Source organism: Malus sylvestris, chromosome 6 (genome assembly GCF_916048215.2).
Source record: "Malus sylvestris chromosome 6, drMalSylv7.2, whole genome shotgun sequence".
Classification (NCBI taxonomy): Eukaryota; Viridiplantae; Streptophyta; class Magnoliopsida; order Rosales; family Rosaceae; genus Malus; species Malus sylvestris.
This window is the reverse complement of record NC_062265.1, coordinates 12,626,971-12,699,059: the sequence shown is the minus strand read 5'-3', so window position 1 is coordinate 12,699,059 and position 72,089 is coordinate 12,626,971. Positions and strand designations below refer to the sequence as shown.

General features: G+C 37.8%; 1 protein-coding gene and 1 pseudogene across 1 annotated transcript; one reads left to right on the top strand and one right to left on the bottom strand.

Moving 5' to 3' along the window:
* Positions 1-22,004: 22,004 nt before the first annotated feature.
* LOC126625083 (UDP-glucuronate 4-epimerase 3-like) lies at positions 22,005-25,699 on the bottom strand (annotated as a pseudogene).
* An 8,915-nt stretch (positions 25,700-34,614) lies between these two features.
* LOC126625454 (uncharacterized) lies at positions 34,615-46,869 on the top strand. The gene is made up of 5 exons (XM_050294545.1): positions 34,615-34,696; positions 44,374-44,704; positions 44,819-45,518; positions 45,816-46,144; positions 46,178-46,869. Exons 1-5 carry the CDS (start codon positions 34,615-34,617, stop codon positions 46,728-46,730), a joined length of 1,995 nt encoding a protein of 664 aa, XP_050150502.1. The 3' UTR covers positions 46,731-46,869.
* The last annotated feature ends 25,220 nt before the right edge of the window (positions 46,870-72,089 follow it).

Genomic DNA, 72,089 nt, shown 5'->3' with positions numbered 1-72,089 from the left:
ACTAAAACAAAATAAAACTAAAAAACAACTAAGAATAACGAAAGAAAATTAATAAATAAATTAAAAAAAGAACAACCTAACTTAGCTAGCTAACTAATTAGGGGGCCTTTTTTTTTTGAATAAATTTTTTGTAGAGATGGATTAGACAAGATTAGCTCATCGTCAACAGTCGTGTTCGAGGCACCAACCCTCTCCCGAAGGAGAAATGACCGTTGCACCCATAAACCCCCTCTCATCCCCCCTTTACTAGATTTTATTAATAATATGAAGAAAAAAAATGAAAAGTAAAACAAGCGGGGGGGGGGGGGGGGGGGACTAAGCCAATACCCGTTGAAAACAATTAATGAAAGTGATATGGTCTAGTTTACAACTTCTTCAGCTTCAGCCACTTGAAATTGATTTCCCATAATTCCGCTGCTCCTATTTCATTGCCAAAGCCCACTTCCACAACAACAATTGGCTCCTTATGACTTTGAACGAAAGAATGGAAGCCCGAAACAGTCTCTTTTATAAAACTCATCAGCAAAATCGGGTACCAAGTCCCACCACATAAAACTACTGTTCATTACACCAAAATTAGCAAAAGTATCCGCAAACAATTCTCTTCCTTGAAAATATGCGAAAAACGCAAGCACAAGCAACTTTAAGAAACCATGGAACATCCATGGAGTGAGTTGCTACTAGGCTGATGACATGCATAAAATCTGTCTATAACCAAATGTTATGCCATTCTTTATCCCATGAAATTTGAATTGCCTCGATCACAGCCACAATCTCCACAACAACTATACTTGGATAAGAAGATGAGGAGGCAAATGCTCCTAAAAAAAGATCACTGGAGTCACAAAAAACACCACCACTACCCACCTAACCATTCCCTTTACAAGACCCGTCTATGTTAATCTTAATCCACCCAACAAGAGGAGAACGCCAAACCATAGGCACAAAACTAAGAGTATCTAAAGAAAGGGATGAAATTCTTGACATGGAGAATATGGGAATCGATACACAACCAATGAAAGAGGAAAACGAAGTAGAAGCCGAATCCTACCAATGCCGTAAAAGACGACGTTGGGATGCAATATCTCACACCCCGACCCACGAATAAAGACTATTCACGAGTTAGGATGTGAGCCATATCTTAACTATAGAAATAAATTCTACAACCAAGATATGGTGGATAATAAAATAAAATTACAACAATTACACCGTACAACATATAACAAAATCTTACATAAAATTTTTCGAATACGCGATGGAATAACAATAATACACAAATTAATTCACAACAAAAACTACAATAATTAAATTGTAACAATTCTTTCAAATGCATATATGCAAGTGAGATGCATGAAACATATGCAAATGAGATGGATGAATGTACTGTTGGAAATGTGCCCTAAAACCAATCATATGATGATACTTTACGGACATTTCACATGTTAAACTAATCTAGTTTAATATAAAGGGCAAAGATTATTGTTTTAAGCCATCTCATATAAATGTTATATGCTTAAACGATAAGTCCAAGGAATATGTAATTAGGAGAATGTAATTTAAACAAGTTAGATTTATGAGACCATTCTCTTTCGTATACATATCCTAAAAGTTCCTGATCATAGGATTGCCAATTGGGCATTGACAGTCCGTTAAGATCAGTACGTGCTGTGTCTTCTTTCATGGAGAGTGACTGGTCTCGAGTCATTGGTATGATTGACACCAAGACAAGCATGTAGGTGCTCAATAGTGAATGAGTCCACTGAACACGATCAACGAGGAGTTCTCATACTCATGTCACATGAGAACTCATGGTTGGGATAATGCAAAGTAGTCCTTTGACCTGAGGCATCATAGTTGTCTTGTGGTTAAGTCCTTGATCTTTGACTATGTCAAAGTCATTCAGTCAGAGGGTGTCCACGACATAGTTGGGGTTAAGCCACTTAGCCATGGAGGCAAGTGAATGCGCAATAAGGGATCTCTAACCTTCAAACTGTTTGAGGGAGAATACTCTATGATATGATTAAGGATCTCTTGCCAGAGTATGAATGAGATTTAGGAAGTCATTCCAAATCACATTCAAGGTAATCATATAAGTAAATGAATCACATTGGATAGTAGACATGAATAAACTATCAATCCAAACAATGTGGTCAAGAGTATTGTATTAGAGAAAGACCGTATTGCATTGTAATCCTAAACTGAATAGGTTCTCCACCTCTTCTGATTAGCTTGGGTAACCATGACATACTGCTAGGTGTCACTCATGGTTTGTGGAAGCCCTAAACGTGTATAATCACTAAAGGGAGAATTGAAAGTAAGTTTCAATTCACAATCGATTTGAAAGAGTTCTAATCGCCCATTGTCTCGCTAAAAGGAACCTAATGGATCGTACACCGTGTAAGGTAAAGATTGAAGAAACAACGGAGATGAGTAAGAATAATTAAATGGTTTAATTATTTATGGCAAGGATTAATTAATATGTTAATTAATCAAACGAATAAAGTTCGTTGAAAGACCTAGGGTTAGTTTTGGGTCTTAAGGCCCAATGGGCTTTGAACGTCAAGCCCATTGACTTAAGTTGTATGACAACTTAATGACTAAATATTCACAAAGGCCCAAACAACCCAATAACACCCTATGGCCGGCCATATTGATAATGGAGTGGGTTTTGGACTTATTAAAAGTTTGCCACTCAATGAAGGTAGGTATAAATATGACTTTATAGCCTTTTCTTCATTAGGGTTTCTTTTGGGAGAAAAGATGAGAACAAAAGCTCTCTTTGCTCTCTAAGAGGCCGGCCACCCTAGAGGAACATAGCTAGCTATCTTACTTCCTTTAGGTCACTCATTTCTTCATCAATCCTTCCTTGGTGTGGAGACTTAGAGGTTCTCAACTTTGAGAACTTGGAGAAACCAATTCTTCCATCCAAATCCATGGAGCTAAGAAGCAAGGAATGAAGGCCCTATCTCTTGGGTGATTATCCTTTGCTTATGCAAAGAGGAATCAACAAAGGTATAAATTTCTCAACTCACTTTGTTTTGAGTTAAGTCTTGGTTCACCTAACTACTAGGCTTTGAATTTAATGGGTAATGTTTTGTTTTTGAGTGCATACAAGCATGATTCCGCCTTTAATTTGTTAATTGCATGCTATAGATGTTGCTCAAATGAACATGTTTTTCAAAAAATTTCCTTCATGTACTCACTCCCTTCTAATCCCATCAACACATACCTAAGGCACCCAAGCTTGCACGTCCCATACCATGCTTATACTACTTGGCACCGAATACCTTAGAATATGAGTTAACTCTCGGTCATCCCTTAAACCCAATTTTTGTAATTAAACTCTCAGTTTCCACTTTATTAAACAGGCACTTCCCCCGACGCCCAATTGTATATTCAAGCCCTTCCCTCGACGCCTGACATATACAAGATTTCATTATTTTATAATCAACTAATTTGTATACTCAAGCCCTGCACCCTACGCCTGACATATACAATGTTCACTATTTTATATTCAAGGAAAACTTCAACCCTTGAATATCCTCACAACTCAAACACTTTACAAGATATGTCATGTGCACATAGATATCAATACTCTCTTTTCTCCATGTCTTCCGTTGGTTCTTTGCTCCTTCCTTGATAAAGATTGCATGGCATCTTCATCTCCAAAATATCTCCCAAGTGTGCCAATAGAAAGAAACCAAATGTTGTGCTAATCATTACCATAAAATGTGTTCCAATAACAAGGCAACAAATTTTGTTCTAATGATTAAGAATGATAAATGTTCAAGTGGCAAAGCAATAAGTGTCTAGTTAGTTATGAACAAATGAATATCATGCAAGATGTTCCTTGCATCAAAGCCCATATCCAAACTCTAAGGAATATGAATCACACCCGTTGTCACCTCATTGGAAGATTTGGAACAAAATTGAATAGAGAATATTGTAGCCAAATGATTAAGATTCCTCTTAGCCTTGTGAATGAACACTCTAAAACCACAAAATATTGCCAACTCATGCACTTAGACACACGTATAAGCCAAAGGCTTCCCACCTCCACATTTAAAGTGGTGAATGTGATTAAGATTCCTATAGATTGATGAGTAAGCACTTTTAATTCCTCAAAGTGTTGCCACCTACATGCAAATAGACTAACATACACATGCTATAGACTCCACCTCTTCACCCTAATTATTAGATTCTATTAATTACCAACTTCCGCCTCAACCTATCTAGAGTAGTGACTAACTCCTCTTTATTCTCTAATGGTTGCCAACCACTTTGTGAGAAAAGTAAAGCCAAACTCATCATAGTCCCCTTCTCCAATTCAAACTAAAATATCTCTAATTACATATGAACATGAAATACTACTAACTAGTTTTTGAAATAATTTGAAGCAAAAAGGATTTTACATTGAAACTATTTTACATATCGAAAGTAGGTTATTGCATAAAAGAAATATAATAAAATCATTACGTAAAAATAATTACCCAACATACACCCATATATATATACACACCATTTTTTCTTAAATACGGGGTATTACACGATAGTACTTAAACCTGGTTTGGTTCCTTTTTTGCTAAAGCCACCAAAAGAAATTCCAAATAACCAAGAACCAAAGTTTCCGAATAGATGTGGAGAAAGATGAACCTGTACAAAATAAAGCATCAGCCATGTGCTTAATCGGCAATGGAGTCTTCATAATCTTCTCTAAAAGATGAGGAAAAGAAGAAGTAAAGGCAATGGGAATAGACCATTTTGCATCCTGAATAAAATCTTTTACCTTAGAATTCAAAGGAATTATGTCAACCTCATCAATACTAGAGAGCAAAGGGATTCCAAGCCAGTTATGATATAAAAAAAGAAATTTTACGGCCATCACTAACACTCTATTGAAGGGAACTATAGAAAGAGGGCCACACTTGTTTAAGCCCCAACCAAACGAAGGACTTCTTATAAGATTCTAGCAAATAAAAGTTGTCCTTAAGAAATCTGTTACGTAAACAATCTGAAGCTGGTGAGGAAAAAGAAATTACAGTTTAACATCTTTTAAGAAGGAGAGAACGATTAGATTAAAAAAGATCACGGATACCCAAACCACCTTCCTCTTTCAACTTGCAACAAGAACTCCAAGCTATTAGAGGCATACCTCGTTTTAACAGATCACCTGACCAAAAGAAATTTCTAATCCACCCTTGAACCTCACGTAGTAAATTAGTAAGCTAAGCATAAATTTGAAAACTATAAACCAAGATTCCCTGCATTACTGAATTAATAAGTTGGAGTCTCCCCGCTTGTGAAAGCAAAGAACCTTTCTAAGCCGTCAACTTGCAATGAATCTTATCAACAATGGCTTGAAAATAGATCATTTTTAGACAATCCTGAAAGATGGGAACACCTAGATAAGTAAAAAGCAATTTTCCTTGACTTACACCAAGAACCTTTTGAATAATTGCACGCCGAATGCTTGCATATTTCCCAAGAAAAGCTAAAGATTTTGATTTATTTATGCACTGCACAGAATTCAAGTTGTACTCATCTACAAAACTCATTAGGTTACGCATAGATCGCTTAGTTCCACGCATGAAAACCATAATATCATCTGCAAAAAGATCATGAGATGGTGGAGCAATACCCATGGGAACTAAAAAAGTGTCAATTAGATCATCTTCCACCATCCTTGTTAAACCCCTGCTAAATACCTCCTCAGCTAGAGAAAAGAGAATAGGAGACAAGGGATCCCCTTGACGAAGACCATGAGAACATGTGAAAAAACCTTCAATTGAACCATTAATAAGGATAGAAAGATGAGCTGAAGCTAGAATAGAACGAATCTAATTCATGAAACTTGTTGAAAAACCAAAAGCATCCAAAACCTGGAGAAGAAAACCCCAATCCAAAGTGTCAAACGCCTTTCAAATACCAAACTTGATTGAAATATTCCCACCTTTACAATATTTATCAAGGAGGTTCATGCATTCAGAAGTGAGAATGATGGGATCCACAATACATCGTCCTGTCGTAAAAGCATTCTGCTGGGGGGGGGGAGACAATACGAACAACAATAGGGCTTAGACGATCTGCTAAAATCTTAGCGATAATTTTAAATGAAAAATTAGCCAACGCAATAACATGAAGATGATTCATCGAATTCGCTCCATCCACCTTTGGAATTAAAACCATTAAGTTAGAATTGAAGTGAGGCAGAACATTCCCTTGGGAGAAAAAACTTTGCATTGCTTGAAACATGTCATTAACCATAATGGACCAACACCTAAAATAGAAAGAACTGCCAAAACCATTTGGACCCGGGGAACTAGAATGATCCATAGACTTTAAAGTTTCAAAACTTTCATTAGGAGATGGAATTGCTAACAAATACTCATTTTCTGTTGCAGTGACTACATTGGGAATACTGCTAGCAACTAGACAAGTATTCGTCACAGAACTATCTGTAGAAAAAAAAGGTAACAACATGTTGACTAATATCCATCTGATTATCACGAACCCTATTACACTAATATCCATCTGATTATCAAGAACCTTATTACCATCTCTCATAACTACCAATGATTGATGAAGTTTCCTGATTTTAACCATGGAATGAAAAAAATGGGTATTATTATCCATTTTAGAAAGCCATTTAATGGAGATTTGTCAAGGAAAAATATTTCTTGTGCAATAAGAGCCTTTTGCACACACAAAAAAGCAAGGACCAAAGCTGGAAATTTCCTTTTGAATTTCAACCAAAGCAACAAAAGCTCTATCAATATTCATATTAACATCCTCGAAAACTGACTTGTTCCAAACTTTTATGTGAGACTTAAGCACATGAAGCTTAGCACTAAGCACATACATTGGACAACCGTAAAAATTAGAAGACTTCCAAACATCCTCAACTAGGGAAACAAAATCATGGTGATCAAACCACATACTATGAAACCGAAATGGAGCCTTTGGAGTGATTGTTAACTTTGAGAAATAAACAAGAAGAGGACAGTGATAAGAAGATATACGGAGAAAAATGGAACATTCCAACAAGGACCGATCCATTGAAAGTTACCAAGGCAACGATCCTATCTCATTTCTACTTGATTTCTTTTTCATCTTTTATTTGTCCAAGTGTAAGGAAATCCTTTTGTCGGTAAATAAAGCAAATCACAAGCTGAAGACATCTCTTGAAAATCAGAACAAGAAGTATTAGAACCCTACTCTACGTCTTCCATAATTGTACAGAGAGATAGGTAGCAGAACAACAATACTATTTCATTAACTTCCATAAAATTTTGTTTGTAGTTTATGAAATGGATGAGAAGCTAAGGATAAATGTTGATATGGCACCAATCTTAGATAAACCAAATCTCCCACCTCGAATATCCTTTCAGACCTGTGTTTATTAGCTTGAACCTTCATTCAACACTAAGCAGTTTCCAAATTGCTTTTGAGTAAGGATAAAATTCGATCATTTTCCTTTAAAGCTTGATCCTCAAAATCAACCTTAGTATGGCCATTCTCATAAGCTTGCATTGTTAGTAAAGCTTGGTCATATAGAATTTCAAATGGAGTCATCTTGATTACAGAATGAAAACTTATGTTAAAAGAACATTCTGCCCAAGGAAGCCATGAAGCACATTTCTTTGGTTACAAGCTACAAAATCATCTCAAATATGTTTCAAGACATACGTTCAATACCTCAGTTTGACCCATCTGTTTGAGGATGGTAACCAAAACTGAAGCATAAGGAAGAGCCTTGAAGATGAAAAAACTCTTTCCAAAATTTGCTTAAGAAAAATTGGACATCGATTTGTATGCATATGATTCATTTGTGGATAAGAATCCTTTAGCTATCCTTTCATCCATATTTCATTCACAACATAATTTACTTGCTGCCATTTACTTTTGTTTTAATTAAATTCGTCGAAAATCCCCCCAATCACTGTTTTGTTGTTAGTTTAACTTAGTTTTGAGTTTTATAAGTTTAATTTGTGTTGATTAGCATCTCTTCTAATCCCTGGAATAGAACGATCCCTACTTACTCATACTACGATTGCATAATTTATAGGGTTTAATTTGTGTGTTAGTTTCTACCACATCAAAGGCCCATTGAGTTTAAGTTGTATGACAACTATAACAAAATGGAAATTAACCCAAAAAGTAAGCCAAAACAGCCAAACAAGAGGGAGGGTTGTTTTGTCTATTTTGTTTCACTTAGGTCACTTAAAAGAAGTGCCTATATAATGTGCATTATAACCTCGTTCCTCATTAGGGATTTTAGAAGGCAAATGAGAGAAAAGTCACTCTCATTTTCTCTTAGACAGCCGACCACCATGGGAGGAATACCTAACAGTCTTCTCTTCCCATGGTAACTCATCTTCTCCTTCATTCATCCTTAGTGTCAAAAGTTAGAGATCTCCTACTTTAGAGACTTTTGGAGAATCCATTCAAGCTTCCAAATTCTAGAATCCAAGGAGCAAAGATGCAAGGTATGAAGGCCATCTCATGGGTGATTAGACTTTGCTTATGCAAAGAGGAAATTCAGAGGTATAAAGAAAGCTTAACTATCTCTTTAAATTTATGTTGAGTCTTGGTTCACATCTACTAGGCTTTGAATTTCATAGGTAAAGTTTTGTTTTTGAGTGCATATGCTTGAGCTTTTTTCCATTTAATTGTATTTAACAACCTATCTTGATTAATATTACAGATTTTATAATGGAAGGGTATTTTGGTAATTTCATTGGGATTAAGGCTGGATATTTTAAATGGGTTGCTTTTGGTCTTAATTTGTGTGCCTTGTGGGGCCACTTCTTTTGGATTTTGTTCCCCCAGCCCAACTCTCATTTCTCCTCTCCCTTCCCCGTGACCTCCCTTATCTCTCTCTCCTCCTCACCTTACCTCTTTCTCTCTCGCTTTCCTCACCTCTCCCAAACTACACGCACACGGCACCATCACCCACACCACCCACCGTCTTTGGTGAGCCCTTAAACCAGACCACCAGATCAGCACCCCTTGACGTTAGACCTTGTGAGCCATGGACCACATGCCATGGAACCCCACAGTGATAGAGTCATTGTTCACTAACTCTCCCGGAGAGCTATGACGTAGTTCGTGGTATCTCTGACAATGGCAAGCTCCTATAACCCCATAGATCATGTCTAGAAGTGAGTTTGAGACGTCTCTAAATAGTTTTTGGAAGAAGAACCTTCGAGAAAAGGCACTGCCCAGTTTTCTGACAAAACCCGAAGCTTGTAGGCCATTTTCTAGCCAACTCCGACCACTACACGTCTTGAAATTGGTACGAATCTCTTCCTTGTTCCTAGGGCTTCATTTTGGTATATTGGATGATAGGTTTTAGGTAGGTTTTGGGGATAAACGGAGCCATAAAGGCTATGGCTTTCTTCTTCCTCGAAACAACCAACTTGGCCTACAAATGGGTCAAACCCGACCCAGAAACAATAGACTGGCCCAACGAGTTGGGCCAAGGATCCCAACCTAAACTCTAGGCCCAGATCCAATTACGCCAAACCCAAGTTACTATTCGGCCCAACCCAGAAACAAGCCTGAACCCAATTACCCAAGCCTATCTCAGAACCCTGGCCAGTGTGTGGGTCTGCACGTGGGCCTGCATGTGAGTACCGGTCTTGGCTAACTCGTGGAGCATACGCGACTCCACCGAAGGTTACTATGCTCTGCCACCGTCCACGACGACGACCATGGCGGCGCTGGTAACTTTTCCACAACCTAAATCAACCTTTACGGTGGCGTGTAGCCGTCTAGGTCACCACCCCGTGGTGGTGCGTAGGGGTACCCGAGGTCCCCCTTTATATTTTTCGACGTCCTGAATCCGTTTACCAAAATTCAACTATTTTAGTAAAGTTTTATTAATTGGTACCTTTATGTGCTTAGGTGCAATTGTATATGGCATTTTCGTCCTTTCTTATTTGCATGGCACTTCGACGGCAAAGTATCTGTGAGTGGACCCCTTCCAAAATGCATATTTTACTATTAGAAATGCATACATGAAAAGCATGATTTGTTGGTTACGTTTTATGAAACATCTATGAGTAAATTGGATTTACACTTTATGATATATTATGATTTATCGACTTTACATTGTTTGTGGTATATATAATTGATGACTATATACCTACTTATGAACATGGTTTTACGATATGACGTTTTAGCTACTGGGCTCCGATTGAGATACATACATACATACACATATATATATAGGGAAGTGTTATTGGCACTCTAAAAATCTCATTCTACACTCCTCACAAGTGTATTTTTCTTTCCAAATATAGAAAGTTTTGAGTGCAGAATGAGATTTTTTGGAGTGCCAATAACAATTCCCTATATATATATAAATATTAGAAATATTATGTTTATGTTTATGTGCTTATTTAATGGTTATTCATACGAACTGCCTACGGGCGAACGATACTGCCTATGAGCGAATGATATCTATATATGGCTTTAGTTCGATGATGTAGGGGCCTACGGGTGAATGATATCTAGATATGCCTTAGGTTGGGTGATGTAGGGGCTACGAGCAAATGAAGATTTGTATATTGGCTTCGGCCAGGAAATGTAGTGCCTACGGGCGGAAGATATTTATATTGGCCTACGGGCGGGAGATGTAGTGCTATCGGGCGAATGAAGATATATGTATATATATATGTGTGTGTGTGTGTGTGTGTGTGTGTGTGTGTGTGTGTGTGTGTGTGTTTATGTGTGTACGTGTGTGTGTCCGTGTGTGTGTGTGCGTGTGTGTGTGTGTATGCCTTTGTGCTACTACTACTTAGTACACAATATATATAATATATGTTTTATGAAGTTTTATGGCATGCTAGGGTCTTTGGAAAACCTATTACATACTACGCTATTGAGTTTTCATAAACTTTTGGGGATAGTACGTAGTTGAATAACTATTTTAGCATTACTTATATATAAACTTGGTCCACTCATGTTTTGTTTTGCGCCCCCCCTCAGGACTTAGAATCGAGGCGTACTGTAACACCCAACCCCCAATTATATGTATAATTTCGTGTTCCACAAAATGTTTACGAAATTATCAATTTAGTAGTTCTTTTCCAACGATGTGTGTTCATCTTAACACCTCTTTGACTACTTCACTCAGGACCCCTTGTTTGTGAATATGCGGACATCGAAGCACTCCTAGCAAATTTGTTTGGTGCACTCAAGAAAGGTACGACAGCGCGATCGAGACAAGAATCAGACGACCTTTGCACATCTCGTGAAATGTGTACTCTCATAGGGTTTTCAAGTTGATCTCTTTCGAGCCCTTCTTCTTTCTACCAACATTGACCTTGTTTGATTAGAAATCTGCAACTAAGCAAAACTGGAAAAGTGGTTCGAGCACTACAACAGTTCCCGAGAGATACTGCTTGTTGAGGAAAGTGACTTCTCATTTTCTACTTGTTTGGTTCGAGCTTTTGAGTCTGCTATTATCATGGTAGCCACTTTTCTTGAATACCAAGGTGCGGTTTTCAAATGGGTTCTTTGTTGGAAAAACACTGGAGTAATTGGTCATAATAGGAAGAATTGAGGAGGATGGTGTGCTTGGTGCTGGATGGATTTGTTACGACGATAATTCTTACTTTGTTTAGTTGGGTACGACACTTTTGCGACATGGTATGAGAGTTTTCCACGGGAAACTATTGTTGACAGAGGAGTATTGTGGACTGATATTCGGAGGATCGATCCTACAATATGGGAAATTGTTCACCCTTGAGAAATTACCGCTTGCTTACCGAGGCAACAAATGTGAGGTCGATATTACAGGCTGCAGACTGTGATATCGATAACTTATTTGTTGGATTTGTTAAGCAAGTGGGAAGGAAGACCTGTCAACGACAGTGTTGCGAATTCATCATTGTAGGTGTTCGACCTAAAGATAAATTTTTTTCACGTAATGCGTGATGTTACGAATTCTTGGGCGAAACTCACTTTCATTCTTGATTTTGGGTTTCAATACAAATATTTTAACTTACCTTTTTATAGTTATATATATATATATATATATATATATATATATATATATATATATATATATATATACATTTGTATTTTCAAAGTTACAAATGTTTTGGGGAAAGTATTTCCGTTTTTAGTTTTAAATTCAACATGAGTTTTTGATCTATATGTTAGTATATATCTATTTTGACGTTATCTTATTTTACGTTCTTACTTTTGGCCTTAAGCTATTTTGCGTTTTCGACCTTATACCTTTATAAAGTATGATTTCTACTATTACATTGATGGGGAAAGAAAGTATGACCCTGGAGGGACGAAAGATGGAATCATTGCAACCGATCGCGATGGTGTGGCATTTTCCCTTTTTGTTCAACCGCTCTTACCTGATCTCTTCGTTACATATATGTATATTATTCTTCTTCCTATTTTCGAGTATTTTCAGTGTAGTATGTTATTTTAAATTTCGGGGACAAATTTTTTATAAGGGTGGTAGATTGTAACACCCAAACCCCCAATTATATGTATAATTTTGTTGTTCCCCAAAATGTTTAAGAAATTATCAATTTAGTCCATATTCCTTTACCCAATTGAGCTGCCACGTGGCAGCACCCTATCAACCCTCATGTTCTCTCTTTGTCTACTACCACGTAACCCCTTCTTTCTTCTCTCTTTCTTTGCACACTCCATTTCCTCTCTCTCGAAACCCTCATCTCTCTCATCTCTTCCCCGTGACCACACACGCACACACCTAACTGTATACCTGCTCGAGGAAACCCATCATCATCATCAACCTCATCTCTTTCTCTCTCTCTCTCTTTCCCGTGGCTATGAAGGCAGTGAACCCCAGAACTCTCCGACGAGATTCCTTCAATTTTCCGGTTAGGTAAGTTCAAATTTACCTTTCTTTTTGTTCTAGTGTGAAGTTGAGATGAGATTTATTAAGTTTATCTCGTTAAATTACAAGGTTTTAGAACAAAATCAACTCGAGGGAAGGCACACCCATTTTCGGTGAAACCGTGGGTGTCGAAGGATTTTCCGGTCACCTCCGACTGTTCTACCGCGAACCAAAGGTAGTAAACTTCTCCTCTCACCTTGTGCTTTCATTTGGTACCTAGATCGGAGTCTAGGACCCTTATTTTTAGTCGGTTGGAGCTGTAGAAGCTCCGGTGTTCGTTCCCGGCAAGATCAGGCTTTCAGGCCGTTTTCAAAACCCACGGGCTTTAGGCCCGTTGTGAACCATTCCAATAACCTAACCCGTTCCCTTTTTATTTTGATTTTAATTGATTTAAAAGCTCAAAAGGCCTTCGAGCCATGTTCTTTAAAGCCTCTGGCAGTTGGCCCAACCCAAAACCCATTTTCTTTTATTTAATTTGTTTTAAATCAAATAGGGCCCCTTGGGCCATTTTCTGATAAGGGCGTTAAGCCCAATCTCTAAACCCTTGGGCTTTTGGACCTAAGCCCTAATCTGGATCCAAGCCCAAAACCAGTTGACCTAGTCTGACCCAATTGACTGACCCGTTGACCTGGTTGACCTTTGACCTGGTCAACGTTGATAGTTGATAGTTGACCGTTGACTTTAACTTTCGGGTTGACTTTCAGTTTTCGTCCAAGACCTCTCCTAGACTAATTTCGACGTCCTGAATCCGTTTTCGATGTCCGTTTTCCCAAATTAAATTGTTTGAGTAGAGTTTGACTAAATGTGTTATTTATGTGCTTAAGGGCAATTATTGTGATGTTTCCGTCTTTGCTAGTGGCGCAGTTTTGGCGGCTAAGTATTGTGAGTGGACCCCTTCTAAAATTACATGATTTTATAGTTCAACTTGCATAAATGAATAGCATGCCTTAAAAGTTTATGATTTGATTTTATGTTAAGCATGGTTATTGAATATGTTGATTTTCGTCCTGTGTTTTTGGTGAGGAATTAATTGTTGGCCTATTTTGAGCTATATTTTAATATATAGTATTTTCTATAAAAACCATGAACTGGTAGACTATCTGATGGATGACGATAGGATGCTAGAACATGTTTTCGAAACCCCTCTTTATAGTATAAACAATGGATGACTTTATACTATGAAGTGGTTATTTTTTTAGAGACGTAACTATTTGTGCGTACCTAGTGGACACTATGCTACCTGGGGCGAGGATTAGGTGTTGGTAGTTAGGCCGGGAGAAATAATCCTTAGTAAAACGCTGAGGGACATGGAGATAGGCATTGGGCCGAGAGAGAGTTATCTTTGGCTACGGGCACAGAGACTTAGGTGCAGGCATTGGGCTGGGAGTATTATTATCCAGTGATCTTACTGGCAGCACACCACGCTTACGAGACGATATGTGAGACTATTGATGCTTTGGTTTCTGTTATGTTTTCCGCAATATGTCTTTTGAGATGTTTATGGCATGCTAGGGTTTTCAGAGAAACCTATCATTTATTACGCTAGTAGTTTTCATTATTAAAACCTTGGGGGTTAGTATGTTTATAACTGTTTTTGTATTATGTATATATATAAACTTGGTCCACTCACCCTTATTTTGCGCCTCCTTTCAGGATTTAGAATCGAGGCATACGATCCTGAGATCAACGCTTTCGCATTGGCATATTCGAGTCCTCTCGATGTAAGACCCACATCCTCTTATTTATTCAATTTTATATTAATTCTTTTAGAGCTCTAGTTAGTTGTAGGCTCTGAACACGTTCCTAAATTATTAACTCATTGTATTTAAATTCATAAACCTTATTTACTTCTTATTCTTAGCTTTTGTATCAATTAATGGCTTTCGTCTCCCTCGGGTGTCGGCCAGCACGTGTCTATTTTGGTATTCGGGGAATATCAGGGTCGAGGTGTGTCACGTACATTCCCAGCCTTAGGGCACTTCAGCATCGGTATCTTCTTTGTTCATTCAATTTTATATTATTTCCTTTATAGTGTTAGTTGTATACTCTCAACATGTTCCACAATTGTATAAGAATTGTATTTAAATCTATAAGTTTTATTTATATTCGTATTTCTTCATTTTTCTCATGCATGTTAGTATGGCTTTGTCACATTCGGGTGTCGGCCAGCACGTGCCTACCCTGGTGTTTGAAGGATATCAGGGTCAGGTGAGACATACATGTTATATGTATGTTGCTCAAATTAACTTAGTTTATACAATTTTTTCCTTCAAGAGGTATCAAGAGCCTACGTCTAGTAGTTTGTGAACCATTTTGGGTTATCGATATTCATGGGTTTGATTTTGCTTCCATATTAAAAATGTATTAATGTTGTTTGCCTACTTTGTTTCTAATTTGATTTGGAAAGCCATGTATCTCAATAGTAGTAGATATGGGTAGAAATGAACATGCGTTTTGGAACTAAAATTTTGGAAAATTTTAGTTGGGGATTTTCAGCTAAAATGGGAAGTGTGGATTTTTGGGCTTCTATTGTCTTGTTACTTGAGAATTAAGTTGAAATAAGGACCCCTAAGGTAGCTTCATAGTTGATAGTTTTGTTAACCTTGTTACAATGGTTTTAAAATGAGTTTTGTGAACAAAAATGTGCATGGAACTTTCATGGGTTTTCTATGAATGTTCTTCATTGTTCTTCATGAGTTCAAGAAAAGTGTTTGGATTTGATACACAAATGTTGTGGTCAACTTGATAGTGTATGTTTATGTGCATTGTGTTCACACTACACCATATCCTCGTACTTTTGAACTTTGAAAATTTGCAATTTTTCAATTTTAAAGTATGAATTTTGAAATTTTTGAAATTTTTTAAAACTTTGAAATTTTGAAGTTTGAATCTTGAAATTTTGAATTTTGAGAATTGAAATTTCACCAAAATTTTCACTCATGCTCACCCTGCCAAAGCTAGCCACCCTTTAAAGAAAGGGTCTTTTGTCTTTTGGGCATTTCTTGCAATTACATGAAGTTGTGTACTTTTGTGTATTTGCGTTTTGGTCCAAAAGTTTATGCTTTCACATTTAGGTCCTCATTCGCTACAGGGCAAATAGTTTAGTTCCTTTTTAATGAAATTTTACATGGTCATGAATATTTTGGATCCTTGTTGTAATAACTTAAAAGTTTGAACTTTTGAGTATTTACATTTTTAACTCGAAAGTTTATAAATTTGCATTTAGGTCCTCATTCGCTAAAGGATGAAATTGTTTTGTTCATTTCATGAGACTTAAAATATGCATGAGCCTTATGGATCATGTTGTGATTATGTGAAGATATGAACTCTCATGTATTTACATTTGAATCCAAAAGTTTGTCTATTTGCTTTATGACCTAAACGTTAGTGAAAATTGCATTTTGACGTAGACTTCTTAAAATGATAGATTGTTTCTCCTTTGATGAAAATTGCATTTTGACCTAGACTCCTTAAATCCATGAGTCCAAAAACCAATTAATTTATTGTATTCTAGTCTAATTGATTAATAGGATTAGTTAATTAATGAAAGGGTGATTCTTAACCTAAGCCACCATAATTGAGCTATTTGATTAGCCATTTATAAAATATTTTGAACCATGAGAATGTGTAGATTAGATTTTGGTTGTAATATGATTTGAACAAATATGTTATAAAAGATCTTGTACTCTTTATTACTTTAAAGTACTCCTTTTATGTTTTATTTGATATGCATCAAATTGGAGTAGTTGGGTCCAACGCCTTACAGGGTAACACGTCTTTATGTGATTAAACGCGTAACTAAAATTAATCACCCTCCTTAGATCCAGATCCAACACAAGGCTCGTGTTGGATCAAATCGAACGTTCATAGTCATCCTAAAGCCTTAAGGCAACTATATCAGCCCATCAAAGTGCAAAACTATCATTAGTAGTACCATATACTCTTGCTTCAAAGATTGTTTTACATAAATATGGAAGTATCATATGCTATTTAATCAATCACATGGACCAGTAGTTGTGGTAGGACCAAATAGTCTTAATTAGATTAAAATGAATGTTGGTATGTGATTAGACATGAAATCCTCAACCAAACCAATATTAAGTTAACAAGCATGCATGTGCTTTGAACACTCATTCATGGCCTTCCACCGTGGTAGGCTTCAATCATTTGTCACTCATACACCAAATTAACCTTATCAATGGGGGAGTACAATGTATGTACTTACACTCAGAGAAGTTTTATAGGCATACATGATGTTGTAAAAGGTAAGCAACAAGAATGGCCAACATCATATCATTGTTAGGTTGTTCTTGAACTCCTGCACGGACTTGCATGATGGGAATGACTTAACTAAATGCAATGGCACCAATATCATATCATTGGGAGACAACATTATCGATAGGCCAAATAAGATGGGTACTTACAAGACATGTAAACGAGCAAGTGTACTTTCTCATTATTATTAACACTAGCCACCATCATATCATTGTGAGGTGGACTTGGTAATAGTGAGCCTCACATACCCTACTAAAAGTTTCTTCCAAAACTCTCGAATTCCTTTTGAGGGATATGGAATTTGCCAAACTATTGGTTGGTGCTATTTGATTTATAAACCTAGATCAAATAGTTTAAAATCAATCAATTTATATTCGTTATGTATTATTTACCGATATATTTGAAACACGTTATCCAAAACTTGACAAAGGCTTTAGTTTCCATACTTGGTACTAGAATCTCGTAGATTGTCTTAAATGGATTGGATATGTATCTTAGTTGTAACATCCCACATTGCCCAGGGGAGTTGATCCTCTATGCCTTATATGTATATTCCCATCTCTACATAGCATGAGGCTTTTTGAGAACTCATTGGCTTCGGGTTTCATCAAAACTCCGAAGTTAAGCGAGTTCGTGCAAGAGCATTCCTAGGATGGGTGACCCATTGGGAAGTTCTGCTCGCATGAGTTCCCAGAAACAAAATCGTGAGGGCGTGGTCGGGGCCTAAAGCTGACAATATCGTGCTACGGCGAAGTCAAGCTCGGGATGTGGTGGGGGCCCCGGTCGGGATATGAAATTAATAGTCTCATTCTCACCGTCTTCCTATTGATAATGTATCATTGGAAGAACATGTTAGAAATATCTAACATATAGAGGATAACACAACTACGTATACATGTGCTTATTCCTTTGATGAATGAATAAAGGAACTTAAGAATTAAGTGCAAAGAGATGGACACTTTATGTGCCATGATGGTGCATGAAGAAATGAGAGTTGTCTTGAACAACCCTTGAATGTTTGTAATCTTGTTAAAAACAAGATAGTTGTTAAGGGACAATAGTCCATCAATATGGAGAATGAATGATGATTTTGAATCATATGGACTAATGATTATTTTGAATCATTGAGTATTGAAGTGTTAAACCACTTCACTAGATGGAAACTAGGCTAGGACTTCACCTTTGTGTCCCTATTCAATGATTCGCTAAGTTTATTGAAAACTATGGAATGAAAATCACCGCACGGCACCACGCTCTCCAAATCGTTTGATGTGCGTAACACAATTGAAATAAGTTTCAAGAGAGACAGTAGTTTAGGGACCGTGACCATTGTAGTCATAGGAGAAGTCAAATGAAGAATGCAAAATAACTTCATGGGAACAAACTTTCTTTATGAAAGGATGGACATTGGACAGAGTTTGTAAGCATTGTCTTGCAAGTGTCAAGAACACACATTTTGAAGTTGTTGTCAATTGTTCTTCTAATAGTTCAAAACAATTGGTTCTTCTACTTGCATGTTTGATTCTGTACAAGTAACTATGTTTGCAATCATTGTAAAAGAGTGATTAGTAAGAAGTAGATGATTAATGAGTTAAGAGAAAATGCTTCATATTTGAAACGTGAACAAGGATAAAGATCTCTGTGAAAACATGTGACACTTACTTCCTCATATGAACTATGAAAGAAATTGGAAATATAGAGATTGTCTTTACATTTCAATTTGAATAAGGAACTAAATTCCATCACTGTAATTATAAGAGATGGATGGATTGTTTTGTTTGACAAAACATTGTTCTTTATTATGAATAATTGGATTATTATAATCTTATTGATTGTCTCTATATCATAGAGATGATGTGGTAATGTTAATTGCTTAGGACATAATGATGCCTAAAACTCAAAAGGTTACAAAGGAGTGACTGACCCCACTAAGTTGTGAAACCTTGAAAACATAAATTACAAGTTGGTCTTAGAGGATGCTTTGGATCCTTAGATCCGGATCCGGATCCAATGCCTTCTTGTTAAAATTGTATAAGGGCAAAATGTTCAAATCTTTATTCTTTTGGAATGAAAAAGGAGTCCCAAAGTTGTTGAGGTTAATTCACTAGATGTTAGTGGAATATGTCCACTACATAACACTACTCATGTTGTATGACATGCACCGAAGATTACTCTCGTTTGGACTATTGTTATTTCAAATAAAGAAAAGTTCGAATACTTTACAAAATTTCAAGAAAGTAAGTTGATGAGTAAGACATCTAAAATATTAATCTCCTTAGATTTAATCAAGGAAAACGAACACTTTAGAAGAGTTTCCTTGAAAGGTATCAATGAAAGTTAGAGGTCTTCTACCTTGTGGACATTTGGAGAACCCATTCAAGCTTCCAAATCCTAGAATCCAAGGAGCAAAGTGCAAGGAATGAAAGCGCCCCCATGGATGATTTGCCTTTGCTTATGCACATAGAAACTTCAAAGGTATAAAGAAATCTCAACTCTCTCTTTGAATTTGAGTTAAGTCATGATTTGCCTTTGCTTATGCACATAGAAACTTCAAAGGTATAAAGAAATCTCAACTCTCTCTTTGATTTTGAATTTCATTGGTACAATTTTGTTTTTTAGTGCATATGCTTTAACTTCTACCATTTAATTGTTAAATGCTATATGTATGTTGCTCAAATGAACTTAGTTTATACAAACTTTTCCTTCAATATCATGCCGTCAAATCAATAATTCTTTTGGTTGATAGAAGCAATATTGAAAAAGGGGCATTGAAACACATAACCTTGAGAGAGTTTAGCATTGCATTATCAGTCTATTTCTCATGTGCATGTAAATTTAACGTAGCAATTTAATGCAAGGTGTTATTTAGAAGACTAAGACAAATTGTGGTTCCTAGGCTAATACTATGCAAGTAAAATATAAAATATGGGAATGAGAGATGATGGAATATCCAGGTCTTCGTTGTCTAACTTTTTCAAATTAGTACAGTGATTGACATATAGCTGAGTCTTTTATTAGGATTAGGAATTATCACAAATGTATTAGATTCGTGTCTAAATACGACTGTAGTTTTCGAAGAGGGTAGGGCCGCAAATGTCCCATTCGCATCCTTAATCCTAAAACCAAATGCCAACTAATTGGATTCTAAAGACAATGTCACTTAGTCTCCTACAAATATATGCGGAGCATTTAACTCATAATTTTCCGTCATCTTCTAATTTCATTTGTGAGAACATAAATAAGCACTTTTGGAACTTTAACAATAACATGGTATCGTCCATGAAAAAGCGAGTATCATCAATGGAACAGACTCAATCAATGTGCTGAGCAATTTACAAAAAGAATAACAGATGTCGAACGTGCTTTCAAATAATGTAAGATTGCGAAACATCCCATGATCCCGGGCATGAACAAGGATCCATTGCCTCCAAAAAATACACAACAAGATTTCACAATAGAACAATACATGCCTAGTAATCAATACTCTAATTTTCAATATCCGAACATATCCTAATCCTCAAAGACCTTCCAACTTTCATGCAACTCTGACCAGAAGTAGCAGCTCAATCGCTAGTCACACCTTTGCTGTACAATGTCTACCCCGACAAATATCTCTTTCCCATATATTGTAAATGACTGAGAATAGATGGTTGAAAATAAACAGGGGAAAAAAGAAATCTCCAAGGATTAACTAATTGTTGAGAGAATTCATCCAACTATTTTTTAGGACATCGTCATCCGTTTGGCAATTCACCAGAGCAGTACACAACTTCTACAACAATACCTCCTAAACTACCCCAGGCAAGATTTCTTCTGCAATGTACTTCCCGTAAATTTCACTGTACATTTTTATTCTTGTCCAGGAGTAAGCCCTATATAGTATATACTCCATTATTATACTCTCTCTACTTATTAGTTCCTATAACAAATACCATTCATAGTTAGTTACAAACGAGGGGTTTCATCTAACCAAATGGCTTAGTAGCACATAAAACCAATCAAACCATAAACAAGGAATGGAAAGAAAATCTTAGGATGCAATGAAATCTTTCCTGCAAGAACGAAGAACCATGAAACTGCATTGAAAATGCTAGATGGACAGAAGAAGAATACAACATGAAGTAGAGTACAAGCTATGGCAGACAGAACCCCACCACCATGTTCTATAGAGTAGGATTGACAGTATACACGATTGATCTCCTCCCCCTAAGGTCACAGGACACATGCCATAACGGCATGAGGCCCAACAAGAGAATCAAATCCATTATCATCCATGACATTGCGAAAGATCATCCAACAACACTAATATAAAAGTCCATGATCTCCAATTACAACATTTAATTAAGTTTAGTACATAGCATAAAATGCAACTATAGGATCAAGAACACACACAATAAGAATCTGTATCCAATACTTCCAAAATCATTACCACAAACAATGGCCACATAGCTCACTATGAATCAAATATTGGACGAAAGATTTGACGGTTAAACATCTAATAAGAATAATTTCATAGCCCAACGTGCAAATGTGTTTTTAATTGAAATCATTTAAATATAAAAATTAAGTCTGTCAATCAGCAAATTGCTTTGATCTATGAGTCAAGGGCTGTACAAAAAAAAAACTAAAAATGAACATCCAAAAGAACAAAAGAACCAACATGTGGAGAAAAAAAAATTGAGATGCCTCCAATTTTTTTTCTTGGTATGACTCAGCTATACCTTGCAATTGAAAGCCCTAGAGGAACAAACAAAACCATCAACGAATAAAATCCATCTTAAAACAGTACCACGAGCGTGATAGCGATGGTGCTAAGATTGCAAAATGGGTAGTGTAAATGAATGCTAAGAACAATTACAGTGACTTAAAAGCACAATATGAGGTAGGAAATTCACCAGGACGCTTCTCTGATGTAATCCGATAATAGTCAAGATACCACCACACAAACTTCTTTAGCCCTATCTCCAAATCGATCCCTGGCTTGTAAGTTGTACCTAAGCTCTTTGTGTGCAAAGCTTACATTGGCATGTGTAAACTTCACATCCCCATTCCGAAGGATTGGCAACACCTTTCTCGTATCCTTAACCTTCAAATGCTATTCCAAAATACTGACCAACACACTAATTGGTACTGGCGATGTATTCCCCAAATTCAATACCCAATTGCGCTGCCCCTTCTTCCCACCACTTCTTGTACTCTTCTTTGCTATGTCTAATGCCGCCATATAGCCCTTTACAACATCATTAATGTAGGTAAAATCTATGGCCACATAGCCATAATCAAGTGCTTAAAAGATAGTATTTGGCTTCCCTTTCAAAATATCTTTAGTAAAGAAGTAGGCCATGGTAGGCCTTTTCCAAGGTCCATACACAGTGAAATATTGCAACCCAGTAATTGAAAGCTCGTGAATGTAGTTATAAGTGTGTGCAATCTCTTCTCCAGTCTTCTTAGTAGCATCATACAGTCTTGTCGGCTGGTCAGTCTATCCTTATCTAAAAAGGGCACCTTTAAATTGAGCCCATAAACCGAACTGGAAGAACCCCAAACAATCAACGGTTGCAGATTCACTGATTTGCAAACCTTCAGAATGTTCATCCACCCAACAATGTTGCTGTGAACATAAGACCCTGGATTCTGCATTGCGTATCAAACCCCAGCTTGAGCAGCAAGGTGCATTACGTGGGTAAACGCCACCAAGTCAAACAGCTTCTTGAGCAGCGCTGCATCATTGATACCCTCTTGCTTTCCAGAAACCTCTAGCGATTGCGCTTGAGCCGAGGGTTGTAATAGTGGTTGAAGTTATCTAGACCCAAAACCCCATCGCCGCGGAGCTTCAGAGCCATTGAAACGTGAGTTCTGACGAAGATTACGGCACCGATGACGAGGACGATGATCCATGGGCGGAGCGCTTCTGGGCCAAGTGGGTGACCCATTTTTCCTAATTGTGTCCCATCCAGGAGTCGTTAAGCGATCGGCGCGAAAGCAAAGAAGGCGACTACGATAAGAGGATGAAGTAGAAGAGAATGAAGACGAGAAAGAAGAAGGACCAGAGAGTGAGCTTGGAGATAGAAGAATGAAGCCTAATGCTTGGAATTTAGTTTGGAATTTAGGTTGTTATCTTGCGGGCCAAGGATTAGTTACTTGCCCATTAAGTATTTGAGTTTGTTTAGGAGTTGGTTTAGGGTTTTAGTCTAGGGTTTGCTTTGGTCTTTCTCTATATAAAGACCTCTTTGTTTTGTTTTTGATCAATTCATTCAATAAAAGCTATATTTTTTCGGTATATTGTTCAATATGGTATCAAGAGCAGGTTAACTGAACCTGTCTCGGTGCCGTCTGTCTGAGTGATTCATGAACTCGTGAGTATATCACCAGCACTGCACCACTGGACGTTTCGGACTGAACGTGTGCACCGACTGGAATCTATCTAACTGCAACCTGCTGCACCGACTTGAATTTGCATCTGCTCAGTTTGCTGCAATCATCGCAGCCAACTGGACCACCGCCATACCGCACCCACCATCTGTCGCACTGCTTCAGTCTGCATGCATCTGCATCTTTGCATCTGCATCAATTTGCATCAGTCGCATCTGCACCTTTGATCTGCATCTGCACCAGGTATCGTGCTCCTTGTTCCTCAGTATTGTCATGGCATCTGCAAAGGACGATTCCTTACAAGCTATTGGTGTGAAATTGAATGGAAATAATTATGTGTATTAGGCATATGTGATGAAGAATTTTTCGATTGGAAAAGGTTTGTGGGGCTATGTTTCTGGAATGATTTCTATTCCAAATAACCCTAAAGATGAGAAACATGTTGAATTGGTTGCTGCATGGGAGATGAATAATTCAAAGATTATTACGTGGATTAATAATTCTGTTGATTTGGCTATTGGAATGCAACTGGCTAAGTTCTCAACGTCTAAGGAAGTTTGGGATCACTTGGCAAAGTTGTATACCAAGGCCAATTTTGCTAAGAGGTATCAATTGGAAATGGAGATTCGTACAATCCAGCAAGGTGATAAGAGTATTCAAGTGTTTTACAATGAACTGACTAATCTTTGGGATCAACTTGCATTAACTGAGCCTGAAGAACTCGGCATTATCAAGCTCTATTGTAAATATAGAGAAGAACAACGTCTTGTTCAGTTTCTAATGCCTCTTCGAGATGAGTTCGAGACACTCTGTAGCTCCATCCTTCATCGAACTCCTCTTCCATCTGTTGATTCTGTTGTTAATGAGTTACAAGCAGAAGAAGTTCGTGTGCAGTCGCATAGGCTCTCTTCATCGTCGTCAAATACTTCAGCATTTGCTGCGGTAAGGTCTCGTAGGGTTGCTATGGATGAGTGTTCTTATTGTAAAGGGAAAGGGCATTGGAAATCCTAATGTCCTAAGTTGTCTCGGCAACATGCACTTCCACAAAAAGGAGGAGCAGCTGCTGTTTTGCATATTGGAACTGATTCAAAATCTGAATCTAGAAAGGATGATTGGACATGGTAGTTTGAAGTTGGCATCGGCATTGACATGGTAGTTTGAAGTTGGCATCAGCATTAACATGGTTGTGTTTTGAAGTTGGCATCGGCATTAGCATGGTTGTGTTTTTCGCATTGGCATTAGCACTAGAATTTGGAGTCTTGTATCCACATCTACCTTGCAAACTCATGACTGTGTTCCGCCATGAGTTTGACGGGGGGTGTTGGAATTTAGTTTGGAATTTAGGTTGTTATCTTGCGGGCCAAGGATTAGTTACTTGCCCATTAAGTATTTGAGTTTGTTTAGGATTTGGTTTAGGGTTTTAGTCTAGGGCTTGCTTTGGTCTTTCTCTATATAAAGACCTCTTGGTTTTGTTTCTGATCAATTCATTCAATAAAAGCTATGTTTTTCGGTATATTGTTCAATAGTCACATTGCTCAGGAGAGTGGATCCTCTATGCATTACATGTACATACCCACCTCCAATTAGAATAAGGCATTTTGGGAGCTCAGGCTTCGGATTCCATGGGAACTCCGAAGTTAAGCGAGTTTGGGTGAGAGCATTTCTAGAATGGATGACCCATTAGAAAGTTCTCATGCCGAGTTCCCAGAAACAAAATCGTGAGGGCGTAGTTGGGGCCCAAAACGGGCAATATCGTGCTACAGTGGAGGATGAGCCAAGATCTGGTGGAGCTCAGGTCGGGATGTGACAATTTGGTATCAGAGCGAATCCCTGGTTAGAAGTGTACCAACGAGGATGTCGGGCCCCTAAGGGGGGTGGATTGTTAGATCCCACATTGCCCAAGGGAGTGGATCCTCTATGCCTTATATATACCCACCCCCAATTATCACGTGGCCCACTGGAAGTTCTTGTGCCGAGTTCCCAGAAACAAAACTGTGAGGGAATGGTAAGCCCAAAACGGACAATATCGTGCTACTGCGGAGTTGAGCCTGGGATGTGACACCTAAGGCGGTGAATGTATGGATGAGATTTCTTGAGCTTGAACTTTCCGGGAGTGGAAGGGATGTTATCCAAATGTGAGATTGGCTTCAGCTGTGACATTGCCCAATTCTCCAAAAACCCTAATTTCCACTTTTTTTGTTTTTTAAGAGGGAAAATTAGGGTTAAGGTTTGGGTTTGGGGGTGGGATTGGTTTGTGGGAAAGGAATGGGGGATATATGTAGGGCAGATGCTGTGATGGTTTTGTTTGTGTTTGTTGATAGAAGCATATTTATGCGACTTAGTTAGCTTGTTTTCTTGCATTTTCATAGTTAGTTTCTGTTTATTATAGTGATTTAAGCTATTTTCGTGTGTTTGTAGGTTCAAATGACAAAGTTGGCAAGAAAGTGCGTTTTGGAGCATTTTAGAGCAGTTTTGGGCTGGAATGGATATCTTACATATGGAGCACAAGGAATGGACGAATTTGAAGTTCAAGAGAGGCTAGAAATGTGCTAAAGAGTTGAAGAAATTAATTCAAGACATTGAAGATAAGGAATCAGCTAAAAGGACGGAACATTATCCAAAACCTTATCCAAACTAACTTTATCATATCTTATCTTATCCTAATCTTATCATACTTTAATTCCAATTGCAAGGGGGGATCAATTACATATTAAATCACCTAAATACCCCTTTCTAGAAGCCTCATCACCTGCCCTAGATTGGTGTTGCACCTTTTATTAATTTTCTTCTAGAAATCTACCAAATATTCCATTCTAGAAGCTTTGGCCAAATTTCCTATTCCTTTTTCCCTATGATTGTGTAATCCTTATCCTCCACTAATTTGCGCAAAACCCTAGCCTATAAATACATATTTTTTGCCACAATTCAAACCATCACCCTCTACCATCAGATCACCACACCATCCACCACACACACAAGAGCCAAAACATCAGAAAAATACAATTGTGCCATAGATTTGCAAGGAAGGAAGGAGAGGAGACCCTTTGCCATGCCCTGCCATTCAAGCTTGGATTGCTGGATGTTCCTAGGTGTATTCTATCCTTAGTTTTAGTTCAATGTTTGTTTTAATATGGTTTTATGTTTTCAAAGACATAAGGAACTAATTTCTTTATAGTTGGAGGTGAATTCGAAGCCATGATTATATGTTTAATATGAACTGATTACGTCCAGTTATTGTTTCTTGAGTCTTGAATATGATTTGCTTATCTGAGTTATCAAAACTTATTTATGTATGTAGACTGAGGGTCGACACTTAATTTGCATGCATGAATTTGATGCTAGAGTATAAGGGAGTTTCACCTAATCGTTATGAACTTATATTCACAAGTAGTGGAAGTCACTAGTCGTGATTGCGTTAAGTAAATTCTAGGCAGGAGTATTATGCTTTTCATAGTTACGAATGCCTCGTCAATGCTTTTGGTTTCAATGAACTTAATGACCTTTGATATGTCTTTCTATCATGCTTTTCATAGTTAGGGAACTTGATAAGGATAATTTGGTTGCGATGCATATTCCATCCAATTCAATGAATTAAGGAAAATCTAATGGTTAATTTGTGCTATCACGGTTAACTTGGGGTGTTGTCATTCATAGTCTAAAGGAATAATAACTGGAAATTGGTTTGTATGTATATGTCATATGTGAAGAAGGACCCTCTAACTAGCCATTCACCCATTTAAATCACCAATTTCGTTCAAAGTAATTTAGAGTCTTAGATAACTTAGTGTAAGTTTTAAATTTGTCAAAAACAATCTCCCATTCATTAAGTCTTGTTAGTTGAGTCATAATCTGTTTTCTTTTAATCTTTTGAATCAAGTTAAGTTTATTTTCATCAAAATCACTTGTTAGGTCTAGAATTGAGTCTTTTTTATTGTTTGTTGCTGTTTTGAGTCATTTAAGTCAGTTTTAAGTTTATAGAGTCTAATTTAGTATTTTTAAGTCTTATTTATGTTGATTAGCATCCCTAGTTAATCCCCGGTCTAGAACGGTCTCTACTTATATCTTTACTACAATTGTCAACAATAGGGTTTAATTTGTGTGCTAGTTTATATCACATCATTTGTTAGTTTGGTTGGTGAGAAAATCAAAGGTTTTGGGAAAAAAAAATTGGGGATTTTGGGGGTGGAGGGGTTTAATATAACAAGGGTTGGTGGTTAGAGTTTCGGTGGTGGTGGGAAAATTTGGAAGAAGATTTTGCCAAATAAAGACGAAAAGGGGGAGAAGGGCATGCCAGGTATTTTGTGGATTGGTTTAGTGTTTTACTTTTTGAGCTTCTAAGCTCTGGTTTAGTACTGGTTTGGTACTGAGGTGATTTTATAAAAAGTGGGCATCAAAAAAAGTTGAGCTCAAAAAAGTGTTTGGTAAACACTTAAAAATAGTTTATTTTCACAGTTTTGGGTGAAAAAAAGTTGAAAACATGAAGCAGCAAAAATAAGCTTATTCTCACAGCATAGCAGAAGCAGTTTTTTTTTTCAAAGAACAACAATACCAAACCAACCCTTAGACCTTTATAGCCGCCGTCATCTTAGATAAAATGTCTTTTTCATTTTTATTTTGATTTTTTGTTTGGTTAGTTTGGTGGGTTTTGAAATTTCATATAGTTGTAAAAATTGGGGAAATGTATGCCCACATGCTTTAGCGAATAGTGAGGAAGACTTGAGAATAGTTGTGTTGTTGTTGATATGTGAGGTTTTTCAAAAGACAATCATTTCATTTTTTGTAGCTCTATATAAAGAGCACTCCGTATGTGATCACAATAAATAGTAAAGAAAAGAAGTGAGAGGATCCATATATATATATATATATATATATATATATACTGTTTATAGGGTACATTTATATTATTGTTTTTCATACTACTGATATTTGAATTGAATTGTGTAATTTTCGGTTGTTAGATTTTTTTATGTTGCATCTTTAAAATCGCACATCTAATTATATGTTTGTTCTATCTCATATATTAAAGAAGGAAATCAGAATTTAACCATATGGTATACTAAGATAAATACTTTTTAACCACTTTTAATATGATACCATAAAATTATACAGAAAGAATATTGCCTTGTAAATGTGATTTGGTTACTAATATATCATGGGACTCGAATTGTAATGCCAAACAGGTGAGTGGACTTCATAACACTAATTGTATGCTATTTTCCTATTTCTAAACGTGCGTCGGACGCCAACATGATTTTAAATTTACCTGACATGTTAATCTAATTTCCTTTTATTCAATACTAATGCATTCACTCGTATTTCAAATCTTAAAATTCCAACTAATGTGAAAACATTTCATTTTATTCAAAATTCTCTTGCTCAAAGACTGACTTTCCTTAGGATAGTCGCCATATTATGAAACAATAATAATAGTTGTAGGCCCATTACTTCATGTTTGATTCTTCATTAGCACCAAGGTATTAAATATCGATGATATCGAAAATATTGATAGTCCAAAAACACGGAAATATCGATGGAAATATCAGGATATTATCGATATCGATAAAAATTGAATAAAAACCACGGAAATTGTAAGAAAAACTTGGAAATTTTTATTGAAACTTTGCAGGATGTTTATTTAGTCAATTATCTATTAGTTTATCACAAAAAATTGGAGGGAAATGCATTGCATGATGGATTTAACTGATTTAAGTTGATTATATAGCGAGCTGACAAACATTGTGAGTGTAGAAAATATGTAGTAATTTGACACACCCCGTCCCGAAGGAGGGCATGCTGGCCGTCACGTGAGAGTGACGTAACCATTTGCACAGTACGGAAGCTTTAAGATACAATTTAAATTGATACACCCGAAGGTGAGTCCTAATTTTGTCCAATCTGTCAGAACACCGTCGAATTCCTCGTAGTCACCACACCTTTGTGATTCCTGAACCTGGAGGGGCGCAAAACCAAAATTGAGTGGGTCAGTAAAACAATTCTTTTCCAAATCCAAACATTTCTCAAAACGTTGTAACCCCTCTCCGTAAAACCTGTATACTTTCCCAGAAATGTAAAATATAAATATACATATATATTCTCAAAACTTCATTTTTACTATCTCAACATTATCTCTTTATCAATCATGCCATGCCATGTCATCTCAACATTTCTCATATTAATTATGCCATGCCACATCATCTCAACAGTAATAAGGTATGAATGCATCAACATAATCATATCAGGTGCAAGAAAGTAATCAACCGTAGGCCCTCTAATAGCCCTATACGGTTGAACCTAGAGCTCAAAATCTATCATTATCACTCTACCGGAGTCACCTCTGTGACCCGTCCGGCCTTCTGCACACAAGTTACGCTCTAGTGCTTCTCATAAATCATCTGTGCACATAATCTAAGGTCACCCACCAGTCGGAATCTCACTAACACTCTCGCGACTGGTCTGTCGTACCCACTCCGCGTGGACTGTACGACTAGCATCTACTTGGATCCAAGGCGAGCGTGCGATGCGGTGAATACTATAAGCACTAAACCATGGTGCAGGATTTGAGCTCAATATATATCATCATCATCATAACAGTAATTAAATACTCATCTGTGCGTCCACCGCACCATTTCATACATATGCATCATAAATCAATTCTTACCTGTGCGTCCACCGCACCAATTCATACATATGCATCATAAATCAATTCTTACCTGTGCGTCCACCGCACCAATTCATACATATGCATCATATATTAATTCATGCATGGCATTTCAACTCACATTTTTATATACTTTTCATATCAATTCTATGCATGGTATTTCACTTCCCGTTTTTCCACATAACTCATATGCATTTCATTTTAAATTGCCATAACTTTGTCATTTCTCAACGAAATCAAGTGATTCAAAAACGAAAGTTGTAGCCCTTGAAGAGAAAAAGAGAATGGTACCTTGCACAACACCTAGTTCGCCGTGGTTTGGCCGGAAACTGCCTCGAAAGCCTCGGAGGTCGCCGGAAACTGGGTATTTTTCAAATGAGTATAACTTCTTCAATACTCAACGAAATTGAGTGAAACAAAAAGGAAAGTTGTAGTACTTGACGAGACGAAGATATTGATACCTACCTCGACTCCTAACTCGCCGGGGATTCGCCGGAAAATGCCTCGAAAGCTCCGGCCAAACTTTGAACTTGTCAATCTCCGTGTTCTTACGTCCAAAAACTTCCAACGAAGCACTCCGAGCTTCCTTGGGACCTCACTAAGCTCACTATGAGCTTGGATTGTCCTAAAAATCAACCAATTCAAAGCTCATGAACAGTACACTTTCATGGGGAGTTTAGAATCTAGGTTTTCCGAAGTAAAACTTACCTGAAATGGATACCAACGTGATCGTGAAGTCCTCAGGATTCCAATGGTGGTCTCAAACTTGACGTTGGTATAGATTTAGGGTGGTTTTAGTGGTGGTCCGTGTGAGTTCGAAGGAGAGAGACAGAGAGAGTGAGAAATCGTGAAGGAGGAGAGAGAAAGACAGTGAACGGGAAATGAGGAGGGTTTTGAGGGATGTGGGGATCCCACGTGGTCCTTATTCCAATCTCCAAACACCAAACTTTAACATTTTAACCTAAAAATCTAAGTTCCATCCTTATTAAATTTCATTTTATTTTCAAACTTAGGAACCTAGATAATTAGCAACCTGAGCTTCACAAATTTAGTATTTCTTAAGGGCAATTTCGTCCATTCACAGCCACGAATATAATAATTTGGAACGGGCTGTGACATAATTAATGAAAGAAGTTTAAACACACCATAATCATTTATATATAATGAATTAGTACAATATTTTACAATTTATACATTGCATGGTAAGATACATGAATAACTTAGTACCACATAAAGTTTCTACGAGGTTCAAAAATTTCACTATCTTTATCATCTCTATGTGTAGAGTAAGTGTATTTTAGTTTATTTTCACAAAAACATAAGTGATATGGTGGTCAAGGTATTGAAGGAGTAAAATGGGAGGGGTTCGAATCCCCTTTGTGTTTTTTTAAATATAGAAATTTATCCTAGATAATAAATATTAGCTTGCAAGCCTTGCAGACATCTTCACGACCATATAAATATTACAGGCTGAATATGTAATCACAAACACATCTGTAGCGAGTTGGATAATCCCAAGTGTAGGGAATTTTTTTTATTTATTTTTTATTTATTTTATTTTTCATTTCACTTGTATAATAACATATGATGTATGTGCTCATATTCCAAGCACACCAAAAAACATCTTTGTATTGAGAAAGGAACAAATAAAAATGAAAAAATCATTCACATTTAGAGTCGTAAATCAATATACAACACTTGAGACAGAGATTAGCGAATCCACCAAATCACAGAAGCTCAACCGTGTTGTGCCTTGGTATTTTCTAGCTAGAGCAAACCATCAACTTTCTGAAAGATATCAAACTAGTGCAGATTGAGATGGTTCCAGCATGTCTCACCACGGCAATGATTGGCATTCAACAATCTCTTCAACGATTTAGAAGCATAAACTTGTCAAGGAACATAAAGCTTTTGCAGATCCCACTTCCCCATTCAATTTCTTGCTTCGAGCTCTATCCTTCAAACTGAGCTAGGGAGGAAACTGAAAGATGATGCAGCTAGAAAGAGGACGAGAAAAGAGGACGGGTTGATCTCATGGATCAATCCCATGGCATGTTAAATTCCTGGTTGTTGGTGATAAGATGTAGTTTTGTGGTCTGAAAGCTATAAGATGTCGTTACCTTAAAGTACGAAGTCAGAAACAGCACTGCAACTCTGCAAGAAAGCACGGTTCTAGTCCCACATCGGCCAGCTGAAGAATGTAGGAGAGTTAAGACGTGTATAAAACCGAAAGCCCAACACTGCCCAGGCATACCTTTCTCGGTCTTCAAGGGGCCAAAGATTCACACGATATTATCGATAATATCACAATATTATCGATCATATTGACAATATCGCGATATATTGATGATAAGTAGATGGTTTAGTGTAAAAATATCGTCTCTTTACAAAAACGATATTATTGGCGAAATATCGCCGATAAGTAGATGGTTTAGTGTAAAAATATCGTCTCTTTACAAAATCGATATTATCGGTGAAATATCGTCGATAATATCGATATTTTGTACCTTGATTAGCACAATAATGGTCACATGATGTGAGGTCGGCATGAAGCACAACAAGATATTCAATTTTGCAATTGATGCTAGTTAGATTATGTGTTTCACAAACCCCGACGCAAATATCCATCTGGATACCGAAGTTAAGCGTGACGGCTGAAAATGTTGAGTAAAAATGTGAATAAATTAAAACTGAAGCCTATAACTGTTGGTGAGAGTGCACAGTGCTGGATGTACCCATATTACATAAATGTAATGTCAGATTACAGATGCAAGTGCAATAAGAGTAAAAATATTATCATCATAGGTAGGATGTATAATGTTTTGCTCATATCATACTACGTAATAGTATTAACATCGATTATCATAAATCCAAATATTCAAATGTATGGTAAACCACAACATCTCAACTATATAAAATAGAATGCTCATTACAACTATGCAAATACACAACCCTATGCAAAAAGTAGCTACAAGGAACAGGCTGGGTTTAATAATCCATGCTCAAATACTACATACATGAGAAGCTGGTGCTAAGCGCATCACATACGAGTCTTAGTTGCCTATTGCAAACTAATACAGGAAATCACCTATAATGGGTCCATAGTGAGTGTAATGATGCGATGTGAACGTACATGTAGAATTGTTCCTAACCTGGACGAGTACTATAGACACTAGTGTAAGTATGTATGATGAGCAGTTATAAATATGTACCATCATGCCATAACTGTCTTATAACTCACTAGAAGAAGAAAAAAAGGTCATTCGCAAAGGTCAAATGCAGTCGAAAAACACATTTTGCCGTTTGAAATAAGTGAAAACACCCTCGCTAGGCACTGAAAATTGCTCAATTGGAAATACTTTTCTTTTTTTCTAACGAGCCATCGAAAATGCTTCATTTCTGACGCATATGGCTCGTAGTTACTAATTTTCTTTCCGTTGGAAATAAATTTTCAAAATGGTAAAATTATTTTATTTCCAACATCATATAGTCACAAATACTTAACTGACCGTCGAAAATACTTTCCATACAACATCTATTTTTTGCGATGATATATTTTTAACTCTCCGTCTAAAATATAATTTTTATATTGATTTCTCTCATTTAATTATTTTTATAATTTTGGCTGATAACCTAAACTAAAACTTTAATTTTAGTGAACCAAGCAAATTATTTTCACCCTTGACATAGACAATTATATTTATAATTCAAATAGAGGTAACTTTTAGCCATTTAGTACTACAGTCTAATGGTATTCCTTTTCACTTGTAAGTGAAAGGCCTTAGGTTCGATTCTCGCCAAAGGCGAATTTGAATGACATTATTGCTAGCCCATTTGAGGCTAAGTTCACCCCACTCCCTGTTAGTGTAGATAATATTGTTTATTAAAAAAAATACAGGTAACTTTTTGCCACTTAGTACTAAAGTCTAGTGGTATTCCTCTTCACTTGCAAGTGAGAGGTCCTAGGTTCGATTCTCGTCAAAAACGAATTTGAACCACATTATTGGTAGCTCATTATGAGGCTAAGCCCACCTCCTCCCCTTAATGTAGATGTTGGAGGTTATCAGGACTCTTATTGCTACAATCCTTGTCAGTTAGGGTTAGTATTTTACCCAGCATATAACTCTCGACAAGGGTTTAGGGATTTATCCTGGATACCTAGTCATGTTGTCATTTTTCCTTCAATTAAGGAAGTTTGCTTTCTTGTTATTGTAAATAGATTATGAGTGTTTCAAGGAGTGATTAAGGGAGTGATTGAAGTTTGCTTCTTCACTCATCTCCTCTATATATGTTTCAGTCTTTGTAAAGTGTTCTTTACTAAGATATACAACATCTCTAAATTTCACCTGGTATCAAAGCAAGAACCCTATGGCTCTGTTGTTTCCGTTGTGTGTTCCTCGTTTTTCTTTACACCAAGATGGTTGAAGACAATTCTTTTGAAGCTGAAAGCTCCTTGGCTACCTCAGCTCAGTCTGACATTGAAGTTAACCCCAACCAATGTCTCAGCTCCTTTTTTTTAATGAATTCAACTACCTTCCCTGGGCTTGGGCTATCTCTCTTGCACTAGGAGGAAGATCCAAGCTCAGTTATATCAATGGTGCTATGAAGGTACCTGAAACTACCTCTCCTACCTATGATTCGTGACTGTGTAAGGACCAATTGGTCATGTCTTGGTTACTTAATTCCATGGAGTGTAGAATTGCTTAAATATTCAGCTATTCAGAATCATCTATGTACCTATAGAAGCAAGTCCAAGAGATGTATGGCAACAAAAATAATGTTGCACGTGTGATAGGAGCATATTTATGCGACTGAGTTAGCTTGTTCTCATGCATTTATGTTGTTATTCCTTAGTAGCTTTAGTGTTTAAAGTCATTTTTGTGCAATTTCAGGTTCTAAGGACAAAGTATGCAAAAATGTGAATTTTGGAGCCTTTTGGAGAAATTTTGGGCTTGGAATAAATATCACATGCTTAGAATTAAGGGAATGGACGAAATTGAAGACCTAAAGATGAGGATTCCTACTTGAAGTAGGAAAGTTAAGCCAAGGTTTCCTATATTGGTTTGATCTTTCCTAAATCCTAAATGTCCCTAAGTTCCAGCAACATTGAAGGTTTCCTATGCATTTTAGGACACAAATTAAGGGTTCCTTGTACCATAACAAACCTTTGCCATGCACTCCATCCATGTTTAATTCTTGCATCAATCATCACTTCACTTTCACCTTTGAATCATTTCAACACCACTCCATTTTACCCATGCTTTGCATCATCACTTCACTTTCACCTTTGAATCATTTCAACACCACTCCATTTTACCCATGCTTTGCCTTGCACTTCCTCTATAAAAGGAAGTGTGTGTAACATAATTTCAGTTCATACTGGGTTAGATAATTCACTCCCATTTCAACACAACCTTCATCCAAACATATCCATTCATCTTCACATCCATTCCTCCATACAAACAAACCTTCAAACACTCACCAACACCTTGTGCCATAGCAAAGGAAGGGAAGAAAAGTGCTTGGACGTGCTTGCTGTCCAACTTGGATCATTGGAGCGTTTAGGTGTTTCCTTTCTTTTGTTTCTAATGTTTAAATTCATTTCCTTTCGTTTTGTTGTAAATATCAGTGGCTAAACCCCTCTTGGCTAGGGGTGATTTCAAAGCCATGATTATGTGTGCAATGTAATTTGATAAATTCCAGTTATGAACTCTTGAATCGTGAATGCAATTGGCTTAACTATTTGATTGATAACTTATTTGTATTTGTTAATTAAGGGTCAACACTTAATTGGCATGCATAAATTCATTGCTAGGATATAAGGAAGTTTCACATAATCGTTACAAACTTATATTCACATGGAGTGAAGGTCGCTTATAAACGATCGCGTTAAGTTCAATTCCTAGCATGAGTGACATGATGTCATAGTTGCAAGTGCTTTGTCAATGCTTATGATTTTCATTAAACATAATGATCTTTGATTGTATCTCTATTATGATGTCATGTAGGGAACTTTTGAAGAATGTTTTGGCTTGTCGAATGATGTCATCCAATCCAATAAAACAAGGAAAATCTGAGATTTAACTAGTGATGTCACAGTTTATTTGGAGCATTGTCGTTCATAATTGAATGAAGTAGTAACTGGAAATTAAGTTATCTGCATACATGTCATATGTGGAGAAAAAGCCTCTAGCTATCCCATCCATCATCTTATTTCTCAATTTTATTTTACAATCTGTCTAGTTTTTCATACTTGTTTGTTTGTTACAACTTCCTCCAAATCAAAACCCCCCTTTTAGTTTCTTCTTTCAAAGTGTTTCAAATCTGTTTTAATTTGTGTTTTTAAATGTTTTCATTTAAGTAAAAATCAATTTTCATCCAAAGTCATTCCTAGTGTCTAGTTTAAGTTTATTTGGTTGTTTTAAGCTGTTTTGAGTATTTTAAGTTTGCTTTGAGTCTTGTGAGTCCTGTTAAGTGTTTTTAAATTTAGTTTTATGTTTTTGAGTTAGTTTAGAGGTTATTAGCAAGCCCTCCTAATCCCCGGTCCAGAACGATCCCTACTTATACTTATACTACAATTGTCAAAAGAGGGTTAAATTTGCGTGTTAAGTTAATTTTCGCATCAACGTGTCTTCCAGCTTAAGAAAGACATATCAAGTTGATAGGAGCATATTTATGCGACTTAGTTGGCTTGTTCTTGTGCATTTATGTCGTGTTTCCTTAGTTATTTTAATGTTTAAAGTCATTTTCGTGTGTTTTCAGATTTTATGGACAAAGTAGGCAAGAAGATGCATTTTGGAGCATTTTGGAGCAAAATGGAGCTTGGAATGCCTGTCACATATTTGTGCCAAAGTGGATGGACGAATTTGAGAACTAAAGAGGCCAAGAATGTGAAGAATTATGGTCCAAAAGATGAAGAACTCAGCCCAAAAATTTGTCACCCCAACTTGCCTTCATTGCCATGCAAAACAACATAGAATTCCCTTTGGATTCCCATGCCATGCTTGATCACTCTTGTCCCCTACATAATTTCTGATTTCATGCTTCAATTCATTTAATTATTACACTTAATTGCTTGATACCTCTTGTTCCCTTCACCCACAAAATTTTATACAACTTTCACAACCATAACATGCACCAATTGATGCTTCATCATTCACATTTGGAATCCCATGCCTTGTGTACCACATGTTGCTGCACCTTTGACCCATTTATTGACACATTTTCACCTCGCTTTCCATCTCTATGCAATGTACACAATCATTCATGCCCCCTAGCTACAAGACCACTCCATTTTACCCTTCACACTTTGCATCATCACTTCATTTTCACCCTTGGACCATTGCACACCACATACACTCTTTGCCGTGCATTCTCCCTAGCCTAACCTGATTCTCTAAGGTTTTTGGGGCCTATATATACATGTTTACACCCCTTGGAAAAGGGTTCACACTCTCATATTCATCATTCATCACAGAAAATTCGTCCATACAACCTCTAGGTAGCAAAACACCCCAAAAACACCATTCTAGTGCCTAGAAAACATAACAGCCACTCCACCTTCTTCCACCCTCTTTGCCTAGTTCGCCACCACCCTCCAACCCTCAAACACTCCTCCACACTTACCCTAAACCTTTCCATACCATTCCCCATCCATTCTACATCATAAAACTACCCAAAAATCCGTCCACAAAGCAATCTGCCGCAAGCAAGCAAAGGAGAATTCTTGGATGCACTTGCTACCCAAGTTGGAGCATTTTAGGTGTTTTCTTTCCTTTGATTTTAATGTCTAATTTTATGTATCTTTGCTTTGTGAGTATGCGGAACTAAATCCCTCTTAGTTAGGGGGTGATTCGAAACCATGTTCATACTTACAATATGATTTGATTACATCCAGTTGTGATTCATAAGTTGTGAATTCAATTTACTTATCCGATCGTATAAGAAATGATTTGTGTATGTTGGTTGAGATTGCACGCTTAATTTTCATGCATGAATTTAACGCTAGAATATAAGGGAGTTTCACCTAATCGTTATGAACTTATATTCATAAGTAGTGAAGGTTGCTAGTCACAATCACGTTAAGTAAATTCTTGGCATAAGTTTCATGCAAATCATAGTAACGAATGCCTCGTCAATGCTTATGTTTTTCAAAGAACTTAATGATTCTTGCTTGTATCTCTATTATGCAATTCATGTAGGGAACTTGTAGGGAATGTTTTGGGTTGTCGTATGCAATCATCCAACCCAATAACTTGTGGAAAAACTGAGGGTTAATTAGTGCAATTCACGGTTAATTTGGGGCGTTGAGTATTCATAGCTTATCAAAAAGCAACTGGAAATCGTTTTGTATGCAAGTGTGACATGTGTGGAGAAGAACCTCCTAGCTAGCCCTCCATCCATAAGTTTCATTCAAATTCATTTTACAATCTGTTTTGATTCACTTAAATTTGTCTAAGAATTTGTTTACTTTGTTCTTGTCTTAATTTAATTATTTTCGTGCAAAATCAACCCCATCTTATTTCTTTGAGTCATATTAATTAGAACTTGTCTTAGATTATGTTTTTAAGTGTTTTAGTTCATTAGAAAACCAAAATTCGTCCAAGTTTGTGTTAGAGTCCCAAAACTGCCCAGATTGTGTGTTTAAGGTAGTTTTGAGTGTTTAGGGGCTGTTTTGAGTCTTTTGGTTTGTTTTAGTGTTTTAAAGTATAGTTTTGCATTCTTTGAGTCTAGTTAGTGTTTTAAACTTTGTGATAGGAGCATATTTATGCACCTTAGTTTAGCTTGTTCTTGTGCATTTATAGTGTTTTTGCTTAGTAAAGTAGTCTTTTAAGCTAGTTTTATGTGTTTTCAGGTTCTAAGGGCAAAGTATGCAAAAGAATGCATTTTGGAGCCTTTTGGAGCAAAGTTGAGCTTGGAATGGATGTCATATGCTTGGAGCCAAGAGGATGGACGAAATTGAAGATTTGAAGATGATGTTTCCTACTTGAACAAGGTTTCCTAGTCGAAGTAGGAAAGTGCCTAAGTGAAGATGGAATCCTAGTTGAATTAGGATTCCTAGTCAAAATGGGTTTCCTAGTTGAATTAGGATTCCTTAAAGATGAAGATTCCTACTCAAACAAGGTTTCCTACTTGAAGTAGGAAAGTTAAATCCAAATGGCATCAAGTTGCAGCTACAAAGAAGATTTCCAAGTCCAAGAAGGAGAAGGAATCCAGAATGAAGAAGGAATGACAAAGACAAGGTTTCCTAATCCTAATAGGCAAAGTTTCCAAATGCAATGAGGAGTCCTTATCCATTTAGGATACCTTATCCTTGTTCTAGAAACCTTATCCATCCTTGCCGTGAGTTTTCCTTGCATTAGAGGGTTTCTAGAAGCCCTAATCTGCCCTATCCTTTAAGTGCCGCACCTATCCCTTCTAGAAACCTGATTTCCTTGCCTTGCAAGGCCATCTAGAAGCCTTATCCACCTTATCCCTATCCAGCCGCACCTAGGACCCCTTTTCCCTTGCAAAATCTGATTGTTAGACCTATTTCCTTGTGGATTTGGGTTATCCAAGTCCATATCTGATTACCCTAGGGTTTTAAGTGCCTATATATACTCCTATTAACCCCTAAATCAGATCACCACTCACCACAATTCACAATTCACTCCAGAAATTCGTCCAAACTCTCTCCACATCTTTGCCGCACCATTCCCTTCCCCTAAACACTACTACATCCCTCCATAACCATGCATCCATACACCTAAGGTCCTAAACTAGTCCCTAGACCCTTTGCCGCACCAAGGAGGAGGAGAAGGAAGCTCGGAAGTTCATGCAATTCAAGTTCGCGTCGCTGGAATTTCTAGGTGTTTCTTTTCCTTTGATTTCAATGTTTAAATTCAATTCTCTTTGTTTTGTGCGTATGAGGAACTAAACCCCCCTTGGCTAGGGGAGGATTCGAAATACATGTTTATGCTTGCGTTATGATTTGATTACTTCTAATTGCATTTCATAAGTTGTGAATTCAATTTACTTATCTATGTGAATTACATTGATTTATGTGTGTTGGTTGAGAGTGCACGCTTAATTATTATGCATAAATTGAATGCTAGTATACAAGGAAATTTCACCTAATCGTTATGGAATTATATTCACAAGTAGTAAAGGTTGATGATCTCAATCGCGTTAATTAAATTCTTGGCATAAGTTTCATGCAATCATAGTAACAAGTGCTTCGTCAATGCTTATGGTTTTCATAGAACTTAATGATTCTTGCTTGTATCTCTATTATGCAATCATGTAGGGGACTTGTGGGGAATGTTTTGGGTTGTCGTATGCAATCATCCAATTCAATAACGTTAGGAAAATCTGAGGGTTAATTTAAGCGGAACTAATTAACTTGGGGCATTGAGAATTCATGGTTTATTGAAAAGCAATTGGAAATCGTTTTGTATGCAAGTATAACATGTGTGGAGATGAACCCCTTAGCTAGCCTTCCATTCACCCATTTAAATCAAATTCGTTTTTACAATCTGTTCTAATTTACAAAGTTTGTTTTGTTTTAAATTCGTCCAAAACCAATCCCCCTTTGTTTTAAAGTGTCAAATTAGTTAGTAAGTGTTTTACTTTGTGTTTTTAAGTGTTTTGATTCAAGTTAAAACCCAAATTCGTCCAATTTGGTGCTTAGTGTCCAAAACTGCCCAGATTGTGTTTTTAAGGCAGTTTTGAGTGTTTTGGTGCTGTTTTGAGTCTTTTGGTTTGTTTTGGTGTTTTAAAGTTTAGTTTTGCATTCTTTGAGTCTAGTTTAGTGTTTTAAACTTGTTTTTACATATTTGAGTCAGTTTTCAAGTGATTTTGCAATCCCTCCTAATCCCCGGTCTAGAACGATCCCTACTTACATACATTGCTACAATTGATAAAAAGAGGGTTTAATTTGAGTGCTTATATATTTCACATCAAATTTTGGCGCCGTTGCCGGGGATTAGCAACTTTGCTAATCTCTTGGATTGTTATTTTCGTTTTTCTTATTAGATCAGATTCTTATGTTATTTTGTTTCTTGTTTTAGGTACTTGTTTATGACTCGGAGTTCTAATCCGGTTCAAGAACATATTTTAGACTTTGACGACGATTTTGAGCGTGAGTTGGGACGAAAGAGGAAGAACCCAGAACCTAGTGAATCAAGTGCAAGTTCCGAGTCCGTTTCTGAAGTTGAAGAGGAAGTGGAAGACATGGCAGCGGACAACCGAACGATCAAGGAGCTTTCCGCTTCGGGATTGGATAATTCCGCACCTCTATGTATCCAATACCCTAGGGCGGCTCAGGATAAAACTGCCGAGTTCGAATTGAAGTCAAGCTTGTTACATCACATTCCGAAGTATCATGGGCTGTCCATGGAAGATCCAAACAAGCACTTGAAGGAGTTTGAAGTCGTTTGCTCAAGCATGACTCCGGTAAACGTGGACGGGAGTATATTGAAGATGAAGGCTTTCCCCTTTTCTCTTATGGAAAAGGCGAAGGATTGGTTATATGAATTAGCTCCCAGAACGGTCACATCGTGGGAGAGCATGAAACGGGCTTTCTTAGAAAAGTTTTTTCCAACCTCTCGAGTCATTCTCCTACGAAAAAGGATAAGTGGAATTTAACAAGAAGAAGGTGAGTCTTTTCCTACATACTATGAACGTTTTAAATCTCTTGTTGCTTCTTGTCCACAGCATCAAATGAAAGAGGAGCTTCTTCTGCAATACTTTTACGAGGGACTTCTACCAATCGAACGACAAATGCTAGATGCCTCGGCGGGAGGAGCATTGGTAGACAAGACCCCCACGGCAGCAAAGACTTTGATTGCCAATCGAGCGTTGAACGCTCAACAATACGAAGGTGTTGGACAAAGAGGCACCACACGGCAACACCAAGTGAACGAGGTAAGTGCCATAACCGAACTTCATAATCAAATGGCTAACCTTACTACTTTGCTTTCTCAGGTTGTGGAAGGGCCAAAAGTTCAAAATGTAAGTGCGTGTGGCGTATGTTCCATGCAAGGACACCTTACGGACAAGTGCCCACAACTGATTGAGAACGGAGGGTGGGAGACCCTAAATGCCGTGGGTTTTGGGCAGCAATACCAACAAAGGAATGATCCCTTTTCTAACACCTACAATCCCGGTTGGCGTGATCATCCAAATTTCAAATGGCGAGAATCCCAACAAGGCCAACAACAAAGCACATTTAGGCAACAACCCCCGGGTTTCTATCAAAAGCCATTTGCACCAACTCAACCCCAAGCACAACCCACCCAAAAATCAGGTTCGTCTATTGATAATGATCAAATTTTTAATTTACTAACTTCTATGGCGCAGGGAATGCAAAATAGGGACAAAAAGGTGGATGAGTTGGAGAAACAAGTAGGGCAAATTGCCGAGTTCATGAGGCAGTTTCGAGAGCAAGGAAGATTGCCTAGCTCAACCATTGCAAATCCGAAAGGAGGCTTTGAATCTGCCAAGGCAATCATGTTAAGAAGTGGGAAACAAGTAGGAACAACCCCACCACCATCCAAATCAGCCCCAAACAAGGTGGAGGAAGTGATAATTGAAGAGGAGGAACAAGGGTTGGCCACGGCAAGGAAAGATGTTCCTTTGCCGCAAGTCCCCATGGCTCCTAAGCCATCCAATCTGCCAAATAAAGGTACAATTGTGTCCAATTCCATTCCTACTAATGATTTTCCTTTGAATGTCCCCTTTCCTAGTAGGTTCAAGCAAACAAAGAAAGAAGAAGCTGAAAATGACATTCTAGAGACGTTCCGGAAAGTGCAAGTCAATATACCTCTCCTTGACGCAATTAAGCAAGTACCTAGGTACGCCAAGTTTTTGAAGGAACTATGTACAACAAGAAAGAGAATTTCAAACAAAGAGGTTGTCCAGGTAAGTGAGAATGTTTCCGCTGTTTTGCAAAGAAAATTACCTCCTAAATGCAAAGATCCGGGAAGTTTTACAATTCCATGTGTTATAGGCAATACTAAATTTGAACATGCTATGTTAGATCTAGGAGCTTCAATTAATGTCATGCCATACTCAATATATGCATCCATGAACTTAGGAGAGCTTAAAAACGATGGTGTTATAATTCAATTAGCCGATCGTTCTAATGCATATCCGAAAGGAGTTTTGGAAGATGTGTTGGTGCAGGTGGATAACTTGATATTTCCAGCGGATTTCTACGTTTTAGAGATGGAGGACTCACCAAATGTCACCCCATTGCCGATTCTACTTGGGAGGCCTTTCATGAAAACAGCACGCACCAAGATCGATGTGTTCAAAGGGACGTTGACAATGGAATTTGATGGGGAGATTATTAACTTTAACATTTCTGAAGCTATGAAATTTCCTAAAGATGATCATTCTTGTTTTTCTATTGATATATTGGATGAATTGGCGCAGGATTATCTTGATATGTTGGAGGACGATCCACTCGAAACAACAATTGCACAAGGATTTGGCACAGAACCCAACATGGCCGTACCTAAGGAGAAGCATGCCGAGCTTGTGGCTGCCTTGGAATCATTGCCAAAACATCATGGTAAGCTTTCTAACCCAATTCCAATTCCCGTTTCCACTAATACGTTGTTACCTTCTGTGATTCAGGCCCCCGTTCTTGAGCTTAAACCGTTGCCGGACCATTTAAAGTATGCATTCTTGGGAGAGGAAGAGACGTTGCCCATCATTGTCTCTTCATCACTCACGGCATTAGAGGAAGAAAAGTTGATTCGGGTGTTGAAAGAGCACAAAACAGCCATCGGATGGACATTGGCCGATATTAAGGGAATTAGCCCTACAACATGCATGCATCGCATATTTCTAGAGGAGGGGGCTAAACCAACTCGAGAGGCTCAACGCCGACTCAACCCTCCGATGATGGAAGTCGTGAAAAAGGAGATTATAAAGCTTCTCGACTGTGGAGTGATCTATCCAATCTCGGATAGCCGTTGGGTCTCACCGGTTCAAGTTGTCCCAAAGAAGTCCGGAGTCACTGTGGTGAAGAATGCCGAGGATGAGCTTGTGCCAACCCGTATTCAAACAGGTTGGAGAGTATGCATTGACTATAGGAAGCTCAACAACACCACAAGGAATGACCACTTTCCACTACCATTCATCGATCAAATGCTAGAACGGTTAGCCGGTCATTCTTTTTTTTGTTTTCTTGACGGTTATTCGGGATATAATCAAATTGTCATAGCTCCGGAAGACCAAGAAAAGACCACCTTCACGTGCCCATTTGGTACTTTTGCTTACCGCCGCATGCCATTCGGTTTATGCAATGCACCGGCCACGTTCCAAAGATGCATGGTAAGTATCTTTTCTGATTTTATTGAGAAGATTATTGAGGTATTCATGGATGATTTTAGTGTCTTTGGCGATTCGTTTGATGGTTGCTTGGCAAATCTCACATTAATCTTAAAACGATGCATGGAAACTAACCTTGTTTTAAATTGGGAAAAGTGTCACTTTATGGTAAAACAAGGCATAGTTTTAGGGCATATTGTTTCTGCAAGGGGAATTGAGGTTGATAAATCGAAAATAGATCTTGTACGCTACTTACCCTCTCCGACTTCGGTTAGAGAGGTTCGTTCGTTTTTGGGACATGCAGGATTTTATAGGCGATTCATCAAGGACTTTTCAAAGATTTCCACACCCCTATGCCGACTTCTCCAAAAGGATGTGACCTTCGACTTCAACGAGGAATGTGAAAAGGCGTTCAAACACCTCAAAAAGATGCTAACTTCGGCCCCCATCATTCGGCCACCAGATTGGAGCATTCCCTTCGAGCTTATGTGCGATGCATCCGATTATGCTCTAGGCGCTGTTTTGGGACAAAGGAAGGACAAACAGCCACACGTCATATATTATGCCTCTCGGACCTTGAACGATGCTCAATTGAACTACTCCACAACGGAAAAAGAACTCCTTGCCGTTGTTTTTGCTTTAGATAAGTTTCGTTCTTATTTACTTGGTACTAAAGTAATAATTTACACTGATCATGCAGCATTGAAGTACTTGCTCACAAAGAAGGAGGCTAAACCAAGGCTTATTCGATGGATGCTTCTTCTCCAAGAGTTCGATATCGAAATCCGAGACAAGAAAGGAAGTGAGAACGTTGTGGCTGATCACTTGAGCCGTTTGGTGCATGAAGAAGATGTCATACCTATTCCAGAGACATTCCTGGATGAGCAATTGATGTCCCTAAAGGTTAGTGCACCGTGGTATGCCGATATTGTTAATTTTTTGGTGTCAAAACGTATTCCAAGTGAGTTCACTAGGCACCAACGTGATAAACTTAGGCATGATGCACGGTTTTTTGTGTGGGATGATCCGTATTTATGGAAATTTTGCCCCGATCAGATTATACGTCGTTTTGTGCATGATTCTGAATGTCATTCAATTTTGAGTTTTTGTCACACTTATGCATGTGGAGGGCACTTTGGCACACAACGCACAGCCCTCAAGGTGTTACAATGTGGATTCTATTGGCCTAGTATTTTTAAAGATGCTAAAACTTTTTGCTTAACATGTGATAAATGCCAACGAATGGGTGGTATAAGTGCTAGGGACCAAATGCCGCAGGTTTCTATCCTAAATGTTGAAATTTTTGATGTTTGGGGTATTGATTTTATGGGTCCCTTCCCTTCATCGTATGGTTTCATGTATATTTTGCTTGCGGTTGATTATGTGTCGAAATGGGTGGAAGCCAAGGCCACCCTGACTAATGATTCTAAAGTGGTTGCAGATTTTATTAGAACTAACATTTTTGCAAGGTTTGGAATGCCACGAGTGATCATTAGTGATGGAGGGTCACATTTTTGCAATCGGACCATTGAAGCGTTATTGAGGAAATACAGTGTCACCCATAAGGTTTCTACACCTTACCATCCTCAAACGAATGGCCAAGCCGAGGTTTCCAACCGAGAGATCAAGCAAATACTTGAGAAGACAGTTGGGCCAACAAGGAAGGATTGGAGCTTACGGTTAGATGATGCACTTTGGGCGTATCGTACGGCGTACAAAACCCCCATTGGGATGTCCCCCTTCCGACTTGTCTATGGCAAGGCGTGCCATCTTCCCGTTGAATTGGAGCACAAAGCACTTTGGGCCATCAAGAAGTTTAACATGAACCTCGATGAAGCGGGAAGTCAAAGGAGATTGCAATTGAATGAGCTTGATGAGATACGGCACGAGGCGTACGATAATGCAAGCATTTACAAGCAAAAGACCAAAGCTTTCCATGACAACATGATCCGTGGGAAATCATTCTCAATTGGGCAGAAAGTGCTCTTGTTCAATTCCCGTTTACGTTTGTTTCCCGGTAAGTTACGTTCTAAGTGGATTGGACCGTTTGTTATTACTAATGTTTTTGTTCATGGTGCAGTCCAAATCCAAAGCTTGAAAACGGGACAAGAATTCAAGGTGAACGGGCATCGTTTGAAGCCCTATTATGACACCTTTGTGGAGCATGCCGTGGATGACATACCCTTGGATGCCGTGGGCCCTAGTAAGGAGTGAATGAGGTCTTCGTCCGGCTGTACGACGTTAAAGCAAGCGCTACTTGGGAGGCAACCCATGCATTCAACAAAGGAGGACATAGAGAGCACTCCAATTCCAGATTTGCGTTCCTAAACTCTTCTCTTTGTTGTTAACTTCGTTTCTGCTATGTTAGGTTGTTTAGAGGTTGTTTTGTTTGTTTGTTTGTTATTTGTGTGAGTCTATGCTTGAAACATTGAGGACAATGTTTGATTTAAGTGTGGGGGGGTAACCAAAGTGTTTTGATGCAAATTCGTAGGGTTTATCACTCATAATTTCAAATGTTGTTTCTTGCTGTTTTTAAGCCTTTTTAAGCTGTTTTGGTGTGTTTTAATGTATGTTGAGTCAAAAATCCGAAAATCCCATAAAAATTTGAAAAATTTGTTTTAAAAAACCCAAAAAGAGTCGTTTTTGTGTGTTTGTTTGTGTCTTAGGGTACCTTCCAACACAATGATGAGGATTCGGTTTGTAATTGCATGACGGTTAAAGAGAGTTATAAACATGGATAAAAGTTTGATTTACTCTTTGGTTTATGCTTGGTTGTGGTTATAACTTATGAATTCACATGTAATCATAAAGTAAAAAATCCGTTTTTGTAACATGTTTGAAGGAAGTAACTCAAACTAATGCTACAACCTTGTGAGACTTGAGCCTAAACGTTTATTTGGAGAGTTAAAATCTGTGCATTCTTTGTTTTCTAAAGTCGTTGCATGATCTCATTATTCTTTGCTTGGTTGCTACTTAGAAGGCGTTTCATCACTTAGAACCAAACACTAGAACTCATGCCCATTTCATTCAAAACATGTCATTGATTTGCATAACACATATTCAAGATTAAGTTGTGTAGTGTCCACCATAGCCCAAAAGCCGTATATCCCTATTCCATTATGTTTTGTAGGTTTTAACCCCGTTGAGCCTTGTTTAGCCTATGTTCTTTGTTAACCACATTATCCTCACCTAGCCTAGATTAGGACCATCCACACCCTTGTTCTTAAAACGTAGTAAAGCATAACGCAAGATGAATTCCTTTTGATCAATGTGTGCGGGAAACAAGTGTGGGGGAAGGATTAATGATATAGGGATGTGCCAAAGTCTTGAATGAGGCACGGCAAAGAAGAGAAAAAAATGAGAAAAGAAAGAAAAAAATTCGTGAAAAATAGAAAGAGAAAAGAAAAGTAGTGAAAAACATGCAAAATAGTTGAAATGCATGTGAAAAAGAGTTCCAAAGTGTTGTTTGTTGAAGAAAGGGTCCAAAGAGTTGCATTCGGCCCTAATTGATTGTTTGAGTCTTCCCTTCTGTTTTGAATTTGATTTCGGCATGCTAAAGTGAATTCTAAGTTTCGATTTCCATACTTTGCTTACTATTGTTTTAAAGAACGTTTGTTTTCCATATCCGTTTTTGTTAGCCAATACCTTAAGCCCCGTTATAACCCTTAACTTTAATCTTGAGTGTTGTGTATTTCAATTTGTGGAGTTTAAAATTGGTATGAGCATATGGTGTCACTGATTCTCGCATCTAAGTAGTAGCATTCCATTCATGAGATCATATTTATAAACATGTTATTAACTCCGGAAATTGCTTTCTTTGTTATACATATATGTGAGCATTCGTTTTTATTGTTACATCAATCTTCTCACATATAACTAGTGTAGGGTGTGTAGTTAGAAAATCTGAGTGAAAATAGAATGCATATCTAGTAAGGAATTGAGGGATTCTCTAAGGCATGTTACTACATTCAAAACATTGTTTTAATTGGTTAAATGTGAACTAGTAAGTAGTGACTATGATTAAGTATGGGCTTAAGTGTAAAGATGGTTAAAATCTGTGGGAATGATGATTTTTAACATGTCATGTCCATTGGAAATCCCTGAGGCGATTGTTGGAAGGTTTAGGTTGTTTTACTTGTTTTATTTCGTTTTGTTCTTTAGTTTCGTTTTGTTTTGCTCGAGGACTACCAAAAGCTAAGTGTGGGGGAATTTGATAGGAGCATATTTATGCGCCTTAGTTTAGCTTGTTCTTGTGCATTTATAGTGTTTTTGCTTAGTAAAGTAGTCTTTTAAGCTAGTTTTATGTGTTTTCAGGTTCTAAGGGCAAAGTATGCAAAAGAATGCATTTTGGAGCCTTTTGGAGCAAAGTTGAGCTTGGAATGGATGTCATATGCTTGGAGCCAAGAGGATGGACGAAATTGAAGATTTGAAGATGATGTTTCCTACTTGAACAAGGTTTCCTAGTCGAAGTAGGAAAGTGCCTAAGTGAAGATGGAATCCTAGTTGAATTAGGATTCCTAGTCAAAATGGGTTTCCTAGTTGAATTAGGATTCCTTGAAGATGAAGATTCCTACTCAAACAAGGTTTCCTACTTGAAGTAGGAAAGTTAAATCCAAATGGCATCAAGTTGCAGCTACAAAGAAGATTTCCAAGTCCAAGAAGGAGAAGGAATCCAGAATGAAGAAGGAATGACAAAGACAAGGTTTCCTAATCCTAATAGGCAAAGTTTCCAAATGCAATGAGGAGTCCTTATCCATTTAGGATACCTTATCCTTGTTCTAGAAACCTTATCCATCATTGCCGTGAGTTTTCCTTGCATTAGAGGGTTTCTAGAAGCCCTAATCTGCCCTATCCTTTAAGTGCCGCACCTATCCCTTCTAGAAACCTGATTTCCTTGCCTTGCAAGGCCATCTAGAAGCCTTATCCACCTTATCCCTATCCAGCCGCACCTAGGACCCCTTTTCCCTTGCAAAATCTGATTGTTAGACCTATTTCCTTGTGGATTTGGGTTATCCAAGTCCATATCTGATTACCCTAGGGTTTTAAGTGCCTATATATACTCCTATTAACCCCTAAATCAGATCACCACTCACCACAATTCACAATTCACTCCAGAAATTCGTCCAAACTCTCTCCACATCTTTGCCGCACCATTCCCTTCCCCTAAACACTACTACATCCCTCCATAACCATGCATCCATACACCTAAGGTCCTAAACTAGTCCCTAGACCCTTTGCCGCACCAAGGAGGAGGAGAAGGAAGCTCGGAAGTTCATGCAATTCAAGTTCGCGTCGCTGGAATTTCTAGGTGTTTCTTTTCCTTTGATTTCAATGTTTAAATTCAATTCTCTTTGTTTTGTGCGTATGAGGAACTAAACCCCCCTTGGCTAGGGGGGGATTCGAAATACATGTTTATGCTTGCGTTATGATTTGATTACTTCTAATTGCGTTTCATAAGTTGTGAATTCAATTTACTTATCTATGTGAATTACATTGATTTATGTGTGTTGGTTGAGAGTGCACGCTTAATTATTATGCATAAATTGAATGCTAGGATATAAGGAAATTTCACCTAATCGTTATGGAATTATATTCACAAGTAGTAAAGGTTGATGATCTCAATCGCGTTAAGTAAATTCTTGGCATAAGTTTCATGCAATCATAGTAACAAGTGCTTCGTCAATGCTTATGGTTTTCATAGAACTTAATGATTCTTGCTTGTATCTCTATTATGCAATCATGTAGGGGACTTGTGGGGAATGTTTTGGGTTGTCGTATGCAATCATCCAATTCAATAACGTTAGGAAAATCTGAGGGTTAATTTAAGCGGAACTAATTAACTTGGGGCATTGAGAATTCATGGTTTATTGAAAAGCAATTGGAAATCGTTTTGTATGCAAGTATAACATGTGTGGAGATGAACCCCTTAGCTAGCCTTCCATTCACCACTACTACAAAATAGAGCTTTTATGACACTTATTAAAAATTTTAATGACATTTTTTTATTAAAAACGTTATTAAAATAAATCGATGACGCAACTAAAAAAACCAACGGGAAAGATTTATAAACGCAACTAAAATAAAAGACTGGTATGCAAATTCATCAAAACTTCCCAACCCTCACGACTCATTTGCTCCACTACCCAACCCACTCCCAGTCTCCCAGTCCCAGGCCAACTCCCAGATAGAGAATGAAATATCAACCCTCACGACTCATGGCGGAAGACTCCCTGTCTTTCTATCTCTCCCTGTCTTTCTCTCTCTGGGACGCCCAGAGTCTTCATCACAGAGTCTTCATCACGAACACTCACTGTCTTTCTATCTCTCCCTCTCTTTCTCTCTTTCTCTGGGACGCCCAGCCTTCATCAACCAGATTGATTGTCTTCCCCAAATTTCACTCAAAACCTAATTGTGTAAGGTAAGTTTGTTGGAATGGTTATGGGTTTTCTAGAAAATAATTTATATATTAATCTCTTTTGTGAAGTTGTATGGATTATTTGGAGCTATGTGGCTGGACAGATTTTAGTTTAGCCTTGTCATTTGCTAAAGTAGTTGTTGTACAAATTGTAGTTGAGATTGATTATTTGATTTGATTTGGTTAGTCATTGGCATGATCGTTGTTTTTTTTTTTTTTTTTTTTAATAACTTTGTCATCCCCTTAATACCAATTCTGAATTAGATTAACTATTACTTTTATCTTCTTGTTTTTTTTTTAATCTTTAGATTGTGTGTTCTTGTGGGAGTTGGTGCTTATAGCACACCACATGTTTGATAAAACTCCTCACAAGCTCTGTTTATGGTCTTATGTGACATATGAACTGGACATAATAACTCGTGTTGGCTAATAGCAGTATGGTGTCTATCAATGCATTCAATTGTTTGTAGGTAGACAGACACACATATCTAACCCACAAGTGCACATTGGATAAATGAGCTTTATGTTCAGTTTGTCTTGAATTCACTCTCGTCTATTTATACGCTGCTATACACACACACATATGTACATGCAAATCTATGTGCACACACACAATACGTGACCTTTGGCTTGCATTTACTATAGCTGTAAATAATTCAAGAAGTAATAAATTCTTTTTTATCTTTAGCCTGCATTTACACACACATACGTACTTGACCTTTGGCTTGCATTTACAATCTGTTTTAGATGGATAAATCTTGGATGTCTATGGATAGAAGATCACAAATGTATTCTGAAGGGGTTGAAAACTTTTTGAATTATGCGATGCTTCACGCTACTGATATTAACTACATACGTTGTCCGTGCCTAAAATGTGGTAACATTAAATCAAGGACGGTTAAAGAGATAAGAGAGGATCTCTTTTTCAATGGTATAGATCAAAGTTATTGTACATGGTATTGGCATGGAGAAGCTGTTCCAGATAGTAAGAATGAGAAAATGAGTAATCGGGAAGAAATAGTTGAAGATAACATTATCGGGATGGTGGAAGCAGCTTATGATCATTTTGCGTCAAATCCTAAACAATTTGAGAAGTTGTTAGAGGATGCAGAGAAGCTTGTATACCCTGGTTCAAACTTCACAAAGTTATCAACCTTGGTCAGATTGTACAATATAAAAGCAAAGAATGGGTGTAGTGATAAACTATTTGCAGATTTACTAGAATTTTTAGGAGTTTTGCTCCCACAGAAGAATGAAATACCCCCCTCTGTGTATGAAGCAAAAAAAACATTGTTTTCTCTCGGAATTGAGTACGAAAAAATACATGCATGCCCCAATGATTGCATCCTATATAGGAAAGAGCATTTAGATGCAATTGCATGTCCTACATGTGGTTTTTCTAGATGGAAAGTAGTAAAGGTAAGGAACATTGTGTTTTGACTTTAAATTAATCTGACTAACTTACATTTTATTCTTTTTTATTTGTATATGCAGTGCCCTTTGCAAGAAGGAACTGTAGAATGTGGATATTATGTGATGAAATACATGAAGGAAATCATTAATGATCCAAACTGCTCAATTATTACCAAGGTTAGTACTACTATTACAAAGAGCACTTAAGCGGGTGTATTCGCTACTATCTTATTAGTATTAGTTCTTTGTAGGTAATTTATAGTTCAGGCAAATTAATTTACAGCTAACCATGGTTTTTACTCAAATCATTGGCAACCCATGAAGGAAATCGGCATAACTGAACTAAATTACTTGAATGTTCACACTATTGATGATGAGATGGATTGTTGTTAGCGTGATTTGTAGTGTTTAATTAAAGTTAATTACAATAGAAATTGGAACTTTTGAATCTTCCAAAAGATGCCCAATTGGATTTTAGCTCTTCAAAACCATCCTAGGTATTCGTGTATTGAGTTGATTCAAGTCATCAATGAGTTTGTTTTTTTTTTCTTGTCTGGATTCAGATTCTAATTCTTGATTTTTTTTTTTTGTCTTCAATAAAATTGTAATGCTAGTCTATCTTTTGTTTACGTTTGAATGTGATAAATAAATAGGTTCAGAGCTGATTTTGTTAAGCCATGTTGTGTTTGAGCTTGGTGTTATTTACCATCAAGATGAGGCCTTTAAAGTTTAAATCTTTTGCTAGACCGCTTGACGTTTTATTAGCTCTATACCAAGTGGAAAAAAAAAAAACACATTAGCGAAAAATACGACTAGAGAACCCTTGTTCTTTCTGGGCTAGTTGATGCTAATTGACCACCTCCTTATTAGTTAAATGATTGAAATTAGTTTTTGTCCTGACATGTTCTCTTTGGTTGTGATTTGTTGCAGTTCAAAGAAAAAGCTACATACACTCAACATGAAATTGATGCGTTAAGAATAGAGTGGGCTGAGTATGTTGATGACTTCATCCCAATAGATGAAACACTAGATTAGCTGGTTTGTGAAATTTTAAATTAAGTGAACTTATAGTTTTATTTTAGTAGGAAACTCTACACATTATATTGTCTTTTGTAATACTTTGGTAGTGGATGAATTACAAATTTATGAAGCAATACTGTTTAATTTGAGGTAAATATCTTGCTTCTTGGATGAATTATGTAAGTCTTCTTATATGTCATCATACATATTTTAGGACATGTATTGAATCGTTTATGACACGCTTTGTGTGTCGTTGGTAATATTCAATGACACTGCAGTGCTATGGTAAATGACGCTATACAGATGTCATGTTTACTATACCATGACGCTCATTCCTCTGTTTATGACACATATTCTGCATCTCAAATTGAAATAGATGACACGCGTTTTTAATTCAATGACGCTTGTTAGGTGTCTCTAAAAGCTATACACGACACTGTGTGTATGTCATGATTAGTATATCATGACGCTTATTCCTATGTTTATGACACTTATTTCATGTCTTAAATGGTAATAGATGACACAAGTTCTTAATTCAATGACGCTTGTTAGGCGTCCTTAAAAGTAATACATGACATTCTTTCAACGTCATTAAAAATATCTTTAATGACACCCACAAAGATGACGCTAAACCCTTGTGTCATTAAACTTTTAACATGACCCATAAAATGCGTCATGTATGTAAAAATTTGTAGTAGTGCACCCATTTAAATCAAATTCGTTTTTACAATCTGTTCTAATTTACAAAGTTTGTTTTGTTTTAAATTCGTCCAAAACCAATCCCCCTTTGTTTTAAAGTGTCAAATTAGTTAGTAAGTGTTTTACTTTGTGTTTTTAAGTGTTTTGATTCAAGTTAAAACCCAAATTCGTCCAATTTGGTGCTTAGTGTCCAAAACTGCCCAGATTGTGTTTTTAAGGCAGTTTTGAGTGTTTTGGTGCTGTTTTGAGTCTTTTGGTTTGTTTTGGTGTTTTAAAGTTTAGTTTTGCATTCTTTGAGTCTAGTTTAGTGTTTTAAACTTGTTTTTACATATTTGAGTTAGTTTTCAAGTGATTTTGCAATCCCTCCTAATCCCCGGTCTAGAACGATCCCTACTTACATACATTGCTACAATTTATAAAAAGAGGGTTTAATTTGAGTGCTTATATATTTCACATCACTTTGTTTTTACGTTTTCAAGTCAGTTTCCAAGTGATTTAGCAATCCCTCCTAATCCCCGGCCTAGAACGATCCCTACTTACATACTTTACTACAATTGATAAAAAGAGGGTTTAATTTGTGTGCTTATATATTTCGCATCAAATTTTTGGCGCCGTTGCCGGGGATTAGCAACTTTGCTAATCTCTTGGATTGTTTTCTTTCGAATTATTGTATTTTGTTTAAGTTTCTGTTTAAGTTGCTGATTTGTTTTGTTTTCTTTGTTTTTAGGTACTAGTTTATGACCCGTAGCTCACAACCTGTTCGTGAGCATATCTCCGACTTTGACGGTGATTTTGAGAGGACTTTGAGAAGGAAAAAGAAATTGCAAGAGTCTAATCCTCCTAGTCCCGAGCCTGAATTAGAAGAGCAAGAAGTTGAGGTTGAAGAGAAGGCCACGGCACAAGTGGGTGGAGAAGAGCAAGGTATAGCCATGGACAACTGTACGCTCAAGGAGCTTGCCGCCTCGGGTTTGGATAATGCCGCACCATTGTGTATCCAATATCCCATGGCTGCTCAAGGTAAAACCGAAGAGTTCGAGTTAAATTCAAGTTTGCTCCACCACATTCCAAAGTTCCATGGGCTGTCCATGGAGGATCCGAACAAACATTTGAAAGAATTTGAAGTGGTGTGCTCAAGTATGACTCCGGTTACCGTTGACGGAAGTATTTTAAAGATGAAGGCTTTTCCATTCTCTTTAATGGACAAAGCCAAGGATTGGTTATACGAGTTGGCTCCCAGTACAGTTACATCTTGGGAGAGTATGAAGAGGGCGTTTCTGGAGAAGTTTTTCCCAACTTCTCGCATCATTCTTCTTCATAAAAAAATAAGTGGAATTCAACAAGATGGAGGTGAGTCTTTTCCTACATATTATGAACAATTTAAATCACTTGTTGCTTCTTGTCCACAACATTAGATGAAGGAGGAATTGCTTTTGCAATACTTCTACGAAGGGCTCCTACCACTAGAACGTCAAATGCTCGATGCCTCGGCGGGTGGAGCATTGGTAGACAAAACGCCCATGGCTGCAAAAATCTTGATTGCTAATCGAGCGTTGAACGCTCAACAATACGAAGGTGTAGGCCAAAGAGGACCCCCACGGCAACAAGTGCATGAGGTAAGTTCCACTTCCAATATTCAATCTCAGTTAGCTAATCTTACTTCTCTTGTTTCACAGATAGCCGAGGGAATGAAGATTCAAGGATCCATGGTGTGTGGCGTATGTTCTATCCAAGGACATGCATCCGAAAAGTGTCCTCAACTCATTGAGAATGGTGGATAGGAGAGCGCTAATGCCATTGGGTTTCAAAGCCAAAATCAGCCAAGACATGATCCATATTCCAACACGTATAATCCGGGGTGGAGAGACCATCCAAACTTCAAATGGAGAGAGCCACAACAAGCCCAACCACAAGGAGGCTTTAGGCAACAACCCCCGGGCTTCTACAACAAACCATACGCACCCCCTCAAGTCCAACCACAATCTGCCCCAAATACTTCAGGTAATGCTTTGGATAATGATAGACTTGTTAAGTTACTAACCACTTTGACTAATAGGCAAGAAAATCAAAACAAAAGAGTGGACCAACTAGAGAAACAAATGGGGCAGATTGCCGAGGTTGTTGGGCAGATTAGAGACCAAGGAAGGCTTCCTAGATCTACCATTCCAAACCCGAAGGGAGGCTTTGAAAGTGCAAAGGCCATACTCTTGAGAAGTGGAAAAGAGATTGGGGCAGGTTCTTCATCAAAAAACAGGTCACAAAGAGGATGAAAAACTTCAATTTGAAGAGGAGGAAGCAAGCCCACTCACGGCAAACGTGGGAGCACCTTTGCCGCAAGTTTCTAATGTCCCCAATCTGTCCAAATCGGCCAATAAAGGTAAGAATGTGTCAAATTCGGTTCCTACTAATGTTTTTCCTTCGAATGCTCCTTTTCCTAGTAGGTTTATGTAAATAAAGAAGGAGGAAGCTGAAAAGGACATCCTTGAGACATTTAGGAAAGTTCAAGTAAACATACCTTTGTTGGATGCAATCAAGCAAGTCCCGAGGTACGCCAAGTTTTTGAAGGAATTGTGCACCACTAGGAAGAGGATGGCGACTAAGGAAGTGGTAAAGGTAGGTGAGAATGTCTCCGCCATCTTGCAACGCAAACTACCCCTTAAATGCAAAGATCCAGGTAGCTTTACAATTCCGTGCGTCATTGGTAACACTCGTTTCAAATCTGCCATGCTAGATTTAGGAGCCTCTATAAATGTTATGCCATACTCCATTTATGTATCTATGAACTTAGGTGAGTTGAAACATGATGGTGTAATCATACAATTGGCCGATAGATCTAACGCTTATCCAAAATGAGTGTTGGAAGACGTTTTGGTGCAGGTTGATCATTTAGTCTTCCCAGCAGATTTTTATGTGCTCGAAATGGATGAATCGGATCATGCTCCTTCATTGCCCATACTCCTTGGAAGGCCATTCATGAAGACGGCCCAGACGAAAATTGACGTGTATAGTGGAACGTTGTCCATGGAATTTGATGGGGAAGTTGTTAATTTTAATCTTTCTGAGTCCATTAAGTACCTTAGTGAGGACCATTCATGTTTCTCTATTGATATAATTGACTCTTTGGCGCAGGGATATCTTGAAGATTTGAATGACGATGCGCTTGAAAAAGTCATTACACGAGGAATGGAACTCACAAACAAGGGGGCAGATTCTAGGGCAACCCACGGCATACATGGACTAGACCATGCCGTGCCCCCTAGTGATGAAATTTTTGAGTTGGTTGCTGCCCTTGAGTCACTACCTAAGCATGGTGGTAAGTCTCCTAACTTTGATTCCATTCCAATTTTGACTAACAAGTTGCTTCCATCCATCGTTCAGGCACCCATACTTGATCTCAAACCCCTACCAAGCCATTTGAAGTACATCTTTTTGGGGGAAAACGAGACACTACCTACCATCATCTCCTCATCCCTCACGGCACAAGAAGAGGAGAAACTAGTTCGAGTTTTGAAGGAGTTCAAATCTGCCCTAGGTTGGACATTGGCCGATATTAAAGGTATAAGCCCTACGACTTGTATGCATCACATATTTCTTGAGGAGGGGGCCAAACCAACTAGAGAGGCTCAACGCCGTCTTAACCCTCCGATGATGGAAGTGGTGAAAATGAGATAATCAAACTTCTAGATTGTGGGGTGATTTCTTATACCCTCCGATAGCCGTTGGGTTTCACCTATCCAATGTGTACCCAAGAAATCTGGAGTGACGGTTGTGGAGAATGCGGAGAATGAGCTTGTGCCCACCCGAATTCAAACCGGTTGGCGAGTGTGCATTGATTATAGGAAGCTAAATGCAACCACAAGGAAAGATCACTTCCCATTGCCATTCCTAGATCAAATGCTAGAAAGGTTAGCAGGTCATTCCTTTTATTGCTTTCTTGATGGATACTCTGGTTATAATCAGATTGTTATTGCCCCGGTTGATCAAGAAAATACCACTTTTACTTGTCCCTTTGGAACGTTTGCATATCGACGCATGCCATTCGGTTTGTGCAATGCTCCTGCCACGTTTCAAAGGTGTATGGTTAGCATCTTTTCTGATTATGTTGAGAGGATTATTGAGATATTCATGGATGATTTTAGTGTGTTTGGTAATTCCTTTGATAATTGCTTGGATAATCTCACTTTAATCTTGAAACGTTGTGTTGAAACAAACCTTGTGTTAAATTGGGAGAAATGCCATTTTATGGTTAAACAAGGTATTGTTTTGGGTCATATTATCTCTGAACGTGGAATTGAAGTTGATAAGTCTAAAATAGATCTTGTACGCTACTTACCCTCTCCCACTTCGGTGAGAGAGGTTCGTTCTTTCCTTGGTCATGCAGGATTCTATAGACGATTTATCAAGGATTTTTCCAAGATTGCACAACCCCTATGCCGTCTCCTACAAAAGGAAGTGCCTTTCGAGTTCAACGAGGTGTGTGAGCAAGCATTCAAGCATCTTAAGGACCTCCTCACCACGGCACCCATCATAACTCCCCCGGATTGGTCCATTCCCTTTGAATTGATGTGTGATGCATCGGATTATGCATTTGGAGCTGTTTTGGGTCAAAGAAAGAATAAACAGCCACATGTTATTTATTATGCTTCACGCACTTTGAATGATGCTCAGTTGAATTATTCTACAACCGAAAAAAGAACTCTTGGCGGTTGTATTTGCTTTAGATAAATTTAGATCATATCTAATTGGTACTAAAGTTATTGTTTTCACTGACCATGCAGCCTTGAAGTACTTGTTCACCAAGAAAGAAGCTAAACCTAGACTCATTCGTTGGATGCTTCTACTTCAAGAGTTTGACATCGAAATCAAGGACAAGAAGGGGAGTGATAATGTTGTTGCCGACCACCTAAGCAGGTTGGTGCGTGAAGAAGAGGATCTTCCCATCTCCGAAACATTTCCGGATGAACAACTCTTGTCCGTTTAGGTAAGTGCTCCTTGGTACGCAGATTTGGTGAATTATTTGGTGACTAAACAAGTTCCTAGCACCCTAAACAAATTCCAACGTGATAAACTTAAAAAGGATGCTAGATTTTATGTTTGGGATGACCCATACTTGTGGAAATATTGTTCAGATCAGGTTCTAAGAAGATGTGTGCATGAATCAGATTTTCACTCAATTTTAAGTTTTTGCCACACATATGCATGTGGGGGTCACTTTGGAACCCAAAGGACAGCTTTTAAGGTTCTTGAATGTGGTTTTTATTGGCCTACTTTGTTTAAAGATGCTAGAACCTTTTCTTTAACATGTGATCGATGCCAAAGGACAGGTAATATTGGCCAAAAAGATCAAATGCCGCAGGTACCCATCTTTGTTGTTGAAATCTTTGATGTTTGGGGTATCGATTTTATGGGTCCTTTTCATTCATCTTTTGGTTTCACTTACATATTACTTGCCGTTGATTATGTTTCCAAGTGGGTGGAAGCGAAAGCCACTCAAACTAACGATTCTAAAGTTGTGGCAGATTTTGTGAAAACTAATATCTTTTCTAGGTTTAGGATGCCTAGGGTGCTAATCAGTGATGGCGGGTCTCATTTTTGCAACCGTACCATTGAGGCATTACTCAAGAAGTACCATGTGACGTATAAGGTCTCCACACCTTACCACCCCCAAACCAATGGCCAAGCCGAGGTGTCGAATCGTGAGATCAAACAGATTTTGGAGAAGACCGTTGGGCCAAATAGAAAAGATTGGAGCTTACGGTTGGATGATGCACTATGGGCGTATCGAACGGCTTACAAGACCCCCATTGGTATGTCTCCTTTTCGACTTGTGTATGGTAAGCCATGCCATCTTCCCGTGGAATTAGAACATAGAGCTCATTGGGCCATCAAGACCTTCAATTTGAATGTGGACCAAGCCGGAATTCATCGAAAGCTTCAATTGAGTGAACTTGATGAGATAAGGCATGAAGCTTATGAGAATGCTAGAATTTACAAATAGAAGACCACGACATTCCATGATAAGATGCTTCGAGGCAAGACTTTCGAAATTGGGCAGAAAGTGTTGTTGTTCAACTCCCGCCTTCGTCTATTCCCTGGTAAGTTACTTTCCAAGTGGGTTGGCCCGTTTGTTGTTACTAATCTTTTTGTGCATGGTGCAGTCCAAATTAAGAGCTTGAGAACCGGGCAAGAATTCAAGGTGAATGGACATTGCTTGAAGCCATACTACGAGCACTTTGTGGAGCATGTTGTGAAGGAGATCCCACTGCATGCCATGGGTTCCAAGGAGAAGTGAAGGTGTTCATCGTCCGGCTGGAAGACGTTAAAGCAAGCGCTTTAAGGGAGGCAACCCATTTATTCTGCTTGATTGTCAATTTTATTACTTGTTTAATTATTTTTGGTTGTGACTTTCTATTTTGAAACATTAACAAATATGCAAAGGATTTTAACATTAAACTTCATGGAAATGAACAGGAAACTGGGAAATAAAGAAACATAGCATAATACAAGAGGGAGCCTTCACAAAGGCTGCGTGGGAGAGGTTGCAGTAGTCGGCGGAGTCTCAGCAGTCGATGGGGCCACGGAAGGAGGAGGTATCAGAGGTTGATCAGTTGGAGCTTCACTACGCGATGCCACCCTAGAAGACGAAGGCAGATGCTGTTGGAACAAACCCACAAACCTCCGGTGATCAAGTAAAATCTGACCATCAGTTTCCTGTAGCTGGTCAATTTTCCTCTTCATGTTTGTGGCATAATTGTGTGCAAGCTTGTGCAATTGTTTATTTTTATGCTTGAGTCTTCTAATCTCCTCTTTGAGACTCTGTATTTCAGCCGCCAACGATTCAACGTGACGGGTTCGAGCAAATAGGCGTTGGGCCATGTTGGACACAGAACCCGCACACTGCACGCTAAGAGCCAGAGACTCCTTAACCGCCAATTCATCAGACCGTCTAGCGAGCAGTCTGTTATCTTTGGGGGTGACAAGGTTCCGGGCCACCACCGCAGCGGTCATGTCATTTTTCATCACCGAATCCCCAACGGTAAGAGGACCAGTAGGGGATATGAGGGACGGGCGCCATATGTTGTCTGGAGAAGGAGGGGCTGCTCCTTCACCAAGGTTCAAGTCAAAACGACGGTCGGAAGGGCCAGACATTTTTCAGAGGTGTTAAAGAAAGAGGAGATCGGACAAGTCAAGATCGTAGAAGTGCAAAACGGGAGTTTTTACAGGCAGAAATTCAAGAGTGCTTTGAACGTCCTGCATACCTCTATAAAAATCAGCACGTGATGGGATTTCAGAGATCGAAGAGGTGAGCTCAGAAATCGAAGAAGCCATTCGGAGATCGAAAAGGCGCCAGCTTTCTCAAAAGTTGAGCTTGCTCACAAACCACCAATTCCAGATACCGAAGAGTGTCAACTGTCTCAGCCTCGTCAGCACCCATCACACGCAACTCAACTTTGCGAAAATTACGGGCAGTCTGACGAAACACCGATTCTAACCATCTGTCTCTCTCAGCCTCGTCAGCACTTGTCACATGCAATCTCTGCCCTCAACGAAGCTCAGAACTCGAAGCGTAAATTCCGGATATTAAAGAAGCCTCTGCTTTATCGAGACGTGTCAGCATCTGTCAATTTGCACATCTGCGTTGTGTAAATCACGCGCAATCTGTCAAAAATTTTTGGAGAAGCGGAATGCACGTGAAAACTACTGTTAAATTATCCCAGGCTTGCCGACACGAGTAATGGAACAATGCTTTCCCAGCCATTAAGAAAATTCTATAAATGCTGAACTTCAAAGTGAAGCAGTCTCACCCAACTTTCAGCCTCACTTAACCCTTCATCCTCTCTGAAATGGCTTTCCAACAAACCCTCTCGAGTCACTCTGTATTTTTCATCCCCTGGGATACCCCTGCAAACAACCCATCCAGAGCACAAGTATTTCATATCATAAAGGTTGAGAGCACGAGTATCTCATATCATGCTTTCTCCCTGTCCTTTCTCCAGCCAACACCTGCTCTCGAGTACTCATCATCTTGTGCTTCCGCTTCGTCTCTCACGTATAAGGGAAGTGAAGATGATACCTCGAAGCATGTGGAGACAACGTGCTGATTCATCCTCAACTAGGGACAAGGAGAAAGAAAGCAAGAGGTGGGCACTTGGAAAGATTGAAGAAAGAAACAGACCAACACCTTTACCTCGTGCCCGCCCGTCGTGCAGAAGAAACAAGCAGAGAAGAATGCAGCTTGCACAATTAACCCAGCACAAGGAGTCTGAGATGAAGAACTAAAGAAGCTGCCACATCTGCTTGGAGAACAAATAAGGAATTGCAACATCACCAAAGAGCAAAGCTTCGCTGTACAATTCCAATCCAGTTCAAGATCAAAGCTGTGGAAAATCAACAAGATCAACTATCTCCAAAACCAGATTTGCGTTCTTAAACTCTACTCTGTCTGGTTTTTACTTTGCCATATTTGTCATGTTTATTTGTCGTTTGTTATTTGCTTGTTTTTGGTGTGAGTATATGCTTGAAACATTGAGGACAATGTTTGATTTAAGTGTGGGGGGGGTAACCATTGTTTTGCATGAAATTCGTAGAAATTTATCACCCATTACTTCTAGTGTTGTTCCTTGTTGTTTTAAGTATTTTTAAGCTGTTTTGGAGTGTTTCAGTGTGTTTTGACATAAAAACCCGAAAATTCATAAAAATTTGAAAAATTGTTTTTGAAAATCCAAAAAAGAGTTGTTTTTGTGCGCTTATTTGTGTCTTAGGGTACCTTCCAACACAATGATGAGGATTCGGTTTGTAATTGCATGACTGTTAAAGAGAGTTATAAACATGGATGAAAGTTTGATTTACTCTTTATTTATGCGTGGTTGTGGTTATAACTTATGAAATCACATGTAATCATAAAAGAAAAAATTAGTTTTTGTAACATGCTTGAAGGAAAGAACTCAAACTAACGCTACAACCTTGTGAGACTTGAGCTTAAACGTTTATTTGGAGAGTTAAAATCTGTGCATTCTTGTTTTCTAAAGTCGTTGCATGATCTCATTATTCTTTGCTTGGTTATTACTTAGAAGGTGTTTCATCATTTAATTCCAAATGCTAGAACTCATGCCTATTTCATTCAAAGCATGCTATTGATTTGCATAAAACATATTCAAGATGAAGTTGTGTAGTTACCACCACCAAAGCCAAACTGCCATGTATCCCATATCGTTATATGTTTAAGTTAACCCCATTGAGCCTTGATAGCCTACATTCTTTGTTAAACCACATTATCCTTACCTAGCCTAGTTTAGGACCATCCATACCCTTATTCTTGAAGCATAGTAAAGCATGATTCAAATTGAATTTCTTTTGATTAATGTATGGCAGAAAACAAGTGTGGGGGAAGTGTGAGTTATTATGCTTGTTGAAAAGAAAAGAAGAGTTGAGAGAAAAAAAAAAAAAAAAAAAAAAAAAAAGGAGTTGAAAAATATGCGAAAAAGAGTTTTAAAGTGCTGCTTGTTGAAGAAAGGGTCCAAAACATAGAATTCGGCCCTAAATATTGCTTGAATTTTCCCTTCGTGTCTAAAAGTTGATTTCTGCAATCTAAGTGAATTCTAAGTTTCAATTTCATTACTTTACTTGCTATTGCTTTAAGAACGATTGTTATCCTTATCCTTCATTTGTTAGCCATCACCCCAAGCCCCGTTACAACCCTTAACTTCATCTTGAGTGTCATGCGTTTCAATATGTGGAGTTTGAAATTGATATGAGCATATGGTGTCACTGGTTCTCGCATCTAAGTAGTAGCATTCCATTCATGAGATCATATCTAAACATGCTTATTAACTCCAGAAATTGCTTTCTTTGTGATACATATATGTGAGCGTTCGTTTTCATATCTACATCAATCTTCTCACATATAACTAGTATAGGGTGTGTAGTTAGAAAATCTGAGTGAAAATTGAGTGCATATCTTGTAAGGAATTGAGTGATTTCTCTAAGGCATGTTACTACATCAAAAACATTATTTTAATCGATTAATTGTGAACAAGTAAGTGGTGACTATGATTAAGTACGTGCTTAAGTGTGAAGATGACTCAAATCTGTGGGGATAATAATTTTTAACATGTCATGTGCATTGGAAATCCCTGAGGCAAATGTTGGAAGGTTTAGGTTGTGTTTTTTTTTTTTTTTACTTTGTTTCGTTTTATCTCTTTGTTTTGCTCGAGGACTAGCAAAAGCTAAGTGTGGGGGAATTTGATAGGAGCATATTTATAAGACTTAGTTGGCTTGTTCTTGTGCATTTATGTCGTGTTTCCTTAGTTATTTTAATGTTTAAAGTCATTTTCGTGTGTTTTCAGATTTTATGGACAAAGTAGGCAAGAAGATGCATTTTGGAGCATTTTGGAGCAAAATGGAGCTTAGAATGCATGTCACATATTTGGGCCAAAGTGGATGGACGAATTTGAGAACTAAAGAGGCCAAGAATGTGAAGAATTATGGTCCAAAAGATGAAGAACTCAGCCCAAAAATTTGTCACCCAAACTTGCCTTCATTGCCATGCAAAACAACATAGAATTCCCTTTGGATTCCCATGCCATGCTTGATCACTCTTGTCCCCTACATAATTTTTGATTTCATGCTTCAATTCATTTAATTATTACACTTAATTGCTTGATACCTCTTGTTCCCTTCACCCACAAAATTTTATACAACTTTCACAACCATAACATGCACCAATTGATGCTCCATCATTCACATTTGGAATCCCATGCCTTGTGTACCACATGTTGCTGCACCTTTGACCCATTTATTGACACATTTTCACCTCATTTTCCATCTCTATGCAATGTACACAATCATTCATGCCCCCTAGCTACAAGACCACTCCATTTTACCCTTCACACTTTGCATCATCACTTCATTTTCACCCTTGGACCATTGCACACCACATACACTCTTTGCCGTGCATTCTCCCTAGCCTAACCTGATTCTCTAAGGTTTTTGGGGCCTATATATACATGTTTACACCCCTTGGCAAAGGGTTCACACTCTCATATTCATCATTCATCACAGAAAATTTGTCCATACAACCTCTAGGTAGCAAAACACCCCAAAAACACCATTCTAGTGCCTAGAAAACATAACAGCCACTCCACCTTCTTCCACCCTCTTTGCCTAGTTCTCCACCACCCTCCAACCCTCAAACACTCCTCCACACTTACCCTAAACCTTTCCATACCATTCCCCATCCATTCTACATCATAAAACTACCCAAAAATCCGTCCACAAAGCAATCTGCCGCAAGCAAGCAAAGGAGAATTCTTGGATGCACTTGCTACCCAAGTTGGAGCATTTTAGGTGTTTTCTTTCCTTTGATTTTAATGTCTAATTTTATGTATCTTTGCTTTGTGAGTATGAGGAACTAAATCCCTCTTAGTTAGGGGGTGATTCGAAACCATGTTCATACTTGCAATATGATTTGATTACATCCAGTTGTGATTCATAAGTTGTGAATTCAATTTACTTATCCGATCGTATAAGAAATGATTTGTGTATGTTGGTTGAGATTGCACGCTTAATTTTCATGCATGAATTTAACGCTAGAATATAAGGGAGTTTCACCTAATCGTTATGAACTTATATTCACAAGTAGTGAAGGTTGCTAGTCACAATCACGTTAAGTAAATTCTTGGCATAAGTTTCATGCAAATCATAGTAACGAGTGCCTCGTCAATGATTATGTTTTTCATAGAACTTAATGATTCTTGCTTGTATCTCTATTATGCAATTCATGTAGGGAACTTGTAGGGAATGTTTTGGGTTGTCGTATGCAATCATCCAACCCAATAACTTGTGGAAAAACTGAGGGTTAATTAGTGCAATTCACGGTTAATTTGGGGCGTTGAGTATTCATAGCTTATCGAAAAGCAACTGGAAATCGTTTTGTATGCAAGTGTGACATGTGTGGAGAAGAACCTCCTAGCTAGCCTTCCATCCATAAGTTTCATTCAAATTCATTTTACAATCTGTTTTGATTCACTTAAATTTGTCTAAGAATTTGTTTACTTTGTTCTTGTCTTAATTTAATTATTTTCGTCCAAAATCAACCCCATATTATTTCTTTGAGTCATATTAATTAGAACTTGTCTTAGATTATGTTTTTAAGTGTTTTAGTTCATTAGAAACCAAAATTCGTCCAAGTTTGTGTTAGAGTCCCAAAACTGCCCAGATTGTGTGTTTAAGGTAGTTTTGAGTGTTTAGGGGCTGTTTTGAGTCTTTTGGTTTGTTTTAGTGTTTTAATGTATAGTTTTGCATTCTTTGAGTCTAGTTAGTGTTTTAAACTTTGTTTTTACGTTTTCAAGTCAGTTTCCAAGTGATTTAGCAATCCCTCCTAATCCCCGGCCTAGAACGATCCCTACTTACATACTTTACTACAATTGATAAAAAGAGGGTTTAATTTGTGTGCTTATATATTTCGCATCACAAGTTTGCAACAAGCTGGAAAGCCCTTTGTTCAACACCTTGACAGCTTGACAAGCATGTGGAATGAACTCGATGTTTATCGTCCTTATACTACTAATGCTACTGTTTTAATCAAGCATGCTGAGAAGGACAAGATCTTCTAACTCTTCGCAAGTTTGGGTCCAGAGTTCAAAAACCTTAGATGCCATATTCTAATGAACTCTTAACTTCCTTCCTTCTCTGGAGTCCGTGCCATCATCCAAAAGGAAGAAGTGATGAAGAAAATGATGAGTCAAGAGACTAAGACTAGTATATTTAAAACTAGGGCTTATATCTTGAGCAACAATTGATTTGATGCGAAGGTCTACAAAGGAAAAAAGCCTAACTTAAAGTGGAATTACTATGACACCATGGGGCATGCTAGAGACAGGTGCTGGATCCTTCATCCTGAGCTAAAACCTAAAACCTTAAGGGAGAATAAGGGCTTCTAAAGGAGTCCGAGCTACTCGTCTCACAAGGCCAACCATGCAGCAATCTCTACAATTGAGGGAATGTCAAACTTCACAACCAATCCTGCTAAGCTGATTAATCAATTTGCTGCCTTTCTCCATAAAAGGTAGGTGCATAATGAGTGTGAAGAAGCTCCTGTATATTGAAAATGTTCCAGGTAGGTGTATCTAAAGAAAGAAACCACATTGCCTTGCTGGGAAAGTTTGCTGGTTTTCTAGCTAAAAGTGACCGTGTTTCACATGGAGATGTTCTAGGTATAATGAATGCACTCTCAACTACCCTTAATGTTAGTAATGAGCATGATTATTGGATCATAGATTCAGGTGCCACGGATCACATGACCAACCACATGACCAACCAACTTACTAACCTGCATGATTTTAAGAAAATGTCCATTAGTTCTCAAGTGTCACTAGCCAATGGAAAAGGTGCACCAGTTGTAGGAAAGGGAAAAATCAAACTGTTTTCAAACTTTCTCGAGTCAGTAGCTCTTTATGTTCTTTCTTTTTCATTCAAGTTGTTATCTGTTGGAACCATCATAAACTCTCTAAATTGCCTAGCCATTTTCTCTCCCCATAATGTTGTTTTTTAGGACATCACCACCAAGGGGACGATTGGTGAAGGTTTCTTTTTTAATGGACTATTATCTAGCAAAAGACTTTAAGCAACCGAAGGTCTTCCAAGTTAGTTCCTGTGTAGCTCAGAACCAACATCTTTGGCACCAACGATTAGCATATCCTTTTGAAAAAGTGATGTCTTTTTTGTTTCCCAAGCTGTGTAAAGACAAGTTGCAATGTGATGTATGTCACTTGTCTAAGTTTGCTAGGCTACCTTTTGATCCCTCATTGTCTAGGGCTAGGAATCCTTTTGAAATCATACATTCAGATATTTGGGGTCCAATCCTTGAGTCATTTGATGGATTTAAATATTTTGTAACCTTTATTGATGATTTTACAAGGATTACTTGGTTGTACCTTTTGAAATCTAAGAGTGAGCTTACAAATGTCTTTCAAGACTTTCATAAACTTGTTAGTACTCAATTCTCATCTAAGATTTGCATATTAAGGTCTGACAATGACAATGGCATTCATGGCATTTTACATCAAAAATCTTATGTTGGCACACCCCAGCAAAACAGGATTGCTGAGAGGAAAAATCGAGACCTTCTTGAAAAGACGAGGGCTCTCATGCTTCACATGCATGTACCAAAGAGATTTTAGTTACAATGAGTGCTTACAGCTACATATCTTATCAATAGACTCCCTAGTAAGGTGCTAGGTTTCAAATCTCCCCTTGAAGCACTGAAGAACAGAAAGATCAACATTTCTCAGTTAAGGGTATTTGGTTCTACATGCTTTATTCACATTTAATCACCTCACCGTGACAAGCTCGATCTTAGAGAAACTAAATGTGCTTTTATGGGTTATTCATCTAGCCAAAAAGGATACAAACTGTTACAATCCGGTCACTAAAAGGCTTGTTGTCTCAAGGGATGTTAAATTTGATGAAACAACTCCTTATTTCTCAAGAAAAGTGGATGATGAAGGTCAGGCAGAGTCCTTACATGACTTGTTCCCTTTGCCTAGTATTCATCTCTGCCAAGACAACCAGGTAGTGTATGACACCCTAGTTGCGACACCTGTGCTTACACCTCATGTACCTGATCCACCAACTCAAGTTGAAACTCGAAGGAATCATTCAATGGAACATCAACCACCAGTGAGGCTTCATGACTATGTTACTTATAATGCCAAGTATCCTCTCATAGATTTTGTCACTTGTAAACAGTTTTCATCCACTCATGCAACTTTCCTCAGTGCCCTAGACAATTCATATGGGACACAAACATTTCAAGCAGCCAATGAGCATGAAGTTTGGAGGACTGCTATGAAAGATAAGCTCAAGGCCCTGCATGATAATAATACATGGAGCGTTGTTAGACTATGTAAAGGAAAGAAGGCAGTAGGAAGTCGTTAGGTATATAAAACCAAATACAACTCAGATGGGACTGTTGAAAGGCACAAGGCTTTTTTGGTAGCTCATGGTTTCACTCAAACTTATGGTTTAGATTACAAGAAAACTTTTGCCCCAATTTCCAAAATGAACATGGTACGAGTACTATTGTTAGTTGTAGTAAATCAGTCTCGGCTATTGAAGTTCCTTTCAAGTGCAAATATAAGGATAGTATAGCGGCACAAGTAAGGGTGTGGAACCACAGGGACCGAGAAACAACTTCGTAAAACCTTTGACTCTTACAAATTAGCATTAGCTAAAGACTTCTATGACTTAAAATGGGGGGTTTGAGTAATTTTGGAAAATAAACAAAGGCCTTCCCCTAAACATTTTTGAATTAGTGATACGATCTATTAACTTATCCCTTTCAAATGCATTACTAAGATGTTCATATATCTAGCATGGCATATAACTAGATTGTATGAATCCTCACTTACTTTGCATGTTAGATGCATGGCATATACATAAAACTTATATTTGTAGGTGCAACCTAGCATGGCATATACTCAGATTTAGCACCTAGAAACTCATTAAGAACGAAGAGGATTATGAACATCACATGAACCCTAGAACATGGCATTTATCCTAGATTTTCTTGGAATCAACTTACATGATTAGTTCTTGATGTGAAAATTACTTGACACACAAATTAAACCCTATTGATGACAATTGTAGCAAAGATGTAAGTAGGGATCGTTCTAGACCGGGGATTAACTAAGGCTGCTAATCTACTTAAATTAAACTCTAAGACACTAAATTAGACTTAAAAACACTAAGCAAGACTCTTAGACCTCAAAACTGACTCATAACACTCAAATCAGCAAAACTAGATGAAATTGACTCAATTCTAGACCTAACAATTGATTTGGACGAAAATAAAACTCAATTTGACTCAGAATACTAAAAGAAAACAGATTATGACTTAACTAACTCAAAACACACTAAAAAAGACTCAAAACAGCACAATACTGGCAATTAGACTAAAACAGACTTTAGGGAATAAATTGGACAAATTTAAGACTAAATTGAGACTCAAACAATGTTTATGGACTAATTCTAACCTATATTAACTCAAGACACTCTAAAGAATCTAGATGAGACAGATTCTGACCTAAAAACACTAAATAGAAAGAGGGGATAATTTTTGACGAAATTAAAGTAAAACTAAACAAATTGCAGAGCAAAGTAAGTTAAAATGAAATTGAGATGAATTCAAGGGTGAAAGGCTAGTTAGAGGATCCTTCTCCACACGTAAACATATGCAACATAAATCGATTTCCAGTATTGTTTCTTTAAACCATGAATGACAATGCCCCAAATTAATCGTGAATGCACTAATTAACTCTTAGATTTCCCTAGATTCGTTGAATTGGATGAATGCATGCAACAACCCAAATCATTCTTCTCAAGTTCCCTATATGAACAACATGATAGAGAAACATTCAAAGATTATTAAGTTCCATGGAAATCATAAGCATTGACAAGGCAATTATAAATATGAACTTCATGATACTCTTGCCTAGGAATTACTTAACACAATCGTGACTAGCCACTTTTACTACTCATGAATATAAGTTCATAACGATTAGGTGAAATTCCCCTATATCCTAGCACCAAATTCATGCATGCAAACTAAGTGCGCACCCTTAATTGACATACAAGAACAAGTTCTCAATAAATCAGATAAGCAATCCACATTCACAATTTATGAAACAATAACTAAAGGAAATCAATTCATATAAAACATATGTTCATGGCTTCGAATTCACCTCTAACTACTAAGAAAAGTAGTTCTTCATGTTCATAACAATTGAAAAATGAATTAAATTAAACATGGAAACAAACGAAGGAAGAACGAACTCTGAAACTCCCTAATGGATGCAGGTTGGTTGCGGCACAACTCCTCCTTCTCCTATGGAAAGCCACGACAAGTCTCTCCTCTTCTCCCAAGGCTGCGGCAGAGATGTATGTTGGTGTAGAATGATGTAGATTGGTGTAGAATGGTGTATAGGGGGTGGAAAAATGTGTTCCTAAATGGTATAAGGGGCGGTCGATGAAATTGTGGCTGAAAACATATATTTATAGCCTAGGGTTTTGACAAATTCTGATGGGAAAAGGCTTAGGATTTTCGGAAAAGGCTTGGGCCTCAATCCAAGAAGGAAAAGAACGAGGGTTTGTGCAGATTTTAGGGTTTCTAGAAGGGTTTGGGGCGCCACTTTTGTAGGGAATTCTAGAAACAATGTTATGTGGCTGATTTCTAGAAGAACAAGGCCTAAAAACATGTAGCACCAATGTAGGAACAGATAAGGCCTTCTAGAAAGGTTTCTAGGTGATTTAAACCAAAAATTAACTCCTCCTTGCAGCAGGAATTATGTTAGGAAAAAAGTAGGATAAGATAAGATAAGATAAGGTTTGTTTGGATAAGATAAGGTTGGATAAGGTTTTGGATAATATCTCCTTATTTTGAGCTGATTCCTTATCTTCTTTGTCTTGAATTTAATTTCTTCATCTCCTTATCATATTTCTAGCCTTTTGAACTCCAAATTCGTCCATCCATCTTGGCCCATACATGTGCTATCCATTCAGTGCCCAACACTGCTCTAAAATGCACCAAAATGTACTTTCTTGCTAACTTTGTCATTAGGACTTACAAACACACGAAAATAGCTTAAAACACTATAATAAACACAAACTAACTACAAAAACGCAAGAAAACAAGCTAACTAAGTCGCATAAATATGCTCCTATCAGTTCTGAATCTAACCACATGTTGCTAAGGAATGAAAAAAGATATGGCAATCATCCTTATCATTCTCAACAAAAAGCAAATATAAACAAGGTAGCTAAGCTTGAAAATAGGTGCTTGCAATGATTGAAACAGAAAACCGATTCTAACTTGCAAATGAAATTGATAAACTAAATCTGTGTCATAACATTAATTCGATCATGTCTAGGACTTCAAAGCAGCCCTAAGTATCCATAAAAACAAAATTCATAAAAATCCAAGAAAGCTAGGACCTAGAAACTGCTCAAGGTTGAAGACTCATGCTCTCTCT

What these genes read in the sequence shown, in the direction of transcription:
- LOC126625454 (XM_050294545.1), top strand. Translation starts at nt 34,615, where the DNA reads ATGGTTGAAGACAATTCTTTTGAAGCTGAAAGCTCCTTGGCTACCTCA. An exon ending in TGAAGTTAACCCCAACCAAT is followed by an intron (nt 34,697 to 44,373) that starts GTCTCAGCTCCT and finishes TTTTTTGTTTTC; the next exon opens with TTGACGGTTATTCGGGATAT. An exon ending in GTTTCCAACCGAGAGATCAA is followed by an intron (nt 46,145 to 46,177) that starts GCAAATACTTGA and finishes TGGGCCAACAAG; the next exon opens with GAAGGATTGGAGCTTACGGT.